General features: G+C 35.9%; 3 protein-coding genes across 9 annotated transcripts; 2 read left to right on the forward strand and 1 right to left on the reverse strand.

The window, feature by feature from the left end:
* The first annotated feature begins 11211 nt into the window (after positions 1-11211).
* LOC136032726 (putative ankyrin repeat protein RF_0381) lies at positions 11212-20073 on the forward strand. 2 transcript variants are annotated; one of them, XM_065713044.1, is made up of 2 exons: positions 11212-11236; positions 18320-20073. In XM_065713044.1, exon 2 carries the CDS (start codon positions 18352-18354, stop codon positions 20008-20010), a length of 1659 nt encoding a protein of 552 aa, XP_065569116.1. In that variant the 5' UTR covers positions 11212-11236; positions 18320-18351; the 3' UTR covers positions 20011-20073. The 2 variants fall into 2 exon arrangements, with proteins under 2 accessions (XP_065569116.1, XP_065569115.1); XM_065713043.1 differs by lacking the exon at positions 11212-11236 and adding an exon at positions 11277-11455.
* Positions 20074-20265: 192 nt separating this feature from the next.
* LOC136032729 (vacuolar protein sorting-associated protein 26B-like) lies at positions 20266-52767 on the forward strand. 6 transcript variants are annotated; one of them, XM_065713051.1, is made up of 4 exons: positions 20266-22558; positions 23479-23685; positions 28030-28236; positions 51488-51791. In XM_065713051.1, the coding sequence occupies exons 2-4, from the start codon at positions 23526-23528 to the stop codon at positions 51682-51684; spliced, it is 564 nt and encodes a 187-aa protein (XP_065569123.1). In that variant the 5' UTR covers positions 20266-22558; positions 23479-23525; the 3' UTR covers positions 51685-51791. The 6 variants fall into 6 exon arrangements, with proteins under 6 accessions (XP_065569123.1, XP_065569124.1, XP_065569127.1 ...); XM_065713052.1 differs by having other exon boundaries at positions 20266-23627; positions 51488-52767; XM_065713055.1 differs by having other exon boundaries at positions 20266-23685; positions 28030-28183; positions 51488-51802.
* On the reverse strand, positions 35699-38236 carry LOC136032727 (putative ankyrin repeat protein RF_0381). The gene has a single exon (XM_065713045.1). It carries the CDS (start codon positions 38219-38221, stop codon positions 36575-36577), a length of 1647 nt encoding a protein of 548 aa, XP_065569117.1. The 5' UTR covers positions 38222-38236; the 3' UTR covers positions 35699-36574.
* Positions 52768-61098: the final 8331 nt, after the last annotated feature.

Consider the following 61098-nt stretch of genomic DNA (forward strand, 5'->3'; position numbering starts at 1 on the left):
CAGACAACTTATTTTTATATATATAGATAGATATATATAGAAAGCCTTACGTGCATATACAAAGCCTTATGTACTTATAATGACGTCATATAGACGTCAATAGTCTTCATTTAGATCTTGGCCTGTCAAGACGTCTCTTTTTTAATAAATGACACCTGTGATTTTTAAGTGAAGACGCGAGATCAGCCTTGTTGAACTTTTCTCTAGCAAGTACCAGTGCTAATCCTGGCTTAGGCAACCAGGTTTCAGTTGAAGATATAGTTTCCAATTCAAGGTCTGTGTCTCGTTTTTGTTCCTTAGTCTAGAATGTCCCATCCTTGTAATGATTGCTACAGAAAATGTGGAACTGGGTCATTCCAGTGTTCTAAGTGCAATGCATGGTTGCACCCAGCTTGTGCTGGCATCACAAAAAGTAGTCGCCTAAAAAACCCTAAATAGTTATGCGTACAGTGCCGATCAACAATGGTCGTAAATGACGAGATTATTACCAACGATAACCAGCCTGAAGTGATCCAACCACCCGAGGTTAAAAAGCCTCACCTTATTTCTATTGAAGAAAATTCAACTAATTCCAAGGATAATCAACTGGAAGTGAACAATTTGGAAACAGGGTTTTATTACCCCTTTGAAAAAGAAAAACGGAAAGCCTGGCTTTGATGGCGTTCGACCTGTTACGCTTACTCCTATTTTTTCAAAATTGTATGAAGGATTCCTTGCAGATTTGCTAAAGGAAAAAATCCTACCTTTTACTGACCTGAAACAATTTGGAAACCTAAAATCAACTTCTACGTCCCACTACCTCGTTTCTCTTATTGACCACATCGGGAAAATCCTCGAAAAACCTAATTCCTGGCTAAACTTAATTTCTATTGACCTTCAGAAAGCCTTTGACCTTGTTAACCACAATATTTTAATTGAGAAACTAGAAAGCGAGTTCAATATCGAACCCTTACTGGTAAAATTGGTTGCCTCCTTTTTAACAAATAGATCACAGGTGGTTAAATACCAGAACCATTACTCAAATCCTCTCCCTATCTACAATGGCATACCCCAAGGAACTCTCCTAGGCCCCCTCCTTTTTTCAGTCATGGTTAACAGCCTTGCGAAGGAAGTTCCAGACCGTTGGAAATTTGTTGATGACCTAACGACTGTTGAAAGTTGCTTCAGAAATTTACTAAGTGACCCTATGAGTATTCTCAGTGAAATTGGAAGTGAAGCTTTGGACCTAGACATGACCGTAAACCCCCATAAGTCCATGATAATGCCGATTTGTTTCCTCAAATCCTCGCCCTGTTTTTTTAATCCTATCCCTCCTGAAATTTATGCATCCTCGGTTAAATTACTTGGAGTCACAATTTGTTCAAATTTAAAGTGGGATATCCACGTTAAAGATATCATCCATAAAGCTAATGCGTCTATCGCCCTCCTTAAGCTCCTAAATAAATATAGCGTCCCCCCTTCTCACTCCTTAAGGTTGTACACGTCTTTTGTCCGTCCGCATCTTGAATATGCTTGTCCAGTTTGGCACCCTGGCATCTCCCGTGAAGAATCAGACAAAATTGAGTCAATCCAAAAAAGAGCCTTGCGAATAATTTTCAAAGAAGGCAAGGTGCCTTACTCTCTGCTCCTAAAAAAAGCTAGTTTGGAAACCCTTGAGCGAAGGAGGTCGTCGTTGTGCCTCCGTTTTTCAAAAAATGCAATAACGAACCCTCGGACGGCAAATATTTTCCCCAAACGTCACTCACCATCCAGATTACGACAGCCTCGAGCTGTTTCTGAGCCTATCCCAGTTTTGTCTCCCATTCGCTGCGTTACTTCCAGATATGAAAAAACCTTTGCCCCCTTCATCACAGAAAAAATAAATAAAATAGCCAAATAGTTTCTCCCCCCCCCCCCTTCTTTTTTTTTGTGAGGTTCTTTAGGTCGTTACACTAATTTGCTTGCCTCCCGCTGTTTTGGTTTAGTTTCCCTTTTAATTCATAGGTGTTTTTCGTGTGTTTTATGCTTCGTTCTTTTTTTGTGAGTTTTAGGACTTTTTTTTAGTGTCCCTTTTAATTTGTAGATATATATGTTTATTTCTTGTTCATTTCTGTGTTATTATACTTTTTTGTCCCCTTTCCTTTTTTTTCTGACTTATATATTTATTTATTTATTTTTTTGACTCATAATTTGATTATTTATGATTATTAGCTTTGTGTTTTTTGCTTTGTTTGATTTATTAGTCGACTCGGAAGTCCGAATTCGGCCCTTTGAGGGCTTGTGATAGTGGCTTTTTTTTAAGTAAATATCTTATCTTATCTCCCACATACAAACGCTCTTTTTACAAACAAACAAACATGCATACACACAACTCGTTTTTATATAGATAGATAGATAGATAGACAGATACAATACAAATTAACTGTGTAAAACTTGCGAATATACAACATTCTTCGCTGTCCAATTGTCGCTGCATATAATTAGATTGTCAGGTTTGCCGACCCTTGAACATGCAACGTACAATTGTCCATGGGAAAAACAATCAGTATTAAGATCTATACCACATTTTTCTAATGATTGACCTTGAGCTTTGTTGATAGTGATTGCAAATGCTAATCGAATTACTACTACTACTACTACTACTACTAATAACTCACTGCAGCACCAAGCCGCCTGAGGCCAACACAGCTGCGCACGCTCCTCCTCCAACCCAATCTATTTAAAGCCTCCCTCTTTACACCCTCCCAGGAAGTTCTTATTTCCTTTAAATCTTTATTTATGACATCCTCCCAACCCAGACAAGGACGACCTGCTTTCCGTGTAGCCCCAGACGGTTGGCCAAAAAGGACAATCTTCGGTAATCTGTCATCCTTCATCCATAGAACGTGGCCTAGCCATTTCAACCTTTCTTTCATTATAGCCCCAGAAAGCGGGATTGAACCACACTTTTCGTACAACCTACTGTTTGAAATACGGTCAGTCAGCCGGGTACCCAGAACAATCCGTAAGTAATTTCTCTGGAAAACATCTAGTAAATTTTCATCTGCTTTTCGGAGTGCCCATGCTTCAGAGCCATATTTGACCACTGTCATCACTGTAGCTTCCAATATTCTAATCTTGGTTTGTAGGCTTATTTTTATATTCTTCCAAACATTTTTTAACTGTGAAAAAACACCCTGAGCTTTAGCTATTCTACTTTTAACATCTTCACTGCTCCCACCATCTTTACTAATAATACTTCCAAGGTAACTGAAGGTCCCAACCTGATCAATCTTTTCGTTACCTAATGTCACCTGTTCATCTTCACTTATTCCTAGCCTTAGTGACTTAGTCTTCTTAACATTAATTTTCAGGCCTATTTGTGCACCCTGAACTCGCAAAAGCTCTAAAATTTTATTCATTTTGCTCACACTTTCATCTAATTTGCTTAAATCATCAGAATAATCAAGTTCAAGAGCGTTCTTCCTCCCCATTTGATTCCATGGTCTCCAATTGCCTTTCCTGTGCTCCTTAAGACGAAGTCCATCAAAATGATCCATATAAAGAGGGATAGAACAGAACCCTGCTTAACTCCTGATTTAATAAAAAACCAGTTGCTAACCTCATTTCCTACCTTAACCGCAGCAGTATTATTCTCGTACATAGCGCAAATCACTTTTATGTATTTTTCTGGTATACCATATAGCGATAAGACCTTTCTTAACGCTGTTCTATCAACAGAATCGAAAGCTTGCTCATAATCGATAAAACTAAGGGCCAAAGGTGTTTGACAACGAAGGGACTTCTCAATTATTAACCTAAGAGTGAAAACATGGTCGACACATCCTCTACCCTTTCTAAAACCACATTGTTCTTCCCTTAAAACTTTGTCTACAGCATGTCTCAGTCTAAAAAGTATCATATTACTCAGTAATTTGCTACCTACAGAGACCAGACTAATGCCTCGATAATTACGACACTCAATCTTGTCACCTTTCTTATACAGTGGTTTAATTAAGGTTTTCCTAAAATCATTGGGTACTTCCCTTTTTTCAAAAATCATGTTCATAATCTTCAGTAGCTTATTCCCAACCTCAGAGCCACCATATTTAAGGAACTCATTAATCATACTATCAGCACCTGGGGCCTTATTATTTTTTAATCCTTCTAGTACTGTCGCTAATTCTTCCTCACTAAACAAATCTTCCTTCACATCCAAGGTATCACAAACATTTTCATTTTCATCTATATCTATTCTTGCAACTGTATCTCGGTTTAGCACATTCTCAAAATGTTCCACCCATCTTTCTTTAACTTTTTCCTTATCACTAATTGTGGCCCCATTTCTATCTTTAACCTGGACTAGTCCGGATTGGCTACTCCCTTTCAATTTATTAACATGCCAGTATAATACTTTACTATTATGCCGTCTAGCAGCATCTTCCAGATCCTCAGCAATTTTATCCATCGCCTCCATTTCACATCTCCTTAGTTCATATTTTAATGCTTTCTCCACTTCCTTTACATTCCTTTTGTTTTCATACGACCTATCACTCAGATAATTCTTATACAAACCCCTTCTACTCTCTATTAAACCTAAAGCTTTTTCACTAATATTCCTAGTTGCAGTCTTAGCACTCTTCCCTAGGACACCATGAGCAGCTTCACAAATTGTTTTCTGAAATTATTCCATCCATCTTCCACATTGTCAAATTTTAAACCCTCAAGTTTAGTACTCAACTGTTCTTGGAATTTTTTTTCTCAAATTTTCATCCTGAAGTCTACCAACATCATAACTTTCCGGGAGGGAGTTACCCTTCCGAAATTTCAGCTTTAAATTAAGCTTAGACACTACTAGATGGTGATCTTTACTTTTAACATCAATAACGGCACTCCTATACACCCTAGTATTTTGTATTGATCCTGCTAGTCTTCTGTTTACAATAACATAATCAATAAGGTTTGCTGTCTTACCATCATGTGAATACCATGTCAACTTATGGGCCATTTTGTGTCCAAACGCTGTATTGGTTATAACTAGGTTGTTATACCTACAAAATTGCAAAAGCCTACAGCCATTACTGTTTTCTTTTCCTACACCAAATTTACCTAGGCTAGGATACCAACTATCCCTATTTCTACCAACCTGGGCATTAAAATCTCCTAGCAAAAACACCATATTTCTACCCGGTACCCTGTCTATTTGCTCCTGTAACTGTAAGTAAAATTCATCTGAGTCACTAGTATCTCCATCAGTTGGTTCAATGGGGGCATATACTACTATAACTGGTACCCTAAGCTTTTTAGTCATAAAATGAGCGATTAGTATTCTATTATTAATACCTTTCCAGCCTAAACTAGACTTAACAGCTTCCTTAATCATCATGAGCCCTACTCCCTGTCTATGTACCCCATCCTTCCTGCCTGAGTAAACAAATTCTATGTCACCTAATTTCATGCTTCCTACCCCTGGGATATGAGTTTCTGAAACTCCTAATAAATCCAGTTCAAACTGTCTGAATTCGTCAGTTAAAATGTCGATGCGATAGTCATTTTTTAGCGTCATAACATTCCAAGTTCCAATTTTCATGTTCTTTAAATCTTTGAAATTATTTTGGCCTCAAGAAAAGCAGTGACCCCGGATACCAGTGCAGGATGGGGACCAGCATATCTTCTCAATTCTACACCAAAGCGCTTAAGCCGGCTTAGAACCGGACAGCAAGAAGTCCTTTGGACCTCCAGAAAGTTGGAGGCTTTGTGCCATGTTGTGACCATCTTGGTCACAACATGGTTTTCAGCACTTGGCGATGCTCTTCTATCAACAAGAGTCGAAATCCTGCACAGACAGTCCCAAGCCTTTTACCTCCGACTCCTTATATATTCATGCCTACAAATATTATGCTACTACGGGGAGGCAGCCCATAGTAGATAAATTAGCTAGGAAGAGGTTTTTCAGCCCGAAAACGCCCATCAAAACAAAAAAAGCCCAGAAAATTATCCAATCATCAGAATCCCGTACGAGTGCTGTGCTGTTTACTAGGCTGTAATTTCCTCGAGAGGCGCCACTCCTCAAGTGGGAAAAATTGACCACAAGTTTCCACGTGTGGAAACGCCTATTTTTAGTTGTTGCACGTATGGTGGAAACCCTGAAAGATCTATGGAATTTAAAAATTCAGGTGGATAATTAACCGCTTCATTTGGTTCCAAAACTGTGTCGACTGACTTGTAAAGGACTGCCTGGTCTCGAATCTTGGTCAAAACAATATTGTTGATTTCGTGGACGTCTATATTTTTGGAGGCGAGAATCGCTCTTTCACTTAGCCATTTATTATTTTTATAATTTTTTAGAATATTCGGAAATACTTTTTCAATCAATTCATTTTTGGACGTCACTAAATTACAGAAATCAGCAGGTAGTTGTATACGTCCTGAAATTGAGTCTACTGGGAGCTTTCCGTTTCCAATTGCCAGCAATTGATCTGAAAATGTTTGACCAGAGTCATCGTTATGCAATCAGACACGCATATTTGTAGTTAATTTTAATATTTTTACGTGTGCCCATAAATTAGAATTTTTCAGGCAAGCATTCATTTCGTCTGCAGTAGTTGATCTAGGTATTATAAGTAATGTTTGCCTAAAATCTCCCGCAAGCAATATTAATGTGCTGCCAAAGGGTTTCGACTTCCCTCTCAAATCTTTCAAGCATTGATCCAGAGCCTCGAGCGATTTTGTGTGTGCACTCATCCCAAGTAATAAGTTTGCATTGGTGCAATACTTTACCCATCCCAGATGATTTGGAAATATTGCACGTGGGAGTTTCTGTAGAATGCAAATTCAGAGGTAATTTCAAAGCGGAATGAGCAGTTCTTCCACCAGGCAGCAATGCTGCGGCTATTCCGGACGACGCAATTGCCAACGCTATATCATTTTTTGATCGAATTGATGCCAGAATCAGTTTTATGACAAACGTTTTACCATTACCTCCTGGCGCATCCAAAAAGAAAATTTCTCCAACGTTGTTATCGACATAATGTATTATCGTATCATAAATGTCTTTTTGTTCCGACGTTAACTTGGAAATGTTATTTTGTACATACGACAATAGATCACTCGTACTGTAACTTTGTTCACGATCCAATTCTACACATGTCGAAACAGCAGCGATACGGTTAGGTGAAGGCATTCCCAAATCCTGAAGAGGTTTGTTTGCCATACGTACGCACAAATCTTCTATAATAACTAAAGTGTAGTTATAAATTTCTGATGTAAATTCAAAAGTCATATCTGACGTCTCTAACTGTTTTCGATGGAGTATATCTTCGGACATTTTTGACTTATATTTTTCCCATAACTCTGTAGGAGCTGATGGAAAGCAAGTTGTTAAAATGATGCCAAACAATGCACGAATTTGACTTGGGGTTGACGTTTCGCACGCGTCATTGATGCAGTTATCCCAGTGTTGGTCATTCTCCAATAAATTCAGAGCTTGGCACGTACTACGGTAAGTGTCATGTATAGTACCGTTTACAGTTCTCAAATACTCAAAGGATGTCGGATCGGGTACATTCACCAAAAGCAGGGGTAGAAAGAAGTATTCATGTTGATTGGGGTGAACGGTGTAGAGTCTTCCTATCGTGGCATCTTTGAAGATGGTAGGTTGGCCGTCGACTGACTTACCCTGTTTTTGACGTTCAAATACTTTATTTTTAGTATTCCACGTGTAATACGAAGGCACTTCAGCATGGGATAAACTGATTGTTTTTCCCATGGACAATTGTACGTTGCATGTTCGAGGGTCGGTTTGATAAATCTATTAATGTTTAAGTTTAAAATGACTGATGAACTTATAATGGTAAAAGCCGATGAAGATGCTTAAAGAGTCTATGCCAAAAAACTTGCTGCTGATAGAGAAAGTCAGAAAAGAAAGCGTGCCGAGGAATCAAAAGAACAGCAAGGAAACAGGCTTGAGGCTGATAGAGAAAGAAAGAACAGAAAGCGTGCCGAGGAATCAAAAGAACAGCAAGGAAACAGGCTTGAGGCTGATAGAGAAAGAAAGAACAGAAAGCGTGCCGAGGAACTACCAGAGCAACGCGAAAGCAGACTTGCTGCTAAAAGAGAGAGTGAAAAAAGAAGGCGTGCCGAGGAATCACAAGAACAGCAAGAAATCAGGCTTGCTGCTGATAGAGAAAGTAAGAAAAGAAAGCGTGCCGAGGAATCACAAGAACAGCAAGAAATCAGGCTTGCTGCTGATAGAGAAAGTAAGAAAAGAAAGCGTGCCGAGGAATCAGAGCAACCTGAAAGTTATCGCCTGGCATTCAGGTACAGCCCAGTCGATGATTATAGCTTGAGTAGATGTGTTCAAATCGGGACAATGTCTAAAATTTGTCCCTATTGTAAGGCCTTGAAATTCAATGGTAAAACAATGGGAATGTGTTGCGCCTCAGGAAAAGTTAAACTTCCTCTATTGGCTGCACCATCAGATCCATTGAAGACTTTCCTTACTGGAACTACGTCAGAATCTAAGCGTTTTTTGTAAAAAATCAGAAAATACAACTCATGTTTCCAAATGACGTCGTTTGGAGCCCAAATCGAAAATTCAGATCAATTTATGTCTACTTTCAATGTAAAAGGGCAAATTGATTATAAAGCAGGGTCCCTTCTACCATTCTCAGGCGATAATCATAAATTTTTACAATTGTACTTCATCAGTGATAGAAATTCTGAATTGAATGCACGTTGCGAAATTTCTCCCAACGTTGAAAGGACAATCGTTTCCCAATTGCAACATCTTTTCCACGAAAATAATAATTTAGTGCGTCTGTTCAAAACAGCAATCGATTTGATGCCTAGTGATACGCATAAAATTGTTATTTCCACTGACAAAACGCCTCCTGGCCAACATGTGCGTAGATACAATGGTCCAACTATCGACGAAGTGGCAATCGTTATGGTCGGTGATCTGTTTAACCTCGAGATATTATTCTTCATAAGCGAAACGCTCAGTTGTTAAGAATTGCTGAAACTCATCGATGCTACGATGCCCTACAATATCCTATCATTTTTTGAGATGGAGCCGACGGCTATCACTTTAATATTAAATTGATGAATCCAGCCACTAACAAAGAAATGAATAAGAAATGCAGTGCAATGCATTATTATTCCTATAGACTAATGATTCGACAGGATGAAGAAAATTATATTTTAAAATGCCGTGAATTGTTTCACCAATTTGTCGTTGATATGTATGCTAAAATTGAATCAGAACGTTTGCTATTTATCCGCCTGAATCAGACCAAGCTCCGCTCTGAACAATACATTCATTTGTGAGATGCAGTTATAAATGACGGTAATACCACAAACGTTGGAAGATTAACAATTTTACCTTCGTCATATGCTGGCAGTCCCCGACATATGCATGAATATGCTAAAGATGCTATTGCGTATATTCGTCTCTATGGTCGTCCAGATTTATTTATTACATTTACATGTAATCAATCTTGGGACGAGATACTGCAGCGTTTACTTCAAGGACAAAAAATGTAAGCGTTAGGGAACGCTTGAAGGAACGGTTTGAAAAATGTAAGCTTCAAGGACAAATGTATTATCATTTGCAATCACCATTAACAAAGCTCAAAGTCAATCATTAGAAAAATGTGGTATAGATCTTAATACTGATTGTTTTTCCCATGGACAATTGAACGTTGCATGTTCGAGGGTCGGTAAACCTGACAATCTATTTATATGCAGCGACAATTGGACAGCGAAGAATGTTGTATATTCGCAAGTTTTTCGTAGTTAATTTGTATTGTATCTATCTATCTATATAAAAACGAGTTGTGCGTATGCATGTTTGTTTGTTTGTAAAAAGAGCGTTTGCATATGACGTCATTATTAGTACATACGGCTTTGTATATGCACAGACAATGGGAAAGCCAAGAATGTTGTATATTCGCAATTTTTACGTAGTTTGAAACACATATATAAATCTATCTATATTCACAGGTGGGACACAGGGACACAACTACAATGGCGCGTAACTAATATGGCGCGTAACGACTTACACGCGCGGGGGGGCTTGGGGGGTGCGAAGCGCCCCACCAACTAGGTGTTGGGTGGCGCGAAGCGCCACCCCAACAGCTAGTATATATATATGTATATATATACACACACACATATATATATATATATACTAGCTGTTGGGGTGGCGCGCCACCCCAACACCTAGTTGGTGGGGGTGCTCCGCACCCCCCCAAGCACCCACGCGCGCGTAAGTCGTTACACGCCATATTACTTACGTGCCATTGTAATGGTGTCCCTGTGTCCCACCTGTGAATATCTTGCGAATATACAACATTCTGCGCTGTCCCATTTGTCCCGGACGTTATTTGTGTCCCAGTCTGTAATTTCTCTTTGAGTGTCCCGTTCGTCATTTATATCCCCTGTGTCCCGGTCTTCATTTGTGTCCTGTTGTCCAGACATATATATATATATATATATATATATATATATATATATATATATATATATATATATATATATATATATATATATATATATATATATATATATATATATATATATATATATATATATATATATATATATATATATATATATATATATATATATATATATATATATTTTCAGCAAAATTCATTTTTTTTTTAAGTTTCAGCTGTTTTAATTTCTTAGAGCATTTGTGGATGTTTGCTTTTCCTCAATTGTCTGGAAGAACTACTAAATAACCCTAAAAACAATATACCTGTAAAAACTTACTTTGTCCAAAATCATCCTCTCGCGAGAAAAATAAACCTTCTTTCATATATGTCTATATGGAACCGAACTGAAGACATTTTTTTTTCTTATTGAACTGTCTGCCTATTTTTAAAGGGTTATTTTTAAATTGTGTTCACGCGGATCTTTGATTTTTGGAACTGGAACTGATCAGGTATTTCAAAATAGCGGTAATAGAAACTGAAAGCTAAAGAATTTAGAAATCTATCTTATTACCTGAATTGACTTCTTTAATCTACTGATAAAGACTAGCCTAAGCAAGGCTATATAACATATTTTATCCTGTAAACCCATCCCTGAAAGTTTCATTTTCCTAACCTAAACCCTTTCCAAGATAGCAAGAAGTCAATTAACTAGAATTTTACCAATGGCAAAATTCTAGTTTAGTGACTTTTGGCTATCTCAGAAAGATGTTAGGTTAAGAAAATGAAACTTTCAGGATTGGGTCTACAGGCTAAAGTAGATCCCGGGAAAGTATTTTAAAGTAACCGCCTCTACTCCTTCCCCCTTTTAGAATGCCCTGAAATTGGCCTGAATTCTATCTTGCAACTGATTTTTTTTATAACAATAATAAATTGCAAGGTGAATGAACTATAATAAATCTAGGACTGTAACATATGGGATATAAAATCAGTCAAAGCTAAAAGTAACACCAGGCCAAACTATGGTTGACAATACTGGGTACTATGATGTAGAACAGGAGGTATCTTGTTTTATAGAGTTGAACCTCATGGTTTTTGCTTTATTTTTGTTGATTTGCAGCCCATATGCACCACACTGGCTGACAAAATTCTGTTTGAGGGCACTACTGAACTGCAAAACAACTTGGCACTTCTCTACTAGCTGTTTTAGCCTGATGGATAAGTCATCAATGGACTTAAAACAAATCTCAAGTCCAAAATCCACACAATTTATCACCATTACAAAAAGCATGGCTGCAAGTGTTGTTCCTTGGTGTTCATTGCATGTGTTATTTTAGCCCCATTTGGATCAGTAGCTCCTGGGATAAGTGCATAAACATACTGATAGTGGGTGCAAAGAAAATCAATAACAAGTAGGCCTAGCAGAAGGATCTTTTTGCTCTCATTGCCTTTAAGTTTTGGCAGCAGTACTACGGCAGATTAGGGCATATGTTTTTTGATAATTAGCTAAAAATAAGTCTACAATACTTTTTCTTTGATCTAGCCATTTGATTATTTGGTAGAATAGTCTTACTGAATACTGAATAGTGTTGCTTCCTTTCAGACCACATTACTGAAAGGGGTCTAGAAAGGGGCTAATTTTAGAAAGAAGTTCACAGTAAATGAATTCATACCAATGGCTAGGTTAGGAGTAATCAAGATGGCTGTAGCTGGTCAATGAACCTAGGCTGTACCTAGGTAAATGAAGCTATTCAATTGGAATAGTTTCATGGTATCTAGCAGTACATCTTCCTCCTCATTTATTTCTTAAACTAATTAAACTAGAAACATAAGACAGACAGAAACTAAGGAAATGAAAGTATAGAGCTCTTTAGGATACATTGAAACTTAAATCAAATAGAATATATCCTAAATTTAAAGATGATGTTGGATTTATAAGCTAATATGGTAGGAAATTCAATCTCAGCACAGTAAAGTAGGGGATTGAAGAAAAACTTGTTCCTTACAGCAGAGCTTATCTTCAATAGATAGATTTTTTTTTTCTTGGGCTCAAGATGCAAAAGCTGTGCTTTTTCTTTTGCCTGGGTCTGTTGCAACACAGTTCTTGATGAATAACTGATAATGAGCTAATTTAGCTGGTAATTCGTTTTCTTAACAAGATTGAAAACCAGATTTTAAATCTTGATAAACACCTTGATCTCCCATTTGTTTTGATGAAATTATGAAGCATTATTCCATGTTATTTTACTCCAGAATGGGCCAAAAATTATATTTTTTGATCAGCTCACAACCCTGGTTTGTTAAATAGGCAAGAGTGGATTTTTGCTCTGACTTGTTAAAACGTATACTCTAGGCCAAGTAGATTTAATTTATAAGAAAAAAGAACCTCCATGTTTTTTTTTATATTTGTATATGATAAAAACATGATCAGTCTAGTATTTTGGACCATATGTATTTTTTAATATTTTTTATTTTACCTGGGCACTTTCTACATCAGGGCACCAATAAAAATTTAGGTGTAACCATTTTGTTCAGCTGGGTTGAAAGATTCAGTAATTGTGTCTTTAAAGATTTCAATCCCTCACAGCCCTTAGGACCACCGTCGTGCTTTTTATTGAAACCCTTGTATTATTCCGGCTGGTGACTTTAAACAAACTAAGAAAAGCTGATTAGCATCGTGTCTCTCCCTCAATCAGGTTGTAAATTTCCTAAAACATGAATCTGGCAGGGTACTGAATTTAATCCTGAGCAACTGTGAGACATATTACCAAACCCCCAGCAACAAGTTTAAAATGTTTCACAAGCATTTCGGGTGGGATAGGGTGAAGAAACAGGAGTGGATTTCAAGAGATTTGTTGTCATTATATTTGATTTAGTGGAATTTACTTTCGTATTTAGGTTCTTAGCTTCATCCGAAATACGAGTTAGGATTTTGTGGGGTAACTTTTAACATTGTTGTGACATACTTCAAGGATCAAAAGATCATTCACGAATTTCCAACTTTGGAGGAATTCCTTACCAATAGAATTTTTCCTTAAAGTTCCACTGTTGGACGTCAACATGTGGACAAATTACAACTTTAAGCCAGTCACAGAGGAAAACTTCATAAAGTTCGGAAAAACTGAAATGAGTGTAATGGGGTGTACGCTGGTGAAAATCAGACTGGTGCGTTTTTTTTGGGGATAGGTGTTATAAAACCTTGGTTCCAGCAAATTGGGAATTTACTAAATTTTGCAATTTGGCTGAGAATATTTGATAAAGGGATCAGCAGTTTTGTCTGAAAAGGGTTTAATTAAGCCAACTGGGATGTCTAAGGGACAAGTAGTTGATTTTCTAAGCCTTAGGATTTTATTTATAACATCAGAGGGAGGAATTGGGGAGTAGGAGATATTTGCAATCTTATTAGGGGGTTTAGGGGATGAAATATTTCAGAAGGACTTCTTCGGCATCTCTTTTAATTTTTCTGTACCATTGTACCCCCCTCTATGCCTCTTTGAACTCTGGTACAGTGTCTTTGCCATTTCTTACTATCAAGCTTGAATCTCCTGTATTTTCTGGGACGGGAAGCTGAATTTAAGCCATGGACTATGCTTATTCAATTTGTCAAACAGGTGCATCTACAATATGCCGGAAGCGAACGAGGGTACCAAGTTGAAACTTGGCAAAACTTTACTTTTAGGGATTTCTTCCTTCTTTTTTGGAAAATAGACAAATCTTCTTTGGCTAGATTTAGTTTATCTAATTTAGTGCCTCTGATTGGTGACACTAAAATTACTGAATCTTATATATTTGCAATCAGCATAAAAAGCCGATTATTTTAATAATTTTGATAATTTTCTGCTCATTCTTATTATTTTGTTTTATAAGAAACTTCTGAGCTGATATATTACCTTGTTTAAAATAATTTTATATTTTAAGATGTGAAAGATGGATCATTCTGCCAAGAATTGAAGATTCAAAAAAATTTAGTCAACAAAGGCTAACACCAAACAATAAAAAATAATTTGACTCAAAAATTTTTGCCCTTTTTACTTATTACTCTTTTTACCTGAAGAATCATTCAGTTGGAGTAAACTTTTCCTTTTTTCATTGCTTAAACCTCTATAGGTGAGATTTTGAAACCAAGTATCTTTTTAAAAGAAGGGTTTAGCTGTCTCTCCAGAAATAAGAAATAATTTAATTGGCTTGCAAAATGCCTTGCATTTACAAACGAACAAAATGAAAGTGCTATTTTTATCATGGAACTAAAAGAAAGAATTGTCTTTTTTGGTTTTGGGCCAACCTCTTGCCCGTTTTAGTAAGCTATGCAAATCAACTTGGTGTGAATTTATGGAATATCAGTTTTCACTTTCGTTTCCATTCTTTTGGAGAATATTCACAATTTTGGCTATTCAATTACATGGTATATCATTTCTTAGTGTATAGCACTGATGGTTTAGTGGTAGAGCGCAATTTTTTGGTTGCTATCCTCTTTTGGAGAATATTCACGTCTCCAAAGTATTCCAGGGCATAAATAACAATTTTAGCTATTCAAGTACATGGTATACCATTTCTTCATATATAGTACTGATGGTTTAGTGGTAGAGCACTTGCCTGCTGGTATTAGGCTTGGGTTCGAATCCCGGTCGGTGCAATTTTTAGGTTGCTTTAGCATAATGGTACTGAGACATTCCTAGAGACATAGGAGAGAAAATAGATGAGTATTTTTTTCAATTAAGCAAAAGTTGAATAATTCGTGTTTTTTCTTAAAATTCTTTCTCAAAGGGGATTAATCAAGTCAAATGAGTTTGACAATTTTTCACTAGTAAAACGTGTATTAGACAACAATGACACTAGTCTTGAGAAAAAAGATGGTACAGGAAAACGAATTGAATCAATCCAAACAAATTTTACGTTTACGCAATTACGTTATTACGGTCAAAGGATTTTGTGATGTCAAAAGAGACATGGCGAATGTCATGTCCCTGAGGCAAGAGCTCGACCCACTCTTGGTACTGTGCAATTAGACAGTCTAATGTAGACCATTTTTTACGAAAACCGTATTTTGTGTCAGCCAATAAGTGGTGTGACTCAAGATCCTGCATTAGTAGTGTCATCATCTTCCTTAGAGCCAGAGACTACATGGGCAACTTTGTAGGCCTTTGGAAAAATTCCTGCTGGAAAGCGATTTCGAAACAGGCGGGAAGACCAGCGATTTAAGGGATACACCTGTTGAGGATGATATTGTATATCGTATCAGGCCCCAAAGCTTTAGTGACATCCAGCTGACAGGGCGTTGTAAAAACCTTGCTACTGGTTATGTTTATACCTGTAATTTTGGCGTCTGCTTGTTGTGGAAAAGGGGAGGGTTGACTACTGTGTCATCAAGTTGAGGGACCTTTTTAAAAGTATATGCAAGAGAATCCGTCTTTTCCCGTCCAGAATGCATCATCACCCCTTCAACATGAAGTGATGGAATTGAAATTAGTTTGGACGAGGGTAGGGCTTTTTCGACCATCCTCCACCATTGCTTTACAGGGGTGTTTTTTAGCTTTATTTCAAAATTGCGTTTATAATCAGTTCTAGCTTGGCGAGATTTATTCTTAGCCCAAATAGAAATATCCCAATTCTCATTCGATTTTGTCAAGTGCCATTTCTGATGGGTCTTCTTTCTGTCCGTAGTCGCCTTTGTACAAGCAGCATTGAACCATAGTTTATCTGGGGAAGTGACTTGAATTGTCTTTGATGGGACACATTGCTCAATAGCTTTTGTAATAGCTTTTTCGGAGAGTGACACTGCTTTAACTGGGTCGTCTTTTGTATATTTACTCCATGGCATTGCCGACGAGCAGTTTCGCAATTCTGCCCAGTCGGATTGGTAATACTGCCTTATAACCCGATCGTGCTTTACATGTCGTTTTATTTCATTCGGCAAATCTTTGTGCATGCTTATACCGAGAAATTATGGATAGTTAAATGAAATTTTAATGTGCATTTCAAATATTTACCACATACAACACTGAGCGTCTGTTGCATCATGACATCTGTCATGTAAGCACATGTGTAAACATTTGTTTAAAGTGTAAACATCTGTCAGTAATTTTGAAAATGACTGATTTTTATAGGTGGTGTAAAAATATCCATTGAAACACAGGGTGTCCCAGAAGTCGCACACCATGTAGATTTATATAAAAACAAATATAAAAACGAATTTGTGGTGTAGAGTATCTTTAGTAGGTTATATATCAGTATAAAGGCAAATATTTACTAAAGAAAACTGACCTTTTTCTCTGAATGCTTGAATTATGCAGGCTCAACTTAGTTTTGACAAGATTTTTTTGAAGAAACTAAATCTCAGCTGGGGGAGGGGTAAACTGAGGTTTGTAGGGAATGCTTGGGTCCTGAGGTGGCAGTATCCCCCATTCCCACATTACATTGGGTTTTGAGCTCTACGCATGTTAATTTCTGCTCGTTTTGACTTTGACACAGTTATTTATTGTAATTTCTGTTCGTTTTGGGTTTCATATATTTGATTAGGCTAATTGTTGCTAGTTTTGTGCTTGGTAAATCATTTGATTCTATTTTTCCTAATTTTTAGTTTAATGGGATTGTTTACCTTTTTTTTGAAAAATTTAGTTGTGGAAAAAAGTTCTTTGAGTTAATGTCAATAAAAACGAACAAAAATTAATTTAAAAGACTTTCCACAAACAAGTTTGTTAAAGAAAAGTAGAGCTACATTAAGTCAAAAATTGGGTAGAAATAAATAATTAAAAAATTTTCAAGTTTTGATACTAATAACCTGTTGTAGCACAGTGGATTGGTGCTCTGCTTGGCAATACGGGGCCCAGGGTTCGATCCCCGCCGCAGCAAGGTTGGGCGACAAGCTTGCTACTTGTTCCTGTAAATGCACCCAGCAACTGAAACGTCGATTCGACGCCCTATTCGCCAGCAATGGCTCTGGAAGATCTTTATCCTTATCCTTTGCTCCTAATCTAACTCTACTTTTACCTTGCTTGCTTAACCTTCGTTCACCTGGCTTTAGGTGTTTGCCCCCACCCCCTAGCATTTACCATCCCAAAACATACTCCCCGACCTATAATCGTTGTCTTATATTTCCATCAAAAAAACACAATTTTTTATATTTTAGTTTTCAGTTCAGAATCACCAAAGTGATTACATAAGCTGTAAAAATATTTATGGTGTCTGATAATAATATTAATTTTTTAATTCAAAACCAGAAATAGTTTGAAATTAGCTTTAAATGATCTTTCTGTTCAAGTTATTATTGTCCCCTGGAATCAAACTATTTTTGGCTTAACTCCTTAAGTGAGAATCTATATAACCAGTGTCTTCTATTTCCATTGAATAAAATTCAAATATTTTTATTTTAGTTTTCTGTTTAGAATTGCTATGGTATATATTATATAAACTGCAAAAACATTTATGGTGTGTGAGTAATAATATGAATTTTTTAATTCAAACCAGAAAAATACCTAAAAATTTAGAAATTAGTTTTAAATAATTTTTCAGTTCAAATATATAACTGTCTCCTGGAACCAAACTTTTTTGGAGCGAATCTCTATAGCCGTTGTCTCATATTTCCATTAAATTCATGTAGTACGTATCTCTATAACCGTTGTGTTATATTTCCATTGAAAAAAAATCAATTTTTTAAATTTTAGTTTTGATTTCAGAATCACTAAAGTTAGTATATAAACTGCAAAATTATTTACGGTGTCCGAACAATAATATTAATTTTTTAATACAAACCAGAAAAACACCTGACAATTTTGAAAATAGTTTTTTTTTTCTTTGTTTTAAACAGTGCGACATATGGTAGAATTTCAAACGTTGAAATAATGTTGACTCAAGTGAATTACAAAAAATGCCGTTTAACAAAGTTTCAAGAGCATTTTCCCACCTATTTGATTTTGTTTTCTTTTCAGCATCAAACAAGAAAAACACCTTATTAAATGAGATGAAAAAAGAAGACACGAAACTGATCATTCTCCAAAAGCTGCTAAGCAATGGGGCAGACCCGAATCCGAAAGATAGTGAGAAAAAAACAGCTTTGCATTATGCTTCTGAAAAAGGCACATTGGATAGTGATAGTGATAATGATAGTGATAGTAAAGCCAGATTGGATATTCGTCAGCTGCTGCTAAGCAATGGGGCAGACCCGAATATGAAAGATGATAAGGAAAAAACAACTTTGTCTTATGCTTCTGAAAAAGGCAGATTGGATAGTGATAGTGATAGTGATAGTAAAGCCAGATTGGATATTCGTCAGCTGCTGCTAAGCAATGGGGCAGACCCGAATATAAAAGATGATAAGGAAAAAACAGCTTTGCATTATGCTTCTGAAAAAGGCACATTGGATAGTGATAGTGATATTGATAGTGATAGTGATAGTGATAGTAAAGCCAGATTGGATATTCGTCAGCTGCCTTATGTTTCTGAAGAAGGCAGATTGGATATTTGTCAGCTGCTGCTAAGCAATGGGGCAGACCCAAATCTGAAAGATAATGAGAAAAAAACAACTTTGCATTATGCTTCTGAAAATGGCGGATTGGATATTTGTCAGCTGCTGCTAAGCAATGGGGCAGACCCAAATCTGAAAGATAATGAGGAAAAAACAGCTTTGCATTATGCTTCTGAAAAAGGCACATTGGATATTTGTCAGCTGCTGCTAAGCAATGGGGCAGACCCGAATCTGAAAGATAGTGAGAAAAAAACGGCTTTGCATTATGCTTCTGAAAAAGGCACATTGGACATTTGTGAGCTGCTGCTAAGCAATGGGGCAGACCCAAATCTGGAAGATGATGAGGAAAAAACAGCTTTGCATTATGCTTCTGAAAAAGGCACATTGGACATTTGTCAGCTAATGATAAGCAATGGGGCAGACCCGAATCTGAAAGATAGTGAGAAAAAAACAGCTTTGCATTATGCTTCTGAAAAAGGCACATTGGACATTTGTGAGCTGCTGCTAAGCAATGGGGCAGACCCAAATCTGAAAGATTATAAGAAGAAAACAACTTTGCATTATGCTTCTGAAGAAGGAAGATTGGATATTTGTCAGCTGCTGCTAAGCAATGGGGCAGACCCGAATCTGAAAGATAGTGAGAAAAAAACGACTTTGCATTATGCTTCTGAAAAAGGCACATTGGACATTTGTGAGCTGCTGCTAAGCAATGGGGCAGACCCGAATCTGAAAGATAGTGAGAAAAAAACAGCTTTTGATTATGCTTCTGAAATAGGCACATTGGATAGTGATAGTGATAGTAAAGGCAGATTGGATATTTGTCAGCTGCTGCTAAGCAATGGTACTGACCCGAATCTGAAAGATTATAAGAAAAAAACAACTTTGCATTATGCTTCTGAAGAAGGAAGATTGGATATTTGTCAGCTGCTGCTAAGCAATGGGGCAGACCCGAATCTGAAAGATCGTGAGGAAAAAACAGCTTTGCATTATGCTGCTGAAAACGGCACATTGAATATCTGTCAGCTGCTGCTAAGCAATAAGGCAGACCCGAATCTGAAAGATAGTGTGAAAAAAACAGCTTTACATTATGCTACTCCCCGCTTCGTGAGCCCCCCAAGCCCTCCCCGCGCGCGTAAGTCGTTACGCGCCATATAAGTTACGCGCCATTGTAGTTGTGTCCCTATGTCCCACCTGTGAATATAGATAGATATATATATAAATATATGTTTTTAACTACGTAAAACTTGCGAATATACAACATTCTTTGCTGTCCAATTGTCTGTGCATATAAATAGATTGTCAGGTCTACCGACTCTTGAACATGCAAAACATAATGGTCCATGGGAAAACAATCCGTATTCAGATCTATACTTTATGATTCTAATGATTGCCCTTGAGCTATGTTGATGATGATGGCTAATCGACAATTCCCTGTGTCGCCGTCGTCATTTATGTATCCCCCTGTGCCCCCCGGCGTCTCCTTTGTAGTTGTGTCCCTGTGTCCCGGTCTTCATTTATATTCCCTGTGTCCCGGTCGTCATATGTGTCCCAGTGTCCCAGTTTGTGATTTCTTTTTGAGTGTCTCGGGCGTTATTTATATTCCTTGTGTCCCGGTGTCCCGGTCGTCATTTATATCCCCCTGTGCCCCCCGGCGTCGCCGTTGTAGTTGTGTCCCGGTGATGGTGATTGCTAATCGAACATTCCTTTTGTCCCGGTCGCTTTCTCTTTGAGTGTCGTCATTTATATTCCCTATGTGCCGGTGTCCCTGTCATCATTTGTGTCCCGATGTCCCGGTTTGTAATTTTGTCAGTTGAAAACATGACGTCAGTCAACATACAAACATGACGTCACCTGACAGACAGATCCACAGACAACTTATTTTTATATATATAGATTCCCTATGTTCCGGTGTCCCGGTCGTCATTTGTGTCCCGATGTCCCGGTTTGTAATTTCGTCAGTTGAAAACATGACGTCAGTCAACACACAAATATGACGTCACCTGACAGACAGATCCACAGACAATTTATTTTTATATATATAGATAATATATATAATTGTTTATAAATAACAATTTTGGCTATTCAAGTACATGGTATATCATTTCTTACTATATTGCACCAATGGTTCAATGGTAGAGCGCTTGCCCGCTGGCAAGAGGCACGGGTTCCAATCCCGGTCGGTGCAATTTTTTGGTTGCTGTAGCATTATGGTACTGAGACTTTCCTAGAAACATAGGAAAGAAAATAGATGAGTATTTCTTTCAATTAAGTGAAAGTCGAAGAATGCGTGTTTTTTTCTTAAAATTCTTTCTCAAAAGGGATAAATCGAGTCAAATGAGTTAGACAACTTTTCACTAGTAAAACTTGTATTAAACAACAATGACACTAATTTTCTTGAGAAAAAAGATGGTACAGAAAACAAATTGAATCAATCCAAACAAATATTACGTTTACGATATTACGTTATTACGCTATGATGTCAAAAGAGACAAGGCTAATGTCATGTCCCTGAGGTAAGAGCTCGACCCACTCTTGGTACTGCGCAATTAGACAGTGCAATGTAGACCATTTTTTACGAAAACTGTATTTTGTGTCAGCCAATAAGTGGTGTAACTCAAGGTACTGATAAAGGGTCTTGTTGATGATACTCTCATAATCTTTTCCTATGCAGGAAAGGAGGTTGATTTACCGATATGATCCTGTATTAGTAGGGTTATCATCTTCCTTAGGGCCAGAGATTACATGGGCAACTTTGTAGGCCTTCGGAAAAATTCCTGCTGGAAAGCGATTTCGAAACAGGTGGGAAGACCAGCGATTTCAGGGATACACCTGTTGAGGATGATATTGTATATCGTATCGGGCCCCAAAGCTTTAGTGACATCCAGCTGACAGGGCGTTGTAAAAACCTTGCTACTGGTTATGTTTATACCTGTGATTTTGGCGTCTGCTTGTTGTGGAAAAGGGGAGGGTTGACTACTGTGTCATCAAGTTGAGGGACCTTTTTAAAATTATATGCAAGAGAATCCGCCATTTCCTGGCCAGAATGCATCATCACCCCTTCAACATGAAGTGATGGAATTGAAGTTAGTTTGGACGAGGGTAGGGCTTTTTCGACAATCCTCCACCATTGCTGCAGAGCGTCTGCTGTATCATGACATATGTCATGTAAGCACACTTGTAAACATTTGTTTAAAGTGTAAACATCTGTCAGTAATTTTGAAAATGACTGTTTTTATAGGTGGTGTAAAAATAATCATTGAAATAAATATGGGATTCTTTTTTTTATTTTTCCAAAGTTACGGCTGTTAGCCAATTTTCCCAAGTCTAGATCATTTTTTTTTTCACACCAGGAACTGATAGACTGTCAATTTTCATAAAAAAAGCTACAGCGTCGTTTTTGAGAAAAAATGTATATGCGTATAGAAAAGCATCGCTCGTTTTGTAAGATAGATCTTCGTTTTAACTTTAAATTTAACTTATTTTAAATATTTGGTTTTCAGATATTTGAAAACCACACATTTTCTTGTGATTAAGTGAAACATACCACTCAGCATGCAGTAACTGCTTAGATTCAGTGGACTTGAGCATTTCCTAGATGTCACATACACATTCCTTTGATAACCTTGGATGCACATGGTGTCTTTTGATTTAGTTCAGCATCCCGACGACATGCTCTGAGAGCTCCAATGCAACATCGTTAGAGGTTCCTATATACAGTTCAAAATTTGGCCACTTGTATCACTTAAAGCCCTTCCCATATGGACTACGGAAATTCTTTTTATCCCTAGAGACATAGTTGTTGAACTTTTCGACTATTTTGAATAAAATAGATATCTTAAAATGTTGATCAGATGTCTTTTTGGGGTGAGTAGTAAAAAGAAACCAGGAGAGAGCGCTGGTTGCATTCCAGTTACGTTTGACTCTTAAAAGGGGTAATAGAACTTCCAATTTTAAATCAAATAAGTTTCATTTGAAGTTCTTACGATAGTTTCTTCCATACGAAGTATCCTAAAGAAAAAAAAAGTATTTAATTTTTATCGTTCTTTACTTGGCACCGCTATTGTGCTGGTAATGGCAGGTTAATTTGATTATAAAAGAATTATTGCTGCTTTACATTCAGTGTTTTGTAAACTGTAATTTAAGGCAGATTGTTCTTCATTCATTTTTTTTCTCATGTGCAAAGTTGAGAACGCTTGCTATTCTCAACGCGTCAGTGAAATGAGAAAAAATCTTTAGTCAGTTTTGCAGCAATATTTTTTGGCCGATTCGCAAATTCTCGAAGTATATTGGAATTCCTAGAATAGAAGTAAAACTACAACTCTGACTTCGATGAGGTGTATACATAAGATATTATCTCATAGATTTCGGATTGAAGAATGACTACAACTTGGAAAAATAAGTATAATATGCCGAAAATAGCGGTGGAGAATTTGCAGAAATCTCATTATTCAGAGACCTCTTAGTAGGCAGATTTTGTCAAGGGCACAGAAACGGCAATTCTACCAAAAACAGTCCAAAGGCCCTGTTCGAAATGTTAATTTTTGGACCTAAATACAAGCCTGGAGTCACCATAGGTCTGTCATAGGTCTCATTCGTTTTATAAATTATTGGTATTTTTTTCAGGACCAAATGTCTTCACTGAAAACGAGACTATTGCAAAGTATGCTATAATGGATGGAGCCCCTGTTGGTGGAGAATCAATACCTATCCGTGTATGTTTATCTGGTTATGGTCTTACACCGACCATGAGGGATATAGCAAAGAAGTTTTTGGTAAGGTACTTCCTGAATCTGGTGCTAGTCGACGAAGAAGAGATATTTCAGGCAACAGGTTCAGTCCAAATTCTAATTTTTCACTCGGTTTTTTATTTTATCTGTAGTTTTGAGACAAAGAAAACTGATTTTTGTCTCCAATGGTTGTGAGGAAAAAGTCAAACTTCTCAACTTTTTCTTTCGTCTTTCAAATTTGATATTTACATTCGGGAGTCTTTTATTTATTTATTTTTTCAAAAAAGTTTTGTATTTGGAAAAAAAGTATTATATTTTTGTACATGTTTAGTATCAACATTAATGCAATGTTTTGCGAATTTTTTCACCCTTCTATGTGTTAAAATTATGTTGCATCAACAAATCAATATAAAATCAAAACCACAATTGACTTTTTAAGTAATGGTAAACGACAAAACTATGTTGTACCATAAAAGGTAAAGGAAGACCAAGTTCAAATCCTCTTTTAATGGGTGATTTTAATGACAATAAACTTTTCAAGCGCAAAAACTTTAAGCTTAATTAATTTTTCGAGGCTTCATCACAAGAAACTTGATTGAGTTAATTTTGTATGCTCATTAAGAAATGTGTAATTCCCAAAAAAAAGATACAGGCTCTCGATTTCTAGATAATATTTTGTTTTTTTTTCAATTTGTATCTAAATCAATAGTTTGAAAACACGTCCGTTTAAAATCCGCTAAGGACTCTTTGTGCCGAAACACGACAATAAAAAGAAGGAAAACCTACTGTATTTATAAATAAAAAATACCTCTAAGTAACATTACCTCTAGTAATACCTAATACTTTTATTTGTAATCCTTTGTAATGTATCATGAAAAAAGGGTTTTATATCATTCATTAACGCTAATGTATATAGGTTATTTACAACGTCATCGAATATATTTTTAATATTTTTGTGTTTAGTATTTTTAATTTTTTCATTTGTTTAAAATGCCTAAGGATGAGTTTTCGAGTGTTCCAAAAATGTTTACAAGATTTTAACTTTAAAAGTTAATAAAGGCTCTTTTTGTAAGAAGAAATAGAAATTGGTATATCGAATACTTCCACATGTACAGGAACGTACGGCTTGAGTTTTCTTACTTGTGACTCGTATTGAATGCAGGCTTATGAATCGAAACTATAGCAATAATAAGTTTGTAGCTCATTTTCTTTAATATTTTCCTTTAAAAAGTTTAACAAAAGTAAGCGAGGAAAAATAAATAAAAAACAATGGTATCTTATTCTGCCTCTTTGTACATGAAACTTTCAGCGACAAGCCTGCCGGCATTTACGATAAGTTTTGATCCTTTTGAAGTGCATGAGCAACTGATGAGAACTATAGAATAGCCAAAAATAGTTGTGCAAAAATTCCGAACACATAGTTCAACATTCCGTTCAAATGCCATAGCAAGCGTTGAATAGCTGCTTCAAACCCATGCCTAGATTAGCTTGTTAGTGCTAGTGTTCCTAGTTTCTTTCCCTGGAAATTTTAGTAATCAAAGACTTGACCCTTTTTGCTTTGTTTTGTGCAGTATTCATGCCTATGATGAACGAAAAATCGGCGATTTACGAGTTTATTCACTTCGACAGGTATCAGTGCCATCTACATTTATACCTGTTTACAGTCATATAGGTGGTCATTGCGCTGTTGATGCAGCAGACCATGGGTGCGTTTGTTTACGTGTCCGATTACTAATCTGATTAATCCAAGCGTTTTTTGAGACACATATGACGTCAGAGGTTAGTCGGATTATCCCCTCAAACGCTTAGGATTCTCTATTCTCTTTCTATTTCTCTATTCTCTATTCAGGAAAGCTATTCTCTTTTGAAGAATATTCACGTCTCCAAAGTATGCCAGAGCATAAATAACAATTTTGGCTATTCAAATACATGGTATATCATTTCTTCATGTATAGCACCGATGGTTTAAATGGTAGAGCACTTGCCCGCTGGTAATAGGTCTGGGTTCGAATCCCGGTCGGTGCAATTTTTTGGTTGCTGTAGTATAATGGTACTGAGACATTCCTAGAGACATAGGAGAGAAAATAGATGAGTATTTTTTTCAATTAAGTAAAAGTCGAATAACACGTGTTTTTTCTTAAAATTCTTTCTCAAAGGGGATTAATCGAGTCAAATGAGTTAGACAGTAAAACGTGTATTTGACAACAATGACTAGTTTTCTTGAGAAAAAAGACAGTACAGGAAAACGAATTGAATCAATCCAAACAAATATTACGTTTACGATATTACGTTATTACGATCAAAGGATTTTGTGATGTCAAAAGAGACAAGGCTAATGTCATGTCCCTGAGGCAAGAGCTCGACCCACTCTTGGTACTGTGCAATTAGACAGTCTAATGTAGACCATTTTCTTACAAAAACCGTATTTTGTGTCAGCCAATAAGTGGTGTGACTCAAGATCCTGCATTAGTAGGGTCATCATCTTCCTTAGGGCCAGAGATTACATGGGCAACTCTGTAGGCCTTCGGAAAAATTCCTGCTGGGAAGCGATTTCGAAACAGGTGGGAAGACCAGCGATTTAAGGTATACACCTGTTGAGGATGATATTGTATCGGGCCCTAAAGCTTTAGTGACATCCAGCTGACAGGGCTGATAGTTTATCTGGGGAAGTGACTTGAATTGTCTTTGATGGGACACATTGCTCAATAGCTTTTGTAATAGCTTTTTCGGAGAGTGACACTGCTTTAACTGGGTCGTCTTTTGTATATTTACTCCATGGCATTGCCGACGAGCAGTTTTGCAATTCTGCCCAGTCGGATTGGTGATACTGCCTTATGATCCGATTGTGCTTTACAGGTCGTTTTATTTTATTCGGCAAATCTTTGTGCATGCTTATACCGAGATATTCTGAATAGTTATATGAAATTTTAATGTGCATTTCAAATATTTACCACATATAACACTGAGCGTCTGCTGTATCATGACACATGTTATGTAGGCACACGTATAAACATTTGTTTAAAGTGTAAACATCTGTCAGTAATTTTGAAAATGACTGTTTTTATAGGTGGTGTAAAAATAACCATTGAAATAAATATGGGATTTTTTTTTTTTTTTTCCAAAGTTAAGGCTGTTAGCCAATTTTCCCAAGTCTAGATCGTTTTTTTTTCACACCAGGAACTGGTAGACTGTCAATTTTCATAAAAAGCTACACCGTCGTTTTTGAGAAAAAATGTATATGCGTATAGAAAAGCATCGCTCGTTTTGTAAGATAGATCTTCGTTTTAACTTTAAATTTAACTTATTTTAAATATTTGGTTTTCAAATATTTGAAAACCACATATTTTCTTGTGATTAAGTGAAACATACCACTAGGCATGCCGTAACTGCTTAGATTCAATGGACTTGAGCATTCCCTAGATGTCACATACACATTCCTTTGATAACCTTGGATGCACATGGTGTCTTTTGATTTAGTTCAGCATCCCGACGACATGCTCTGAGAGCTCCAATGCAACATCATTAGAGGTTCCTATATGCAGTTCAAAATTTGGCCACTTGTATCACTTAAAGCCCTTCCCATATGGACTATGGAAATTCTTTTTATCCCTAGAGACATAGTTGTTGAACTTTTCGACTATTTTGAATAAAATAGATATCTTAAAATTTTGATCAGATGTCTTTTTGGGGTGAGTAGTAAAAAGGGACCAGGAGAGAGCGCTGGTCGCATTCCAGTTACGTTTGACTCTTAAAAGGGGTAATAGAACTTCCAATTTTAAATCAAATAAGTTTCATTTGAAGTACTTACGATAGTTTCTTCCATACGAAGTATCCTAACGAAAAAAAAAGTATTTAATTTTTATCGATCTTTACTTGGCACCGCTATTGTGCTGGTAATGGCAGGCTAATTTGATTATAAAAGAATTATTGCTGCTATGCATTCAGTGTTTTGTAAACTGTAATTTAAGGTAGATTGTTCTTTATTCATTTTTTTCTCATGTGCAAAGTTAAGAACGCTTGCTATTCTCAATGCGTCAGTGAAATAAGAAAAAATCTTTAGTCAGTTTTGCAGCAATTTTTTTTGGCCGATTTGCAAATTCCCGAAGTATATTGGAATTCCTAGAATAGAAGTAAAACTACAACTCTAACTTCGATGAGGTGTATACATAGGATATTATCTCATAGATTGTGGATTGAAGAATGACTACAACTTGGAAAAATAAGTATATCATGCCGAAAATATCGGTGGAGAATTTGCAGAAATCTCATTTTTCAGAGACCTCTTAGTAGGCTGATTTTGTCAAGGGCAAAGAAACGGCAATTCTACTAAAAACAGTCCAAAGGCCCTGTTCGAAATGTTAATTTTTGGACCTAAATACAAGCCTGGAGTCACCATAGATCTGTCATAGGTCTCATTCGTTTTATAAATTATTGGTATTTTTTTCAGGACCAAATGTCTTCACTGAAAACGAGACTATTGCAAAGTATGCTATAATGGATGGAGCCCCTGTTGGTGGAGAATCAATACCTATCCGTGTATGTTTATCTGGTTATGGTCTTACACCGACCATGAGGGATATAGCAAAGAAGTTTTTGGTAAGGTACTTCCTGAATCTGGTGCTAGTCGACGGAGTAGAGATATTTCAGGCAACAAGTTCAGTCCAAATTCTAATTTTTCACTCGGTTTTTTATTTTATCTGTAGTTTTGAGACAAAGAAAACTGATTTTTGTCTCCAATGGTTGTGAGGAAAAAGTCAAACTTCTCAACTTTTTCTTTCGTCTTTCAAATTTGATATTTACATTCGGGAGTCTTTTATTTATTTATTTTTTCAAAAAAGTTTTGTATTTGGAAAAAAAGTATTATATTTTTGTACATGTTTAGTATCAACATTAATGCAATGTTTTGCGAGTTTTCTCACCCTTCTATGTGTTAAAATTATGTTGCATTAACAAACCAATATAAAATCAAAACCACAATTGACTTTTTAAGTAATGGTAAACGACAAAACTATGTTGTACCATAAAAGGTAAAGGAAGACCAAGTTCAAATCCTCTTTTAATGGGTAATTTTAATGACAATAAACTTTTCAAGCGCAAAAACTTTAAGCTTAATTAATTTTTCGAGGCTTCATCACAAGAAACTTGATTGAGTTAATTTTGTATGCTCATTAAGAAATGTGTAATTCCCAAAAAAAAAGATACAAGCTCTCGATTTCTAGATAATATTTTGTTTTTTTCAATTTGTATCTAAATCAATAGTTTGAAAACACGTCCATTTAAAATCCGCTGATGACTCTTTGTGCCGAAACACGACAATAAAAAGAAGGAAAACCTACTGTATTTATAAATAAAAAATACCTCTAAGTAACATTACCTCTAGTAATACCTAATACTTTTATTTGTAATCCTTTGTAATGTATCATGAAAAATGGGTTTTATATCATTCGTTAACGCTAATACATATAGGCTATTTACAACGTCATCGAATATATTTTTAATATTTTTGTCTTTAGTATTTTTAATTTCCTCATTTGTTTAAAATACCTGCGGATGAGTTTTCGAGTGTTCCAAAAATGGTTACAAGATTTTAACTTTGAAAGTTAATAAAGGCTCTCTTTGTAAGAAGAAATAGAAATTGGTATATCGAATACTTCCACATGTACAGGAACGTACGGCTTGAGTTTTCTTACTTGTGACTCGTATTGAATACAGGCTTATGAATCGAAACTATAGCAATAATAAGTTTGTAGCTTCATTTTCTTCAATATTGTCCTTTAAAAAGTTTAACAAAAGTAGGCGAGGAAAAATAAATAAAAAACAATGGTATCTTATTCTGCCTCTTTGTACATGAAACTTTCAGCGACAAGCCTGCCGGCATTTACAATAACTTTTGATCCTTTTGAAGTGCATGAGCAACTGATGAGAACTATAAAATAGCCAAAAATAGTTGTGCAAAAATTCTGAACACATAGTTCAACATTCCGTTCAAATGCCATAGCAAGCGTTGAATAGCTGCTTCAAACCCGTGCCTACATTAGCTTGTTAGTGCTAGTGTTCCTAGTTTCTTTCCCTGACAATTTAAGTAATTAAAGATTTGACCCTTTTGGCTTTGTTTTGTGCAGTTTTCATGCCTAGGATGAACGAAAAATTGGCGATTTACGAGTTTATTCACTGAGGTTTTAGCGTCATCTACATTTATGAATATTTACAGTCATATAGATGTCATTGCGCTGTTGATGCAGCAGACCATGAAAACACTCATTAACATGAGACTTCATCCATTTTCACCATTATCGCCATCTACCTTCATTCGTTTAGACGAACTTGGACCGCTGAGGGCTCCGCCAGGATGCGTTACTCAGTACGGACAGAAAAGAACAAGGCGGTGCGGGAAAAGAGCTGGAACACGGATTAAAACTAGACAAAGGGACCACCCGAGTAAAGTGATAGAGTGATAGTGAAATGCTGTTTCACTAGCATTTCGCTTGGGATCGGATCGCAAAAAGCAGGAGTAGATTTCAAGAAGTTGATTGTCATTATCTGTGATTTAGTGGGATTTACTGTCATATTTTGATTCTTAAATTCATCCAAACATTGGGTTAGGATTTCAACGGGGTCACTTTGAATATTCTTATGACATACTTCAAGGATCGACAAGTCATCAACATATTTCCATCTCTGGGGGAATTCCTTGCCAATTTCGTTAATCATGACAATAATAATAGTGGTCCCAATAAGGTTCCTCGAGGTATTCCACAGTACCTAGGGAGGGGGTGAGAGAAGGTATTTTGTATTTTACAGCTTGTGATCTGTCTGACAGGAACGATATAACAATATTTACTAAGATTGGGTCAATTTCAAAGTTATCATGTAGTAAATGAACTAGGATAGTGTGGTCAACTAAGTCAAACGCTTTTTGGAAATCGACTATAACCAGGCTTAGCCAAACGTTTGGTTTCTCTAGTTCACTTAGGATCCTGTGAATCAAGTGTACAAGGTAATGGGTGGTGGAGGTTTTTCTTAAATTACCAAGCTGTCGGATGTCAATGCGTGGTATAATATTAAATTTTAAACCAGTCACAAAGGAACCCTTCGTAAAGTTTAGAAGAAACTGGAGTGAGTGTAATAGTACGCATGTTGGTTATCGTCAGACTCAAAGATTTCTTTGGGATGGGTCCAGCAACTTGGGAATTTACCAGATTTTGTGATTTGGTTAAAAATATCAGATAAAGGTCCAGCAATTGTGTCTGAATAGGCTTTAATCAAGTCAATTGGGATGTCTAATGGACAAGTACTTGATTTTTTGAGCTTTTGGATTTTATTTATGCAGTCAGAGGGAGAAATTTGGGGGAAAGTTGTGGAGGGAGGAATAGTTTGAACTGAGCCAGTGAAAGGGGGAGACTTTGAACTATGGACGCAAGATGCAGGTTCAAATCGTTGGCTATCTTGTAAATGGGCTCAGGGAGATGAAAACTAACTTCAACAGGGTTTTTTCCGCAAATCTCTTTAATTTTCCTGTACCATTGTTTGGGTTTGTTAGAATACAAATTCTTAACCTTACTATTGTAATACCCATTAGCTGTCTTTCTCAATTTTCTCTTCAGGTTCTTTCTTAAATCATTAGCCTGTGAGATATAACCTTGCTTGCATCATTTGTTTGGTACACAGGGGACCAATTTTCACTAGTGATCCAAGAGCCAAAATTGTAGAGTCCTGAGTCAATTAGAGGTCTAAAGACGGTTTCAGTAATAGTAAAGGAATGTTTAACTGTAGCTAGTTGAGATAGGAGTAGGCAAGAGTGGTAACTACCTCCGAGAAATATCTTGGTCACAGGTGGTTTGCGAAGGGTCACAAGGGCAGGTTACGATAGCCACCGAGAGTTCTTGTTTCAGCTGGGCTATAAAAAAGTCTTTAACCTCCAAATGGCCTGTCAACACATTAATTTGATTGTTTTTTTCCTCCATTTCTGACAGAAACGTTGAGTGCCTTGTCCGGATTTCTAGATTTTCTGCTTGACATGCCAATAAACTTGCATCAAGGGTCTTAATTTTCTCACTTAGACGGGTTGTTTCGGATTCATAGTTGGGAATGTCTACACTTACCACAGACGGCTTAGTCCCTTTCGGTATATCAAAGTTAGTTTTAGGTCCCGTAATAGTTTGTGGTGAAGAGGTGCCGATTCCGCTTCCTCTTACAGGTCTCTTCGCACTAGGCTTTTGTGGGGGTCGATATGCTTGCGACTTCGGAGTCACGGGTATTTTTTTTTGCAAGACAATCCATGCATGACCATTTGCCGGAATGGTTCTTTAGTCCGATTTGGGCGCATTTATTAACGCCCGCATGGTACCAACGGCCATATCCTGACACGCATTGGACAGAATTTGTGGTTACCAGCAGTCGGCACTCGGGACAATAGTTTTTTGGTTTCGACATATCACAATAGTTGCTATGGGACTCGAGTCAAGCAGTGGCAACACTAGACAGGGAGAGTCAAGCAGTGGGAACACTGAAGGAAAGAAAGAATTACTCAATTTTAGTTTAAGTAAGGCACATAAGCAATCTTGAATGCAATTAAATAACACCTCAGTCACTTAGATGTTTTCACAATTAATAATTAGTTGTCTAAAAACTCAAGTTCTGATTGTAGAAATATTTTCAGTAAAAGTCCGTAGGGAGATCAAATAACTGAATAATCCAAGTTCAATTAAGAGAGGTCCATAGGGAATCACGATTGAGTCTTACTGTATAATGAGATTATATCCAGATTGTATCAATAAAGGTGTTTACTGTATGAACTCAAGTTCAAGGTTCATTAAGTTAAAGGTTGATTAAGAGAAGTCCATAGGGAATCACGATTGAGTCTTACTGTATAATGATATTATATCCAGATTGTATCCAATAAAGGTGTTTACTGTATGAACTCTCAAACAAGACGTCAATAGCATTGTTATTCTCAATTCAAATTCTGCCGTTGTAAGAGCACGCTGGAAATCTCGCTTGTTATTTTATGGTAAATAGGCTAGAAACCTGTTACAAAAAATAGCTATAAAGTCGTTTCTGTCAGCTAGGCTGTTGTGTCCTATGAAGTTTTCATCTGAAGGTTAGTTTGGAACTTTGGGCCTGAGTAAACGTCTTACTGTAGCGGTTGATAGAATGGTCTTTGTATTTATGTATGCTACAACGTCATCGAATACATTTTTAATATTTTTGTCTTTAGTATTTTTAATTTCTTCATTTGCTTAAAATGCCTGCAGAGGTGTTTTTGAGTGTTCCAAAAATATTTACAAGATTTTAACTTTGAAAGTTAATAAAGGCTCTCTTTGTTAGAAGAAATAGAAATTGGTATATCGAATACTTCCACATGTACAGGAACGTACGGTTTGAGTTTTCTTACTTGTGACTCGTATTGAATACAGGCTTAATCAAAACTATAAAAATAATAAATTTTTAGCTTCTTGTAAATATTTTGACCCTTGGCAAACCACCTGTGACCAAGTTTTTTCTCGGAGGTAGTTACCACTTTAGCCTACTCCTATCTCAACTAGCTACAGTTAAACATTCTTTTACTATTACTGAAACCGTCTTTAGACCTCTAATTGACTCAGGACTCTACAATTTTGGCTCTTGGATCACTAGTGAAAATTGGTCCCCTGTGTACCAAACAAATGATGCAAGCAAGGTTATATCACACAGGCTAATGATTTAAGAAAGAACCTGAAGAGAAAATTGAGAAAGAAAGCTACTGGGTATTACAATAGTAAGGTTAAGAATTTGTATTCTAACAAGCCCAAACAATGGTACAGAAAAATTAAAGAGATTTGTGGAAAAAACCCTGTTGAAGTTAGTTTTCATCTCCCTGAGTCCATTTACAAGATAGCCAATGATTTGAACCTGCATCTTACGTCCATAGTTCAAAGTCTCCCCCTTTCACTGGCTCAGTTCAAACTATTCCTCCCTCCACAACTTTCCCCCAAATTTCTCCCTCTGATTGTATAAATAAAATCCAAAAGCTCAAAAAATCAAGTAATTGCCCATTAGACATCCCAATTGACTTGATTAAAGCCTTTTCAGACACAATTGCTGGACCTTTATCTGATATTTTTAACCAAATCACAAAATCTGGTAAATTCCCAAGTTGCTGGACACTAGGTTTTATAATACCCATCCCAAAGAAATCTTCCAGTCTGACGATAACCAACATGCGTACTATTACACTCACTCCAGTTTTTTCTAAACTTTACGAAGGGTTCCTTTTTGACTGGCTTAAAATTAATATTATAACACGCATTGACATCCGACAGTTTGGTAATTTAAGAAAAACCTATATGCGAAAGTTGTCGAAAAGTTCAACAACTATGTCTCTAGGGATAAAAAGAATTTCCGTAGTCCATATGGGAAGGGCTTTAAGTGACACAAGTGGCCAAATTTTGAACTGTATATAGGAACCTCTAACGATGTTGCATTGGAGCTCTCAGAGCATGTCGTCGGGATGCTGAACTAAATCAAAAGACACCATGTGCATCCAAGGTTATCAAAGGAATGTGTATGTGACATCTAGGAAATGCTCAAGTCCACTGAATCTAAGCAGTTACTGCATGCTGAGTGGTATGTTTCACTTAATCACAAGAAAATGTGTGGTTTTCAAATATCTGAAAACCAAATATTTAAAATAAGTTAAATTTAAAGTTAAAACGAAGATCTATCTTACAAAACGAGCGATGCTTTTCTATACGCATATACATTTTTTCTCAAAAACGACGCTGTATCTTTTTTTATGAAAATTGACAGTCTATCAGTTCCTGGTGTGAAAAAAAAATGATCTAGACTTGGGAAAATTGGCTAACAGCCGTAACTTTGAAAAATAAAAAAAAAATCCCATATTTATTTCAATGATTATTTTTACACCACCTATAAAAACAGTCATTTTCAAAATTACTGACAGATGTTTACACTTTAAACAAATGTTTACAAGTGTGCTTACATGACATATGTCATGATACAGCAGACGCTCTGCAGCAATGGTGAAGGATTGTCGAAAAAGCCGTACCCTCGTCCAAACTAACTTCAATTCCATCACTTCATGTTGAAGGGGTGATGATGCATTCTGGCCAGGAAATGGCGGATTCTCTTGCATATAATTTTAAAAAGGTCCCTCAACTTGATGACACAGTAGTCAACCCTCCCCTTTTCCACAACAAGCAGACGCCAAAATTACAGGTATAAACATAACCAGTAGCAAGGTTTTTACAACGCCCTGTCAGCTGGATGTCACTAAAGCTTTGGGGCCCGATACGATATACAATATCATCCTCAAAAGGTGTATCCCTGAAATCGCTGGTCTTCCCACCTGTTTCGAAATCGCTTTCCAGCAGGAATTTTTCCGAAGGCCTACAAAGTTGCCCATGTAATCTCTGGCCCTAAGGAAGATGATGACCCTACTAATGCAGGATCATATCGGTAAATCAACCTCCTTTCCTGCATAGGAAAAATTATGAGAGTATCATCAACAAGACCCTTTATCAGTATCTTGAGTTACACCACTTATTGGCTGACACAAAATACAGTTTTCGTAAAAAATGGTCTACATTGCACTGTCTAATTGCGCAGTACCAAGAGTGGGTCGAGCTCTTACCTCAGGGACATGACATTAGCCTTGTCTCTTTTGACATCATAGCGTAATAACGTAATATCGTAAACGTAATATTTGTTTGGATTGATTCAATTTGTTTTCTGTACCATCTTTTTTCTCAAGAAAATTAGTGTCATTGTTGTTTAATACAAGTTTTACTAGTGAAAAGTTGTCTAACTCATTTGACTCGATTTATCCCTTTTGAGAAAGAATTTTAAGAAAAAAACACGCATTCTTCGACTTTCACTTAATTGAAAGAAATACTCATCTATTTTCTTTCCTATGTTTCTAGGAAAGTCTCAGTACCATAATGCTACAGCAACCAAAAAATTGCACCGACCGGGATTGGAACCCGTGCCTCTTGCCAGCGGGCAAGCGCTCTACCATTGAACCATTGGTGCAAAATAGTAAGAAATGATATACCATGTACTTGAATAGCTAAAATTGTTATTTATAAACAATTATATATATTATCTATATATATAAAAATAAATTGTCTGTGGATCTGTCTGTCAGGTGACGTCATGTTTGTGTGTTGACTGACGTCATGTTTTCAACTGACGAAATTACAAACCGGGACATCGGGACACAAATGACGACTGGGACACCGGAACACAGGGAATCTATATATATATAAATAAGTTGTCTGTGGATCTGTCTGTCAGGTGACGTCATGTTTGTGTGTTGACTGACGTCATGTTTTCAACTGACAAAATTACAAACCGGGACATCGGGACACAAATGATGACCGGGACACCGGCACATAGGGAATATAAATGACGACACTCAAAGAGAAAGCGACCGGGACAAAAGGAATGTTCGATTAGCAATCACCATCACCGGGACACAACTACAACGGCGACGCCGGGGGGCACAGGGGGATATAAATGACGACCGGGACACCGGGACACAAGGAATATAAATAACGCCCGAGACACTCAAAAAGAAATCACAAACTGGGACACTGGGACACATATGACGACCGGGACACAGGGAATATAAATGAAGACTGGGACACAGGGACACAACTACAAAGGAGACGCCGGGGGGCACAGGGGGATACATAAATGACGACGGCGACACAGGGAATGGTCAATTAGCCATCACCATCAACATAGCTCAAGGGCAATCATTAGAATCATAAAGTATAGATCTGAATACGGATTGTTTTCCCATGGACCATTATGTTTTGCATGTTCAAGAGTCGGTAGACCTGACAATCTATTTATATGCACAGACAATTGGACAGCAAAGAATGTTGTATATTCGCAAGTTTTACGTAGTTAAAAACATATATTTATATATATATATCTATCTATATTCACAGGTGGGACATAGGGACACAACTACAATGGCGCGTAACTTATATGGCGCGTAACGACTTACACGCGCGGGGAGGGCTTGGGGGGCTCACGAAGCGGGGAGTAGCATAATGTAAAGCTGTTTTTTTCACACTATCTTTCAGATTCGGGTCTGCCTTATTGCTTAGCAGCAGCTGACAGATATTCAATGTGCCGTTTTCAGCAGCATAATGCAAAGCTGTTTTTTCCTCACGATCTTTCAGATTCGGGTCTGCCCCATTGCTTAGCAGCAGCTGACAAATATCCAATCTTCCTTCTTCAGAAGCATAATGCAAAGTTGTTTTTTTCTTATAATCTTTCAGATTCGGGTCAGTACCATTGCTTAGCAGCAGCTGACAAATATCCAATCTGCCTTTACTATCACTATCACTATCACTATCCAATGTGCCTATTTCAGAAGCATAATCAAAAGCTGTTTTTTTCTCACTATCTTTCAGATTCGGGTCTGCCCCATTGCTTAGCAGCAGCTCACAAATGTCCAATGTGCCTTTTTCAGAAGCATAATGCAAAGTCGTTTTTTTCTCCCTATCTTTCAGATTCGGGTCTGCCCCATTGCTTAGCAGCAGCTGACAAATATCCAATCTTCCTTTTTCAGAAGCATAATGCAAAGTTGTTTTTTTCTTATAATCTTTCAGATTTGGGTCTGCCCCATTGCTTAGCAGCAGCTCACAAATGTCCAATGTGCCTTTTTCAGAAGCATAATGCAAAGCCATTTTTTTCTCACTATCTTTCATATTCGGGTCTGCCCCATTGCTTAGCAGCAGCTGACAAATATCCAATGTGCCTTTTTCAGAAGCATAATGCAAAGCTGTTTTTTCCTCATCATCTTCCAGATTTGAGTCTGCCCCATTGCTTAGCAGCAGCTCACAAATGTCCAATGTGCCTTTTTCAGAAGCATAATGCAAAGCCGTTTTTTTCTCACTATCTTTCAGATTCGGGTCTGCCCCATTGCTTAGAAGCAGCTGACAAATATCCAATGTGCCTTTTTCAGAAGCATAATGCAAAGCTGTTTTTTCCAAATCATCTTTCAGATTTGGGTCTACCCCATTGCTTAGCAGCAGCTTACAAATATCCAATCCGCCATTTTCAGAAGAATAATGCAAAGTTGTTTTTTCCTCATTATCTTTCAGATTTGGGTCTGCCCCATTGCTTAGCAGCACCTGACAAATATCCAATCTGCCTTTTTCAGAAACATAAGGCAGCTGACGAATATCCAATCTGGCTTTACTATCACTATCACTATCACTATCCAATGTGCCTTTTTCAGAAGCATAATGCAAAGCTGTTTTTTCCTTATCATCTTTTATATTCGGGTCTGCCCCATTGCTTAGCAGCAGCTGACGAATATCTAATCTGGCTTTACTATCACTATCACTATCACTATCCAATCTGCCTTTTTCAGAAGCATAAGACAAAGTTGTTTTTTCCTCATCATCTTTCATATTCGGGTCTGCTCCATTGCTTAGCAGCAGCTGACGAATATCCAATCTGGCTTTACTATCACTATCATTATCACTATCACTATCCAATGTGCCTTTTTCAGAAGTATAATGCAAAGCTGTTTTTTTCTCACTATCTTTCGGATTCGGATCTGCCCCATTGCTTAGCAGCTTTTGGAGAATGATCAGTTTCGTGTCTTCTTTTTTCATCTCATTTAATAAGGTGTTTTTCTTGTTTGATGCTGAAAAGAAAACAAAATCAAATAGGTGGGAAAATGCTCTTGAAACTTTGTTAAACGGCATTTTTTGTAATTCACTTGAGTCAACATTATTTCAACGTTTGAAATTCTACCATATGTCGCACTGTTTAAAACAAAGAAAAAAAAACTATTTTCAAAATTGTCAGGTGGTTTTCTGGTTTGTATTAAAAAATTAATATTATTGTTCGGACACCGTAAATAATTTTGCAGTTTATATACTAACTTTAGTGATTCTGAAATCAAAACTAAAATTTAAAAAATTGATTTTTTCAATGGAAATATAAGACAACGGTTATAGAGATACGTACTACATGAATTTAATGGAAATATGAGACAACGGCTATAGAGATTCGCTCCAAAAAAGTTTTGTTCCTGGAGACAGTTATATATTTGAACTGAAAATTTATTTAAAACTAATTTCTAAATTTTTAGGTATTTTTCTGGTTTGAATTAAAAAATTCATATTATTACTCACACACCATAAATGTTTTTGCAGTTTATATAATAAATACCATAGCAATTCTAAACAGAAAACTAAAATAAAAATATTTGAATTTTATTCAATGGAAATAGAAGACACTGGTTATATAGATTCTCACTTTAGGAGTTAAGCCAAAAATAGTTTTATTCCAGGGGACAATAATAACTTGAACAGAAAGATCATTTAAAGCTAATTTCAAACTATTTCAGGTTTTAAATTAAAAAATTAATATTATTATCAGACACCATAAATATTTTTACAGCTTACGTAATCACTTTGGTGATTCTGAACTGAAAACTAAAATATAAAAAATTGTGTTTTTTCGATGGAAATATAAGACAACGATTATAGGGATACGCACTTTCGGAATTAAGCCAAAAAAGTTTGGTTCCAGGAGACAATTATAACTTTGAACAGAAAGATTATTTAAAACTTATTTCCAAATTTTCAGGTATTTTCCTGGTTTGAATTAAAAGATTAATATTATTACTCAGACACCATAAATATTTTTGCAGTTTATGTAATAGCTTTAGCGAGTCTTAACTAAAACCCAAAATAATAAAAAATGTGTTTTTTTCAATTGAAATATAAAACAACGGTTATAGTCATAGGCACTTTAGGTGTTGAGCCAAAACAGTTTGGTTCTAGGATACAGTTATAACTTTGGACTGAGAGATTATTTAAAACCGATTTCGAAATTTTCAGGTATTTTCTGGTTTGAACTTAATAATTAATATAATTGACCACGCATCATAAATGTTTTTGCAGTTTGTATAATAACTTTAGCAATTCTGAACTGAAAACTAAAATATATTTTTTTTTTTTTTTTTTTTTTTTTTTAAAGGAAACATAAAACAACAATTATAGAGATAAGCACTTACCAGTTTTTTAGTCTTTACTCAATCTAATGTCTTCTCAAACTGAAGCTATTAAAGATATTTTATTATTAACGCAAGTCCAACTAAGCTTCAACCTTTTTGTTTTATTTTTTAAGTTTTTTTGAATTGATATAATCCTTTGTCAGAATACCTGCAAATATTTTTGGACTTCCTAGTATTTAGGACTTGTGCTTATTTTTCCCACCAAGTTTCATCCCGATCCCTCCACTCTAAGGGTTTCTCCAAGTCTTAGGCTTCCCCATCCCAACTCCCTCCAATGTCACCAGATCTGGTAAGGTTTAAAATAAGAGCTCTGAGACACGATATCCTTCTAAATATCAAATTTCATTTAGATCTGATCACCCATTCGTAAGTTGAAAATACCTCATTTTTTCTAATTTTTCAGAAATAACCCTCCCCCCCCCCCCAACTACCCCAAAGAAAGCGGATCCGTTCCATTTATGTCAATCTTGTATCTAGGACTTGTGTTTATTTTTCCCACCAAGTTGGGAAAACAACTATGTCTAATTTAAGCTGGTCCTGCCCCTGATACCCCTGTCAAATTTCATCGTCCTAGCTTACCTGGAAGTGCCTAAAGTAGCAAAACCGGGACCGACAGACAGACCGAAAGATCGACAGGATTGGCGATTGCTATATGTCACTTGGTTAATACCAAGTGCCATAAAAACCGAGAGAAATTGTGAAAAAATTGTAAAAAAAAATATTATCTAGAAATCGAGCAATAATTCTTTTATAATTAAATTAACCTGCCATTACCAGCACAATAGCGGTGCCAAGTAAAGAGCGATAAAAATTAAATACTTTTTTTTTCGTTAGGATACTTTGTATGGAAGAAACTATCGTAAGAACTTCAAATGAAACTTATTTGATTTAAAATTAGAAGTTCTATTACCCTTTTTAAGAGTCAAACGTAACTGGAGTGAAACCAGCGCTCTCTCCTGGTCCCTTTTTACTATTCACCCCAAAAAGACATCTGATCAAAGTTTTAAGATATCTATTTTATTCAAAATAGTCGAAAAGCTCAACAACTATGTCTCTAGGGATAAAAAGAATTTCCATAGTCCTTATAGGAAGGGCTTTAAGTGATATAAGTGGCTAAATTTTTGAACTGTATATAGGAACCTCTAATGATGTTGCATTGGAGCTCTCAGGGCATGTCGTCGGGATGCTGAACTAAATCAAAAGACACCATGTGCATCCAATGTTATAAAAGGAATGTGTATGTGACATCTAGGAAATGCTCAAGTCCATTGAATCTAAACAGTTATGGCATGCTGAGTGGTATGTTTCACGCAATCACAAGAAAATATGTGAAAATATGTGGTCTTCAAATATGTGGTTTTCGAAGGTCTGAAAACCAAATATTTAAAATAAGTTAAATTTAAAGTTAAAACGAAGATTTATCTATCAAAACGAGCGATGATTTCCTATACGTATATACATTTTTTCTCGAAAACGACGCTGTAGTTTTTTTTTATAAAAATTGGCAGTCTTCCAGTTTCTGGTGTGAAAAAAAAAATGATCTAGACTTAAAAATTGGCTAACAGCCTTAACTTCGGAAAAATAAAAAAAATCCCATATTTATTTCAATGGCTATATCATCAGCTTTTAGAAGAAAATGCAAAACCCTTGCGCAACGAGAACGATAACCTTCAAAATATAATCAAATTACACGAAAAATTGGAAAATAAAATACAATGGCCCCATCCTCTCTTAAAAATTGTGGATCGTACTCTAGTGTTGTTAAAGGTCCTGAAACCTTTAGTATTATTCTTGAGCCAAGCAGTAATGAAGCAAAAGATCATAAAAAAAAAGAGAGAACCACCGGCAAAAATAGTGCAAGACATTAGTAAAATAATCAGAGAAGATTCCACCAAATTTTCTGCTAAAAATATCAAACATGGGCGAGAAGGCAAAATCATTGTTGAATTTAACTCAAAACAAGATTTAAACAATACTCTTTGTGCTTTCAACAAAAATTCAGTAGCACTAAAATATACTTCGAGGGAATTAAAAAAACGCCTGCAAAGAATGCTTGTGAACGGTGGTTCCGTAATCAAAAATAAATCAGAGTGCAAAGAATTTATAGAACATAGTAACCCAGATATGGGAAAACTTGTTATTGCTGGAGAAACCTTGGAAGTGGTGATTATTATTGAAAAAGGAAAAAGTTGCAGCGTCGTATTAAAAATAAGTCCAAAAATCAGAGGAGAAATTTGAAAAAGAGGAGGCCTCAATTTTGGATTTCTTCGCCTACAATGCGAAGATTACATTAACCTTATACGATACACCAATTGTTGTCTTTTCGGCCGCAAGAAGTCTGAATGTAAGGGCGATTTAACCTGCTCTTGGTGTATGGGTAATCATGACTATAATGAATGTACTAAATCCTTCAGTAGTCGCCCTAGTTGCAATTCTTCCAATAAGCGACAGCTCAATTGTGAGCCACATCCATCGTACGACTACAAAAATTGCCCAACAGCTAGAGAAATAACCCAACAATTAAAAAAGAATATTGATTATGTAGCATAAATGCAGAACACGTCTCATGTAAATACGTATAAGAATAACTTACAGTTTCTACAAATTAACCTACAACATTGTTATGCTGCATCGGCACAATTAGAAAAAAACACTGGTTGACTTATGCCCTGATGTCGTGCTTATTCAAGAGCCTTACATTAATAAATCTGGTAAACTTTCGTGTGTGCCGAATATGTACAATACCTTCTCAAAGACAACATTTGAGAAAAGATTCTATAGTGCTGCTATACTTGTCCATAAATCCCTAAAATGCGATATACACTACGAAATCTCGACCAATGAATGTGTTACAGTGTCTGTTTATCTTAAAAGTAGAACTATTCTAGTTTCATCCATGTATTGCCCTCCATCCCTGTGCTCAGTAGATAGTTATTTAGCAAGTATAGATAGTCTTAGAAATTATTCAAATTATGTTTTGGGGGCAGATTTTAATGCCAAAAGTTCACTGTGGCTTAATAATATTTATTCCGATTTGAAAGGTAAATCCATTGAGGATTTTGTTGCCAGGAAATCATTAGTAGTACTGAATGAGCCAGATATGCTAACGTATGAATTTTCATATTCGAGCCCCGACGTCACAGTTGATGGTCTAAATTTACTAAAATTTGTTGACAGAAGGGAAGTGATAAATGACCCCCCATACTTGTCTGATCACTTGTATATCAAGTTTAACCTAGTTTTTGAGACAGATATCGTGGAAATTTGTAATAACATCAAGTATGATTACAGAAAAACTAACTGGAATGTTTTTAGCAACATTATTTTAAATGAAATAGATAGTTTATATTCCCTCCCTACTACGGATGCTGAAGAAATAGATAAAGCTGTAGATGCTTTAACAGCTTTAATACAAAAAGCTACCAATGAATCAACTCCAGTGAGTCGTGGCTCTCCCAAAAAGTATTCACGGTGGTGGACTTTAGAATTATCGGAACTTAGAAAAGGGTATAGACGATTGCTACGGATATTTAAATCATGTAATTCTCTCGAAAATGAAGTTAATTTAAGGAATGCAAAAAAAATTATAAACTGGGTATTTTAAATGCTAAAAAGAGTGACTGGAATAAATTCTGTGCAGATAAACCGAATTTGGATCCATGGAATACAATCCACAAAATTTGTAAAAATAGTAATGCCATTGTTCAGCCACTACATGTAACAAAAGATGACGGCAGTAAGACTAACTCTGTAACGGAAGCCGGGGAGGTATTGGTAAATAAGTGGTTTTTAAAGGATGATCATTCAACTGATAGTAATTACCATGGTGAAGTTAGAGCAAAACTTACAGATTTTTTGATTAATAGCACATTAGGTGTTACCGAAGTCTCCTTGAATGAATTAAAAGAAATAATTAAAGGTTCAAAGCCATCAAAGGCCCCAGGCCCAGATGGAATTCTAAATTTAACCCCAATTAAAAACATCAATGTTCTTGCTCCTAGCTTGGTAAAGTTAGTGAATAGTTGCTTAAAAATTTCATATTTCCCGAAAAGTTGGAAAATGCAAATATAATGGTTTAAAAAAAAAAATGGCAAAAAGAATGATGGCAATCCAGCTTTGTATCGTCCGATTAGCCTTCTCTCAAATCTCGGTAAAATATATGAGCGTGCCATTGCGAATAGAATGATTGCGATTAGCAATGAATATAGTTGGCTTTCGCCCCTGCAGTTTGGCTTCCGTAGAGGGAAAAGTACTATTGATGCAATTGATGGTATTGTTACCACGGCGGAGGAGAATATGCGGAAAATTTTTTACTTTATGCACATTTTTTTATATAAAAGGCGCATTTGACTCCGCGTGGCACCCTGGAATACTGAAAAAGTTAAAGGCTAAATCGTGCCCGGATGGGCTTTTAAATTTAATTTATAGTTACTTTTCTGATAGAGTTGTTACGTATAAGGGTGAATATTCGTGCATTTTGGAGCGATCATGTCCTCAAGGTGGAATATTATCCCCCTTGTTATGGTTGGCTAATATAAATGATCTTCTAGAAATAAATATTCCTAATGTAAAAATTCAGGCATATGCTGATGATGTTTGTGCAATTATCACATCAAGCAAAATATCAACTTTAGAATCCTTGGCATCAAGGGTATTTTCGTACTTCCAAATTTGGTCAGTTGATAACAAGCTCGTGTTTGATAAATCCAAGACAGAAACAATTTTATTTTCAAGGAAGCATCAGCTTCCGACTGTAAAGCTAATGTATGATGGAATTGAGATACCTGTTAAAAATAAGGTTAAATATTTGGGTGTTATTTTTGATAGAAAGTTATTATGGACTGACCATGTTAGACATAAAATTAACTCTACAAAACAATATTCTGCTCGTCTTTTAACGGTTGCCAAGAGTACTTGGAACCTGAATCCTAATGCATTGCGGATGCTATATAAATCAGTAATCGAAAGCCATATTTTATACGCGTGTCCTATTTGGATCTCTGCACTGAGAAAAAAGAATATTCATACAATGCTACGGTCGGCGCAAAAATCTTCTATGATCATAATCTCTAAATCTTTCAATACAGCGCATGTAGTAACCGCTCTCGCAGGAGTTCTTCCAATGGATTTAAGAGCATTGGAATTACGTATATTAAGATATGGAAAAAATGGTCAACCTCAAAATTGGCCGAGGGTTTTGAGTCCTACCTTGAATGGAATTAGTTATTCGGCACATCATAGCCATTATACTGACCAAATTATTGCAAATTTTTTGGGTCTTTCTTTTAATGACCTTGGTGTATTTCAGCCCTTTCATATTAACCGTAAATCTTTAAATGAGTTTTTGTATGCAAAATGGTTTGCTGAGTTTAAAAATTCTGTTAGCACATGGCGGGCTAACTTTTTAGAAAATAAGGATGACCTTATCTCTGCATCAAAAATTCCCCCAAATAGTAGATTAACACAGCTTATTATAGGTCATAGTAGATTGCCTCACTTTTTAAATAGGATTGGGAAAGCTGACTCTCCATTGTGATTGTGCGGTCTAATGGAAACATGTAGTCATCTTCTATTTGATTGCCGTGTTTATTGTAGAGCAGGTTTAGCAATGGAGTTTGAGTTAAGTGAACATGAAATAAGTGTGCCGTTTCCTTTATCGCTGATAATTAGAAATAATAGAGTTCGGACTAGTGTAAACAGATTTTTATCCCGCACAAAGAGGCTTGACTTTTAGATAGTGTTTATGTTTTGCTTTAAATAGTGTGTACTCTTTTTCTCCTTTTTTCTTATTGTAGTTTTTTTTTCTGTTTTTGTTTCTGTAAATGCCTGTTTTCGGTTTAATCACGAAATAAAGTATCTATCTATTTATCTATCTATCTAAGCATGCACAAAGATTTGCCGAATAAAATAAAATGACCTGTAAAGAACAATCGGATCATAAGGCTGTATCACCAATCCGAATGGGCAGAATTGCGAAACTGCTCGTCGGCAATGCCATGGAGTAAATATACAAAAGATGACCCAGTTAAAGCAGTGTCACTCTTCGAAAAAGCTATTACAAAAGCTATTGAGCAATGTGTCCTATCAAAGACAATTCAAGTCACTTCCCAAATAAACTATGGTTCAATGCTGCTTGTAGAAAGGCGACTAGGGACAGAAAGAAGACCCATCAGAAATGGCGCTTGACAAAATCGGATGAGAATCGGGATATTTCTATTTGAGCTCAGAATTAATCTCGCCAAGCTAGAACTGATTATAAACGCAATTTTGAAATAAAGCTAAAAAAACACCCCTGTAAAGCAATGGTGGAGGATTGTCGAAAAAGCCCTACCCTCGTCCGAACTAACTTAAATTCCAACACTTCATGTTGAAGGGGTGATGATGCATTCTGGGCAGGAAATAGCGGATTCTCTTAGAAACTGTAGAATTCCTCAAGGAACCTTATTGGGACCACTTTCATTTCTAGTTATGATTAACAATATTGGTAAGGAATTTCCCCAAAGTTGGAAATTCGTGAATTATCTTTTGATCCTTGAAGTGTGTCACAACAATGTTAAAAATTACCCCTCAAAATCCTAACTCGTATTTCGGATGAAGCTAAGAACCTAAATATGAAAGTAAATTCCACTAAATCAAATATAATAACGATAAATCTCTTGAAATCCACTGCTGTGTTTTTTCACCCTATCCCACCCGATATGCTTGTGAAACATTTAAACTTGTTGCTGGGGGTTTGGTAATATGTCTCACAGTTGCTCAGGACTAAATTCAGTATCCTGCCGGATTCATGTTTTAGGAAATTTACAACCTGATTGAGGGAGAGACACGATGCTAATCAGCTTTTCTTAGTTTGTTTAAAGTCACCAGCCGGAATAATACAAGGGTTTCAAACAGTTCGTGGTAACGAACTGTAGTAAGGAGCGACCCGGCTCAATAGTAATCAAACAGTTCGTGGTAACGAACTGTAGTAAGGAGCGACCCGGCTCAATAGTAACCAAAACTCTAAAAAATGGAATTTTGATACCAATACCTACATCAAAAGAATCGCATTTTAATGCTGATTTTAAATATATAAGTTTCATCAAGTTTAGTCTTACCCATCAAAAGTTACGAGCCTGAGAAAATTTGCGTTATTTTAGAAAATAGGGGGAAACGCCCCCTAGAAGTCATAGAATCTTAACGAAAATCACACCATCAGATTCAGCGTATCAGAAAACCCTACTGTAGAAGTTTCAAGCTCCTATCTACAAAAATGTGGAATTTTGTATTTTTTGCCAGAAGGCAGATCATGGATGCGTGTTTATTTGTTTTTTTGTTTTTTTGTTTTTTTGTTTGTTTTTTTTTCTTTTTCCCAGGGGTGATCGTATCGACCCAGTTGTCCTAGAATGTTGCAAGAGGGCTCATTCTAACGGAAATGAAAAGTTCTAGTGCCCTTTTTAAGTGACCAAAAAAATTGGAGGGCACCTAGGCCCCCTCCCACGCTAATTATTTTACCAAAGTCAACGGATCAAAATTCTGAGATAGCCATTTTATTCAGCGTAGTCGAAAAACCTTATAACTATGTCTTTAGGGACGACTTACTCCCCCACAGTCCCCATGGGAGGGGCAACAAGTTACAAACTTTGACCAATGCTTACATATAGTAATGGTTATTGGGAAGTGTACAGGCGTTTTCAGGAGGATTTTTTTGGTTGGGGGAGGGGCTGAGAAGAAGGGGATATGCTGGGGGAACTTTCCATCGATAATTTGTCATGGGGGATGAAAATCTCCATGAAGGGAGCGCAGGATTTACTAGCATTATTTAAAAACACAATGAAAAAATAAATATGAAAAAGTACTTTCACCTGGAAGTAAGGAACAGCATTAAAACTTAAAACAAACATAAATTATTACCCATTTGAGGGGCTCACCTCCTCCTAATACCTCGCTCTTTACGTTAAAGTATTTTTAGTAATTTCAACTATTTATTCTACGGCTTTTGTGATTCTGGGGTCATTCTTAATGAATTGGGACAAAATTTAAGCTTTTATTGTAAAGAGCGAGGATCTGACAAGGGGGCGAACCCCCTCATATATGTAATAAAAATAAGAGAATACAAAAGTTCTTTACGTAAGCTAATTTATAAGTTACGTAAATCTCTTACTAATAAAAATATTCGTAAAAAATTAAAAGTTCTAGTTGCCTTTTTTATTAACCAAAAAATTGGAGGGCAACTAGGCTTCCTCCCCCGCTCTTTTTTCTCAAAATCATTCGATCAAAATTATGAGAAAGTCATTTAGCCAAAAAAAAAAAAAAAAAATGCAAATTTCGTTTTAATTATTCCTCTGCGGAGAGCCAAAATCAAAACATGCATTGATTCAAAAACGTTCAGAAATTAAATAAAAAAAAACAAGTTTTTTTAACTGAAAGTAAGGAGCGACATTAAAACTTAAAACGAACAGAAACTACTTCGTATATGAAAGAGGCTGCTTCCTCATCAACGCCCCGCTCTTTACGCTAAAGTGTTTTACTGTTTTAAAAAGAAGAATTGATAGACAGAGTCAAACTTTAGCGAAATTACTTCGTATATGAAAGAGGCTGCTTCCTCATCAACGCCCCGCTCTTTACGCTAAAGTTTGACTCTGTCTATCAATTCTTCTTTTTAAAACAGTAAAAAACTTTAGCGTAAAGAGCGGGGCGTTGATGAGGAAGCAGCCTCTTTCATATACGAAGTAATTTCGCTAAAGTTTGACTCTGTCTATCAATTCTTCTTTTTAAAACAGTAAAAAACTTTAGCGTAAAGAGCGGGGCGTTGATGAGGAAGCAGCCTCTTTCATATACGAAGTAGTTTCTGTTCGTTTTAAGTTTTAATGTCGCTCCTTACTTTCAGTTAAAAAAACTTGTTTTTTTTTATTTAATCAATAAAAAGCACGACAGTGGTCCTAAGGGCTGTGAGGGATTGAAATCTTCATAGACACAATTACTGAATCTTTCAACCCAGCTGAACAAAATGGATACACCTAATGCCCTGATGTAGAAAGTGCCCAGGTAAAATAAAAAATATAAAAAAATACATGTGGTCCAAACACTAGATTGATAATGTTTTCATCATATACAAATATCCCAAAAAAAACATAGAGGTTCTTTTTTCTTATAAATTAAATCTACTTGGTCAGGAGTATACGTTTTAACAAGTCAGAGCAACAATCCACTCTTGCCCATTTAACAAACCAGGGTTGTGAGCTGATCAAAAAATACAATTTTTGGCCCATTCTAGAGGAAAATAACATGGAATAATGCTTCATAATTTCAGCAAAACAAATGAGAGATATAAGGCGTATATCAAGATTTAAAATCTGGTTTTCAAACTTGTTCAGAAAATCAATTACCAAGTAAATTAGCTCATTATCAGTTCTTCATCAAGAACTGTATTGCAACAAGCCCAGGCAAAAGAAAAAGCTCAGCTTTAGCATCTTGAGCCCAAGAAAAAAAACTATGGTGCTCTACAGCTCGGCCGTATGCATTCAAAAAAAGGTATGTGCTATTTTTTTGTAAACGTGATACTTATAGCTCATAGCATTAAACGTAATATTTGTTTGGATTGATTCAATTCGTTTTCCCATACCATCTTGTTTCTCAAGAAAATTAGTGTCATTGTTGTCTAATACACATTTTACTAGTGAAAATATGTCTAACTCATTTGACTCGATTTATCCCTTTTGAGAAAGGAATTTTAAGAGAAAAACACGCATTGTTCGACTTTTACTTAATTGAAAGAAATACTCATTTATTTTCTATTTGATGGTCATTTCCTACTGATTTCTTTACAAAATATTTGATTATTGAAGCTAGTCGTATTTCTAACAACGAAATTGCTATTTAATGTTATCAAAACATCAAAATTTTTGACTAGGCATAGTGAAAATTTTTGCAGTTTACAAATCAGTTTAGCGATTCTGAACTAAACTTAAAAAAAATCCTTTTTTATTCATGTCTTGAAAAGACACTGCTCATAGTTATAAGAAAAGGAATTCGGTAATAATATTTTTTTCTTTTTTAACAAGGGATAACGGCAATTCCAAAAGCTTTAAAAGAAAACCATTTTGATCACAAATGCCATAGCAAGCGTCGAATAGCTGCTTCAAACCCATGCCTAAATTAGCTTGTTAGTGCTAGTGTTTCCTAGTTTTTTTTCACTGACAATTTAAGTAATTAAAGATTTGATCCTTTTGGCTTTGTTTTGTGCAGTATTCATGTCTATGATGAACGGAGTCGGATTGGAGTCGTTTTATTTTATTCGGCAAATCTTTGTGCATACTTATACCGAGATATTCTGAATAGTTATATGAAATTTTAATGTGCATTTCAAATATTTACCACATATAACACTGAGCGTCTGCTGTATCATGACACATGTTATGTAGGCACACGTATAAACATTTGTTTAAAGTGTAAACATCTGTCAGTAATTTTGAAAATGACTGTTTTTATAGGTGGTGTAAAAATAACCATTGAAATAAATATGTTTTTTTTTTATTTTTCCAAAGTTAAGGCTGTTAGCCAATTTTCCCAAGTCTAGATCGTTTTTTTTTCACACCAGGAACTGGTAGACTGTCAATTTTCATTAAAAAGCTACAGCGTCGTTTTTGAGAAAAAATGTATATGCGTATAGAAAAGCATCGCTCGTTTTGTAAGATAGATCTTCGTTTTAACTTTAAATTTAACTTATTTTAAATATTTGGTTTTCAGATATTTGAAAACCACATATTTTCTTGTGATTAAGTGAAACATACCTCTCAGCATGCCGTAACTGCTTAGATTCAATGGGCTTGAGCATTCCCTAGATGTCACATACACATTCCTTTGATAACCTTGGATGCACATGGTGTCTTTTGATTTAGTTCAGCATCCCGACGACATGCTCTGAGAGCTCCAATGCAACATCATTAGAGGTTCCTATATACAGTTCAAAAATTTGGCCACTTGTATCACTTAAAGCCCTTCCCATATGGACTATGGAAATTCTTTTTATCCCTAGAGACATAGTTGTTGAACTTTTCGACTATTTTGAATAAAATAGATATCTTAAAATTTTGATCAGATGTCTTTTTGGGGTAAAAAGTAAAAAGTAAAAAGGGACAAGGAGACAGCGCTGGTTGCATTCCAGTTACGTTTGACTCTTAAAAGGGGTAATAGAACTTCCAATTTTAAATCAAATAAGTTTCATTTGAAGTTCTTACGATAGTTTCTTCCATACGAAGTATCCTAACGAAAAAAAAGTATTTAATTTTTATCGCTCTTTACTTGGCACCGCTATTGTGCTGGTAATGGCAGGTTAATTTGATTATAAAAGAATTATTGCTGCTTTACATTCAGTGTTTTGTATGTAATTTAAAACAGATTGTCCTTCATTCATTTTTTTCTCATGTGCAAAGTTAAGAACGCTTGCTATTCTCAATGCGTCAGTGAAATAAGAAAAAATCTTTAGTCAGTTTTGCAGCAATTTTTTTTGGCCGATTTGCAAATTCCCGAAGTATATTGGAATTCCTAGAATAGAAGTAAAACTACAACTCTAACTTCGATGAGGTGTATACATAGGATATTATCTAATAGATTGTCGATTGAAGAATGACTACAACTTGGAAAAATAAGTATATTATGCCGAAAATATCGGTGGAGAATTTGCAGAAATCTCATTTTTCAGAGACCTCTTAGTAGGTAGATTTTGTCAAGGGCAAAGAAACGGCAATTCTACCAAAAGCAGTCCAAAGGCCCTGTTCGAAATGCTAATTTTTGGACCTAAATACAAGCCTGGAGTCACCATAGGTCTGTCATAGGTCTCATTCGTTTTATAAATTATTGGTATTTTTTTCAGGACCAAATGTCTTCACTGAAAACGAGACTCTTGCAAAGTATGCTATAATGGATGGAGCCCCTGTTGGTGGAGAATCAATACCTATCCGTGTATGTTTATCTGGTTATGGTCTTACACCGACCATGAGGGATATAGCAACAGGCAACAGGTTCAGTCCAAATTCTAATTTTTCACTCGGTTTTTTATTTTATCTGTAGTTTTGAGACAAAGAAAACTGATTTTTGTCTCCAATTGTTGTGAGGTAAAAGTCAAACTTCTCAACTTTTTCTTTCGACTTTCAAATTTGATATTTACATTCGGGAGTCTTTTATTTATTTATTTTTTCAAAAAAGTTTTGTATTTGGAAAAAAAAGTATTATATTTTTGTACATGTTTAGTATCAACATTAATGCAATGTTTTGCGAATTTTCTCACCCTTCTATGTGTTAAAATTATGTTGCATTAACAAACCAATATAAAATCAAAACCACAATTGACTGTTTAAGTAATGGTAAACGACAAAACTATGTTGTACCATAAAAGGTAAAGGAAGACCAAGTTCAAATTCTCTTTTAATGGGTGATTTTAATGACAATAAACTTTTCAAGCGCAAAAACTTTAAGCTTAATTAATTTTTCGAGGCTTCATCACAAGAAACTTGATTGAGTTAATTTTGTATGCTCATTAAGAAATGTGTAATTCCCAAAAAAAAGATACAGGCTCTCGATTTCTAGATAATATTTTTTTTCTCAATTTGCATCTAAATCAATAGTTTGAAAACACGTCCGTTTAAAATCCGCTAAGAACTCTTAGTGCCGAAACACGACAATAAAAAGAAGGAAAACCTACTGTATTTATAAATAAAAATACCTCTAAGTAACATTACCTCTAGTAATACCTAATACTTCTATTTGTAATCCTTTGTAACGTATCATGAAAAATGGGTTTTATATCATTCGTTAAAGCTAATATATATAGGCTATTTACAACGTCATCGAATATATTTTTAATATTTTTGTCTTTAGTATTTTTAATTTCTTCATTTGTTTAAAATGCCTACGGATGAGTTTTCGAGTGTTCCAAAAATATTTACAAGATTTTAACTTTGAAAGTTAATAAAGGCTCTTTTTGTAAGAAGAAATAGAAATTAGTATATCGAATACTTCCACATGTACAGGAACGTACGGCTTGAGTTTTCTTACTTGTGACTCGTATTGAATACAGGCTTATGAATCGAAACTATAGCAATAATAAGTTTGTAGCTTCATTTTCTTCAATATTGTCCTTAAATAGTTTAACAAAAGTAGGCGAGGAAAAATAAATAAAAAACAATGGTATCTTATTCTGCCTCTTTGTAGGCTAGATGAAACTTTCAGCGACAAGCCTGCCGGCATTTACGATAAGTTTTGATCCTTTTGAAGTGCATGAGCAACTGATGAGAACTATAGAATAGCCAAAAATAGTTGTGCAAAAATTCCGAACACATAGTTCAACATTCCGTTCAAATGCCATAGCAAGCGTTTAATAGCTGCTTCAAACCCATGCCTAGATTAGCTTGTTAGTGCTAGTGTTCCTAGTTTCTTTCCCTGAAAATTTAAGTAATTAAAGATTTGACCCTTTTGGCTTTGTTTTGTGCAGTATTCATGCCTGTGATGAACGAAAAATCGGCGATTTACGAGTTTATTCACTTCGACAGGTATCAACGCCATCTACATTTATGACTATGTTGATGCAGCAGACCATGAAAACGCTCATTAACATGAGACTTCATCCATTTTCACCATTATCGCCATCTACCTTCATTCGTTTAGACGAACTTGGACCACTGAGGGCTCCGCCAGGATGCGTTACTCAGTAGGGACAGAAAAGAACAAGGCGGTGCGGGAAAAGAGCTGGAACACGGATTCAAACTAGACAAAGGGACCACCCCAGTAAAGTGATACAGACAATTGTCTCTGCCAGAACGCCCAATTGCCGACAATAAAGAAACAGGTTCTACATAGAAGTAAACTTTTCAAATCAGAAACATCCGGTCTATCTCGCAAGATATGACGCAGACCAACGTCCAGAAAGCTCGAGGCTGTCCCCACCAACTCTGTCTCCCGTCGTGTACAATGCAAAGAAGCGTTTTCCCACATTCCTGCTTTGTAACGCCCGTGCTGTTTGCAATAAAACAAATGAGATTGACGCAGTATTACGGCAGAACAATGTTGCCGTCGCAGCCATAACAGAAACTTGGAACCTGACTGAAGTGACAAGAAAACCCACTAGTTGTGCCCTATATGTCAGAACAAGACAAGCTCTCGGTGACCAGAGACTCGGCGGTGGTGTAGCTATTTACGTGCGTGAAGATATCCCTATGAAGGAGCTACGTGAACTCGAAAGTACTAAACATGAGGCTGTTTGTGTTTGGTGTAAACCATCAGCCATGCCGCGTGGTTGCTCATGCATCATCTTTGTTTCAATCTACTACCCAGAAAGTGCTAAAAACTGCCGTAATCTAGTGACATACCTCCAAAAGAATGTCGACCACCGTCGTGCTTTTTATTGAAACCCTTGTATTATTCCGGCTGGGGACTTTAAACAAACTAAGAAAAGCTGGCTAGCATCGTGCCTCTCCCTCAATCAGGTTGTAAATTTCCTAAAACATGAATCCGGCAGGATACTGAATTTAATATTTAGGTTCTTAGCTTCATCCGAAATACGAGTTAGGATTTCGAAGGGTAACTTTTAACATTGTTGTGACATACTTCAAGGATCGAAAGATCATTCACGAATTTCCAACTTTGGGGGAATTCCTTACCAATATCGTTAATCATAACTAGAAATAAAAGTGGTCCCAATAAGGTTCCTTGAGGAATTCTACAGTATGTAGGGAGGGGGTTAGAGAAAATGTTTTTGTATTTTACAACTTGAGATCTATATGAAAGAAACGATATAACAATATTTACCAAGAGAGAATCTAAGTTCAAAGTTAACAAGTAGTGAATAAATTAGGGAAGTGGTGACTAATGAATGGCTTTGCCTTTCTAATTTTGTTGTTTTTGGCAGTGTTTGGCCAGCTTTTTAGTTGTTGTGCTACTTTTAATAATATTTTTTTATTTGTTTGGTTTTATGCCACCAAAATGTGAACTTGTTCCTTTGGGGCTTGTAATAAGATATTTTTTGAAATTAATTATCTTATCTTATATCAATTTACATGTACATGGGTTGAAACAACAGACATGTTGGGAGAATAGATGAGAAATATATAATTTTAGCTAGATACTGTATAATATTTGCACATTAGTGGCAGGTGTAGAGTTGGGGATAAAGTATAGTGGGCTGTGTCCAAACTGTATCAAGTACAGTTATTCACTACCCTTTAGAGAGAATGAATAGAGGTAGGTACTTCAAAATACCTTCATAAAAAATACTTTAGTATGATAACACCATCCCTGAAAGTTTCATGTTCCTAACCTAACCCCCAACAACAGGCATAGCTCCAGAACATTCACTGTGTGTGCAGGAAGGGGGGGGGGGCAAGAGCAGTTCAGATCAAGAGAGTCAAGGGACATGGGTTATACAATAGTTTTTATTATTATTTGTTAATTCGAAATATGGTAAGCTTTGAAGCTTGTTGCAATAAACATAATAAAAATAAGTTATGACAATACTGACAGAATAATACACACATATAAATCTATGAAAATAACAACTAAAATAAACACTGACAAATAATTCTATAAATGATTTACTTTGAAATTGGGTTTCTGTTAGTTTTGTTTTGAATATGTTTATGTCATCTGTTAGAATTGTTTCAGGTGGAAGGTCATTCCATGGCTTCCAAACCCTGCTGTAAACTGAATATTGACCTATTTTCCTTCTGAAAGAGGGGAGTACAATTTATGTGGGTGATAACAGGTCCTGTTAGTGTTGTTAAATGTGAAGAACTATGATGTACTTATATTATCAATGCCTTTGACTATATGCAATGTTTTAATAATGTCTGCCCTATCCCTTTGGAATTGAAGACTTGGTAATCTAAAAGAAAAAAACCAAAAAGAAAAAAACTAAAAACTAATAAAAAAAAACTAAAAAAACTAAAAACTGAAAAAGAAAAAAAAACTAAAAAAAGGAAAAAAACTGAAAAATAAAGGAGAAAAAGAAAACTAAAAGCCGGGACACAGGGAATATAAATGACGACCGGGACACTCAAAGAGAAATTACAGACTGGGACGCTGGGACACAAATAACAACCGGGAGATATAAATGACGACCGGGACACTCAAAGATAAATTACAGACCGGGACACAAATGACGACCGGGACACAGGGAATAGAGGTTCAGTTTCCAAAAATCAAAGACAGAGAGAACACACAAAAAAATCAGTTAGTCAGTCAAAGATCGTGCAACACCCTGGTTTCATCTTTGGAGGTAAAGCTATAAAGAATATTGATTAATCCCATCTCCTCAAAAATATATTTTCACCATCCATTCACGCGGCAGATATTCTCGAATGGGTTTGTTCCTTTTGGGCAAGAAAGCATGGTGAAATTATACCTTCTATGGACACAATGCCCTCCATCTCAATTATACTTCTCTGCAAATTTTACACAAAGCTTGTTCCCAAAAATGAATGCCCGTGTTCTGCAGAGCTCATAGAAAGCTGTTTATACTCCTCCAAAGGATTAATAATTTTGGATTCTAGAGATGTAATAGGGTGTCAATGGATATTCTTCTGAGTACCCACCATTCTTACAAGCTATATACTAGTATCACCGTTACGGTAGGTAAAGAAACACCTCACAAGGGATAGTCAATTCCTATGTTTAGACAGCCTGATTGCACTAAAGTCATTACTAAGAAAATACTACTGTTTCCAACAATCTATGAAAAGGGGTTGAGCCATAATCTCGAATCGGCAAAAAAATTGTTATAAAGGGTATTTTCAATTACAACAGCAGAAAGAACTTGTTTCCCAAAGAGCAAGCTTATGAAAAATGCTGTTGCACTTATGCTATAAATAATTAACGCTTAATGCTATAACCTCTTTTGTTCTAGAGTTACTTTCGATTTACAATCGACTCAAAATCTATTATAACCAAATTTTCATGAGTTTTAGAGACCGAAAGCGTTAAGTACAGGTCTCCCCCACAGTCAAAAGTATAACATCTATTCAACAATTGACGGTTTAAAAGGCGTTTTATATATTTTTTTGCTAATCTTCAACATTTTGTAAAATGTCATAAAATATATGCCATATTTCCACGACCTTACTGCATAGTTCTTTTGAAGGACGATAAAAATTCTTCTTCAATAATTTTATTAGGTTCTTAAAAGTTTCCTCTAGGCTTCTCATACAAGCCTAGATACTCATGAAAACGCCCAAAGGTTTTATGGGATTAGGATGCTCATCCATAGACCAGAAGCTATCGTCAACGTAAAAGTACTGTATACACTGTTATTTGATTTAAAAATTCAATGCATGAAAACGATGCATTTTCGCGAAAGAAAAGGCACAATTTTAGAGATCAGAACGGGCATAAGTCGAAACTTACTATACACGAACAACTATTGTATACTTTCAACTTTATGCATCCCCTTTTAAGAAGGGGATGCCATGAAGGAAAAGTGATATTGTGGTTATATTTCAAAAATAGTTTCGACAGACCTATTTTGGGCCCGCCATTTTATATTTGCGGATTAATGCTAAGCTTAAAAAATGTAGCTAGGACTTTTTTTATATATAGAGTGAACCTGATAAAAGTAGGAAAGGGGATCTTGCTTGTCCAAAAACCCCAATGCCAGGGTTTACTGTATCTATATGTTTACTAATGGCGAAGTAATAATAATCATAAAATGACTAAAATAATTCATTCTTTCAAATATATTGACCATTGGATAAAGAATAATTTCAATTGAAAATATATTGCGTATTCATTGAAGAGGCAATGCTACTAATTGTTTTTGGGAGTTAAATGAGGGTTGTACAACTCATATTAATGGCCTTTTCCGTTTCTTTTTGTTCTGGATTTCTTCATTCAATTTAGTCTGTTTGGTTTAAGATTGTTAACATAGATAACTTTTCTGTCTCCACAAGATATACCTGTGGGTACCGGGAAACCTAGGTTGTGTCTCCATTTCTAAGGACATTTGTCAGTATCAGTAAAAAAGTATAGAGAATTCTTTACCTCAAAACAGCGTCGATCTGAAAACACTGTCAATTAGTCCAATCTGTTTTAATGTATTGCACCTTGCATACGGTAAAGCCCTGCTTGTCCATAAATGTGGTCATGATAAAAGTTTAAAAAATCAAAAAAAAAGTGTTCTCCACTAATATTTAATATTTGCACCATAATGCATTTTAAATTACATAAGCCGATTTTTTTTCTGTTGAAAAGATTATTTGATTAAAATTTTTTGAGGGTTCTATTTTTTTAGTAAAACATAAAAAGGGGAGCAAAAAAAATATACGCAAATTATACTGAGATTCTATTTAACTTGAGGTTTAGAACCCTTGTTTTTTTTATTTAAACTTTAAAATTATAAGAAACCAGTTCTGCTGCACTGTCTTTTTATGTAAAAATAAGCGTCTATACACAAAAAGACGAATGCAACAGAGAACAGGCTTATACAGAGAGTTCCGAAATTTACTGCCCAGCTACTTCATTATCTAGAAAAGAAAAGAAAAGTCAATCATTTGCAGACAATAAACAATATGTTTTTCCGAACTAAAAAATTTATAGAAGGATAAATTTTGAAGACTGGCTAAATACATTACAAGAGCGAAAACCCCAAGATGGTTGCGATGTCTGGTCAAGACCTTTTTTCTTCACATGTAATTATGCTTGCTATTAACAAATCCTTTTAGACTTTCCTGGAACATTTTGTGATATAGGAAAAGCACAGATACAAATGTGTTCCTTAAAACTGAATTAGTCAATACAAGATAAATGCTAAATGTGAAAATGAGCACTACCTAAGGAGGGGCGGGGGTAGCATGGATTAGTTTTTGGCGGAAAAGAAATTTCCTGGGCAAAAACTTTCATGGGTAGATAAGGTGTGATTTAAAAAATTTACATTTTCTAAGAGCCCCACGGAGATAAAACCATCGAAAAAGTGATGACAGATACTATATATATATATATATATATATATATATATATATATATATATATATATATATATATATATATATATATATATATATATATATATATATATATATATATATATATATATATATATATATATATATATATATATATATATATATATATATATATATATATATATATATATATATATATATATATATATATATATATATATATATATATATATATATATATATATATATATATATATATATATATATATATGTATATGTAGCAAAGCGTATTTTACTTATTATCAATTCTGGTACCCCTTTTATTGAAATCCTTGGAAATCAAATTTAGTCAGGGCTTGGGGGATGGTCAGAAGGGTGCTGAACTGTATGAGAGTCAGGAAGGTGGACTACGTGTAACAAGGTCGTAAGAAAGACGCATTTGCACTATCAAGAAGGCTCAGGAGCGACTAAGGCCCAGCGGCCACGGGGCAACTGTTTTGAGACTAGAATTGCTATAAAAATAATAAGTTTGTAACTTCATTTTCTTCAATATTGTCCTTTAAAAAGTTTAAAAAAAGTAGGCGAGGAAAAATAAATAAAAAACAATGGTATCTTATTCTGCCTCTTTGTACATGAAACTTTCAGCGACTAGCCTGCCAGCATTTACGATAAATTTGGATCCTTTTGAAGTGTTGAGCAACTGATGAGAACTATAGAATAGCCAAAAATAGTTGTGCAAAAATTCCGAACACATAGTTCAACATTCCGTTCAAATGCCATAGCAAGCGTTGAATAGCTGCTTCAAACCCATGCCTAGATTAGCTTGTTAGTGCTAGTGTTCCTAGTTTCTTTCCCTGATATTTTAAGTAATTAAAGATTTGACCCTTTTGGCTTTGTTATGTGCAGTATTCATGCCTGTGATGAACGAAAAATCGGCGATTTACGAGTTTGTTCACTTCGACAGGTATCAGCGCCATCTACATTTATGACTATCTACAGTCATATAGATGGTCATTGCGCTGTTGATGCAGCAGACCATGAAAACGCTCATTAACATAAGACTTCATCCATTTTCACCATTATCGCCATCTACCTTCATTCGTTTAGACGAACTTGTACTGTTGAGGGCTCCGCCAGGATGCGTTACTCAGTACGGACAGAAAAGAACAAGGCGGTGTGGGAAAAGAGCTGGAACGCGGATTAAAACTAGACAAAGGGACCACCCCAGTAAAGTGATAGAGATAATTGTCTCTGCCAGAACGCCCAATTGCCGACAATAAAGAAACAGGTTCTACATAGAAGTAAACGTTTCAAATCAGAAACCTCCGGTCTATCTCGCAAGATATGACGCAGACCCACGCCCAGAAAGCTCTAGGCTGTCCCCACCAACTTTGTCTCCCGTCGTGTACAATGCAAAGAAGCGTTTTCCCACATTCCTGCTTTGTAACGCCCGTCCTGTTTGCAATAAAACAGATGAGATTGACGTAGTATTACGGCAGAACAATGTTGCCGTCGCAGCCATAACAGAAACTTGGAACCTGACTGAAGTGACAAGAAAACCCACTAATTGTGCCCTATATGTCAGAACAAGACAAGCTCTCGGTGACCAGAGACTCGGCGGTGGTGTAGCTATTTACGTGCGTGAAGATATCCCTATGAAGGAGGTACGTGAACTCGAAAGTACTAAACATGAGGCTGTTTGTGTTTGGTGTAAACCATCAGCCATGCCACGTGGTTGCTCATGCATCATCTTTGTTTCAATCTACTACCCTGAAAGTGCTAAAAACTGCCGTAATCTAGTGACATACCTCCAAAAGACTGTCGACCACCGTCGTGCTTTTTATTGAAACCCTTGTATTATTCCAGCTGGGGACTTTAAACAAACTAAGAAAAGCTGGCTAGCATCGTGCTTCTCCCTCAATCAGGTTGTAAATTTCCTAAAACATGAATCCGGCAGGATACTGAATTTAATCCTGAGAAACTGTGAGACATATTACCAAACCCCCAGCAACAAGTTTAAAATGTTTCACAAGCATTTCGGGTGGGATAGGGTCAAGAAACACAGGAGTGGATTTCAAAAGATTTATCGTCATTATATTAGATTTAGTGGAATTTATTTTCATATTTAGGTTGTTAGCTTCATCCGAAATACGAGTTAGGATTTCGAGGGGTAACTTTTAACATTGTTGTGACATACTTCACGAATTTCCAACTTTGGGGGAATTCCTTACCAATATCGTTAATCATAACTAGAAATAAAAGTGGTCCCAGTAAGGTTCCTTGAGGAATTCTACAGTATATAGGGAGGGGGTTAGAGAAAATGTTTTTGTATTTTACAACTTGAGATCTATTTGAAAGAAACGATATAACAATATTTACTAAGAGAGAATCTAAGTTCAAAGTTAACAACTAGTGAATAAATTAGGGTAGTGGTGACTAATGAATGGCTTTACCTTTCTAATTTTGTTGTTTTTGGCAGTGTTTGGCCTGCTTTTTAGTTGTTGTGCTACTTTTAATATTATTTTTTTTATTTGTTTGG

This window comes from Artemia franciscana, chromosome 11, assembly GCF_032884065.1.
Source record: "Artemia franciscana chromosome 11, ASM3288406v1, whole genome shotgun sequence".
Classification (NCBI taxonomy): Eukaryota; Metazoa; Arthropoda; class Branchiopoda; order Anostraca; family Artemiidae; genus Artemia; species Artemia franciscana.

Coding starts and splice junctions, on each gene's coding strand:
- LOC136032729 (XM_065713051.1), top strand. CDS start 23,526: ATGGATGGAGCCCCTGTTGGTGGAGAATCAATACCTATCCGTGTATGT. Junction 23,686..28,029: donor AGAGATATTTCAGGCAACAG/GTTCAGTCCAAA, acceptor TATTTTTTTCAG/GACCAAATGTCTTCACTGAA. Junction 28,237..51,487: donor AGAGATATTTCAGGCAACAA/GTTCAGTCCAAA, acceptor TATTTTTTTCAG/GACCAAATGTCTTCACTGAA.
- LOC136032726 (XM_065713044.1), top strand. CDS start 18,352: ATGAAAAAAGAAGACACGAAACTGATCATTCTCCAAAAGCTGCTAAGC.
- LOC136032727 (XM_065713045.1), bottom strand. CDS start 38,221: ATGAAAAAAGAAGACACGAAACTGATCATTCTCCAAAAGCTGCTAAGC.